Source organism: Helianthus annuus, chromosome 14 (genome assembly GCF_002127325.2).
Source record: "Helianthus annuus cultivar XRQ/B chromosome 14, HanXRQr2.0-SUNRISE, whole genome shotgun sequence".
In the NCBI taxonomy this organism is placed as follows: Eukaryota; Viridiplantae; Streptophyta; class Magnoliopsida; order Asterales; family Asteraceae; genus Helianthus; species Helianthus annuus.
The window spans coordinates 112,443,716-112,504,663 of NC_035446.2; the positions used below are offsets into that span (position 1 = coordinate 112,443,716).

At 38.7% G+C, this 60,948-nt stretch overlaps 3 protein-coding genes across 3 annotated transcripts; 1 reads left to right on the forward strand and 2 right to left on the reverse strand.

The window, feature by feature from the left end:
- The first annotated feature begins 28,136 nt into the window (after positions 1-28,136).
- LOC110909031 (protein MID1-COMPLEMENTING ACTIVITY 1) lies at positions 28,137-31,099 on the forward strand. The gene is made up of 8 exons (XM_022154041.2): positions 28,137-28,248; positions 28,779-29,189; positions 29,270-29,634; positions 29,710-29,822; positions 29,911-29,982; positions 30,088-30,194; positions 30,297-30,390; positions 30,781-31,099. The coding sequence occupies exons 2-8, from the start codon at positions 28,779-28,781 to the stop codon at positions 30,837-30,839; spliced, it is 1,221 nt and encodes a 406-aa protein (XP_022009733.1). The 5' UTR covers positions 28,137-28,248; the 3' UTR covers positions 30,840-31,099.
- A 695-nt stretch (positions 31,100-31,794) lies between these two features.
- On the reverse strand, positions 31,795-35,504 carry LOC110909030 (la-related protein 1C). Its single transcript, XM_022154040.2, has 6 exons — positions 34,705-35,504; positions 33,928-34,504; positions 33,722-33,857; positions 33,519-33,609; positions 32,573-32,644; positions 31,795-32,464 (listed from the first exon to the last, which is right to left on the reverse strand). Exons 1-6 carry the CDS (start codon positions 35,125-35,127, stop codon positions 32,207-32,209), a joined length of 1,557 nt encoding a protein of 518 aa, XP_022009732.1. The 5' UTR covers positions 35,128-35,504; the 3' UTR covers positions 31,795-32,206.
- A 22,435-nt stretch (positions 35,505-57,939) lies between these two features.
- Positions 57,940-60,679, reverse strand: LOC110909029 (CSC1-like protein At4g35870). Its single transcript, XM_022154038.2, has 2 exons — positions 60,552-60,679; positions 57,940-60,521 (listed from the first exon to the last, which is right to left on the reverse strand). The coding sequence occupies exon 2, from the start codon at positions 60,488-60,490 to the stop codon at positions 58,061-58,063; it is 2,430 nt and encodes an 809-aa protein (XP_022009730.1). The 5' UTR covers positions 60,491-60,521; positions 60,552-60,679; the 3' UTR covers positions 57,940-58,060.
- Positions 60,680-60,948: the final 269 nt, after the last annotated feature.

Sequence of the window (60,948 nt, forward strand, 5' to 3'; positions counted from 1 at the left end):
GTTCTATTATGGCCCTAGTGACAGATTGTATGAAGGGGAAGACGTTTGTATGGACAGATGAGGTAGAGATGGCTTTTCAAGTTGTGAAAGAGAAGCTCACTACAGCACCAATTCTGGTATTGCCTGATTTTTCTCAAGTTTTTGAACTTCATACTGATGCCTCAAAGGTTGGAATTGGTGGGGTTCTTAGTCAGGGTGGTCGACCTGTTGCTTATTTTAGTGAGAAGTTAACTGGGCCTAAGTTGAGGTACAGTACTTATGATCGGGATAAAAAGTTAAGTAAAAATGTAAACATAGACATAAACGAACACCGGTTTTCGACCACGTATCAGACAGTACTCCGATCGGATGGCAATCCGATCGGGTGGCTGGTCGATCGGGTGACTATCCGATCGGATGGTCATCCGATCGGGTGACCATTCGATTAGATTGCTACATCGTTGGGAAAGATGTGTTTGTGTATGGTGGTTTGCCTTTTGAAGTTTTCGTTGTAGCATTTTGAAAAACAGAGAAGTATCTCTACCTTTCAGGTCGGTCGATCGCATTTTGAAAAACAGAGAAGTATCTCTACCTTTCAGGTCGGTCGATCGAACGGCCGGTCGATTGGGTGGCAGCTCGATCGGGTGGCTGTTCGATCGGACGGTGATCCGATTGGCAAGACACTTTGGTTGTTGATAAGTTCACAGCAGACTGGTCGCTCGATCGGGTGGAAATCCGATCGGGTGACAATCCGTTGGAACTTATGTGTGATGAGGATTTGTAAAACGTTTAAGTGTCGAGAACTTAAAAGTCGGCCGATCGAATGGTCGTTCGATCGGACGGCAATCCGTTCGTCATTCAGTCCTTCGAATTGCTTGGAAAATTTGTTTAAGTCTTGACCCCAAGTGCAACCCGACCGGATTGCAGGTCGATCGGGTGGCAGTCTGATCGGACGGCAATCCGATCGGACGGTAACCCGTCCCGCAATCTTATCGTTTTACATCTTGGCTATTTCGTTAAGTTTTGCGATTTGATCGAGACGTTACGACTACGAGCTAAACAATGGAACTCCACCAGGTTCGAGTCACCGGATCAGATGGGAATCACCCCGTCCGATCAGTTAACTGTTCTTGACGGTTATTCGTGTTTAACACGACAAGCCGGTCATCTCGTCGATAGGAACCAATTCTCAAACCGACACTTCACTATAGAAAAAGTAGAAGGTTTGTGCGAGCTCTATTGCTACCGGTTTCGAGTGATAAGTTAGGAAAGTTTGAAGAAAAACTTAGACAATTTAGGTTCGGCTTAGATTTAGGTGAGATTTGTGTTTATACACTGTTAAATCTATCAGATCTGGACTGTTCTTGATGAGATGAGGTCACACTTCATTGTTCCTAAGAACTCCATGATGACATCACCTTAGAACGGCTCAAATCCGAAGATTTAACGGTGAAAAAGTGAGATTTGATGGTGAAAAAGATGGAGGAGTGCGTGTAGATCATAGAAGTACAAGATTTGAGGTAGAAACTTACAAGAACTGAGAGAAATCGAGAGAAAATGGCGAGAAGGCGTCTGGTCGAGCGAGAGTAGTCATATCAACTATTGTTGATGTGACAAGTGGAGTATTTATAGGCAAAGGAGGAGAAAGGCGGTGCAGTGCATCGGATCGGATGGCTGTCCAATCGGTTGGTTGTCCGATCGGATGATTGTCCGATCGGGTTGCCATTCGATCGAAGTGCCATTCGATCAAACGCCCCCGGCGAGCTGAGTTTTGGCGTTCCGTTTCGATTGTTAAGCATTGCGATAGTTTGGTTACACATTCTCATCCACATTTTCATATATTTATTATAATTAGCCACGTTGGGTCGTATATACATATCCATATTTCAAAGTTGCGATACAATAACCGGGTTTCGTTTCGAATATGCGTTACTTTGCGACGCTTCACGGTCATCGAGAAGGGTAGAATAGGTCTTCTCTCAATGTCATCGTGAACGTTAATGTGTGTGATGGGATGAGTTACACTGCAACACATCACGACTATCAAGGAGGGTAGATTTGGTCCTCACTCGACATCTTCGCGGTTGTCAGCAATTGCAATGTTATGTGAGAGCGATAAAGTATGTGAAATATGCGAAAAATACTGCGATTTAGCGATATATGCGATATAGCCACATTATGATCCGAATCTCTGGTGCTAGGCGTAACGAGTGTAACGAGTAGTAACAACGCACGAATGTGCGGGTTGTTATACGTTGTGTTCAGTACAAAATATCCTACAAGGTAGAATCTAATAAAAATGACTTTAGACATCATAGGTCTTTAGCCATGGAGTCGCAAATTCCAAAGCTCTTTGGCCGAACCTTATCTAGCCTAGGGGTGAGCAAAAACTGAACCACAACCGAAAATAGAACCATTAACCGAAACCGCCCAAACCTAACGGTTATGGTTAGGTGAATATGATTAATCAACTGTTCGGTTACGTCACGGTTTAGGTATCTTCATTAACCGAATTTAACCGAACTGAACCTTGTTTTTTTATATTTATTTATGATTCTTTTTTATATTTATGTTTGAAGTTAAATGTTTAGTAGGCATTAGAGTTATTTTTTATCATCTTCCTCTTAGTTTCTTGTCTCTATTTATTTGTGTTACTTTTTTTTTCATTTATTGCATTAGCAAATGATGCGTGTCAGTGTGTATATATCTTTGATGTATATTTTAAGCCCTTTTTACACTTTTAGCCAAGTTTTAAATTTATAAAACACGATATTCACTAACACTAAACACACATATGGGCAAGTGCACCCATCGTGGACGTAGTATAGTGTTGGTAAGATACCGAGGTCGTCCAAGGACACAAGAGCTTTTAATACTGGTTTATCCTCAACGTCTAATCAAATCAAAAAGTGAGAAAAATGTTTTAATCTAAGAAAATAAAAACTAACTAAATGCTGAAAAATAAAATAAAATAAAAACAGATAGACAAGATGAATCACTTGGATCCGACACGTGTATTAGTATAACCTTTGATTATTTTCGCACTTTTGCACTTGTTTAAGAGATTATCTTAGTTATTGTAGTAGGCCCCTCTTTTGAAGGCGACGTTACCCTCAACCCAGTAGTTTGAGTCAGCAAGGATACAATCCTAAAGGGTCGGATTATTGAAAGATAATGAATTAAGTTATTAATGCAAATTGTGGTAGGCCCCGCTTTCGGCGGTGACGTTACCCTCGGCTAAGTAGTCTGAGTCTGCAGGGATACAGTCCTAAATAGCCGGGTTATAGTATTAATAGTAGTTAACTTATGAGGGGGTCAAAGAGTTTGGGTCCCCGCCATCCAATACCTATAGGCATTGAAGGAGATCCTACTAAATTTGACCCAGGTCCCAAGCAGGACCTCTAAACGCTGAACAAGGGCAAGACCCTTACCAAACCGTTCCCTTAACCCCCGACCAGGTAGCCAACATACCTCCATATAGACCGTGGAGATATGAATGGTGAAAATCTTTTATTTTATATAGACAGTAAAATAACGCCAAGACACCACGGACAAACGATAAGGAAAGATCACCTTCAACATAAGTAACTAGTTATTAAAGTCATTAATACAAAACCAAATAAAAGGTGCAAAAGATTAAAAATAAAAAGTATTATACTAAACACTTGTCTTCACCAAGTGATGTAAGAGACTTAGGCAAACATGGCCTTGATTGTCAAGAACTCTTACGATCAATCTTGGATCCCGAGACGACTCACACACTCTACGATGGACAATGGATGATGGTGGTGGATGATGGTGTTATGGTGGTGGTGGGTGGTGGATGGAGTGTGAGAGAGGTGGTGTGCCAAGGGATGAGATGGAATGAAACCAAGCACTCCTATTTATAGGCTGAACAGAAGGCTGGGCACGGCCCCGTGTCCGCTGGAAACGCCCCCGTGCTCGTCTGACACTCTCTCTCCTCATTAATTGTAATTCGCAATTACAATTAATGCGCCTGCTGTACTTTCACCACGCCCCCGTGCCCGCTGGACACGGCCCCGTGGTGGGCAATGGAAGCTTCTATAGGTTTGTCTTTTATGCTGCTTCTTGGGCACGGCCCCGTGTCCGCTGGACACGGGGCGTGTTCAGTCTTCTGCTTTCTCTTCTTTGCCTTGGAGGATGCCGTTGAGGGTCCGGGCAGTCTACTTTTATTCCTTTTCTTGTATTTATGCTAGAATTAGTTGTCTTTTTGCTTCTTTTGTGAATTTGAGCTCATTTCATCGTGAAAATACAAAAGAAAGACAAAAACACTCTTTTTCCAACATTAGTACTTAAAAAGGGTTAGTTTTATGCCTTAATTGATGTGATTTATATGTTGCATTTTACACACATCAGCAAACTAGATATCTATATCCAAAATATGGTTATAATAATTACTTATGAACTAAGTAATTCATTTCTTAGTATACGGTATATGCTCTGTAAGCTAAAATAGTTCGTATAATAACATAATCAAGTTTTATTCATTGAAACATCTATAAACTATATACAAGAATACAACCATATTTTATCTAAAAACATCAAAAAATAATTGTTAATAACCGAAATAACCATAACCGAATCATAACCACCGATTAACCAAACCATGGTTAACTACCTATCGGTTATGGTTATGGTTACAATTAACCCTTTTAGATTAACCGCATCAGCGGTTAATCGACTTTCGGTTAACCGAACCAGCGGTTAACTGACTTTGCACACCCCTAATTCAACCTACTATTGAGGTTCGTCACCTGTAAGTTTAATCTTTAAAAATACGTCAGCTTTAGCTGGTAATACTATTAACCGACTCATTTTGAAAAATCATTTAATAATTATGATAACCATTTGGTAATCATTTGATATATAATGGAACAAATTCTTGTTACCATATTTACATCCTTGTCATAGAATAGGGGACCAGTGCTCAAAACCGGTTCATGATCAATATACACACCATTTTTATTATTTTGCGTCTGTCAGGTGTATACCTACACCCGCGCTTATTTATGGTCATTACAATTAATGAGTCGGGACGCCCGGACACGATAATGTTAACCTCCAATTGTTTTAATGTTAATCAAGCATAACAGAATAAACCGGATTATTAACATTCTTTGAAAGCATTTGCCCACTTGCAATACCCGTTCCAAGTAACTAGTGCCATATCACAAGTTTTATTGATAAAATAGGCTAAAAAGTATTTACATGTACTACTTGTGTGCGCAGTATATTTAGTTCTCGTAGTACAGTCCGTATTCAAAGTATATTAACTTGGGTGTGATTCTCTGGAGGTTTCCATAGTCCGGAATAAATAGAATGTTATCTGTCAGAATGTTTTAGTGGTCAAAAGGTGGGTTAATACAACTATCTTTTGCATGCGAGTTAAAGGACAACCCTATTTTTTTAACGTGCCTTTATGTCCTGTGTTGTATTGTGTAAATAAAATTAAAAAGGTTGGGGAAACTAAAGAATTTAACCTTGCAGGTAATGCTAGGAGACATTTGCCTTGACATAGTTAAGGGAATTCCACAAAAGTTGCTAGCATTTAAAAATTTCCTATAAGAAAAGATAAAGTTCCGCTGCATATTGTTGTGCTAGCAAGAAAAAATGTCCCTAAGTGTGTGTTTGTGTTGACCAATTCATTTCCACATTCTATTGGTTCACTAATCATGGGTATGTTATGTTTTCTTTTCTAAAAGGAATTTTTGTTCTCTTGACATATCAAAAGCTTACATGTCAAGTGATCCGTTCCAATTCAGAATTGGTATGTCTCTTTGATATGATTGAAATAAGTCTTTAAAATGGCTCACTTTGTACTTTTACAGGTAAATCTTTTGACTTTCATGCCTTATGTGGAGTATACCCCATGACTGGCGCGCTATATATTTATGGGTGTGCCAAGCTTCAAAGAAAGGTGTTCTAAGTGAGGTACGCATACATCTTTAGTGCTCGCACATGTTTCTTTTATATAAATGTTTATATTCCATCATTTTCTAAGTTACATTTTCATAGTTTGCATGAGCAACTTAATCTCTTAATGCTTTTATCCTGAAAATATTGTCACACTAATAATGCATATTGATATTAAACTTGTGAATGGTTAAACTGCAGGAACCTTATAAGTCACTTCAAGCACTAGACAAGACTATGAAGACATTGATTATTGAATTTGCATGAGTACCAAGTTAAACTTTCATTGATTTTCTTTTTTATAAATCATTGTAATCTTATTTACCATTTTACGTATACAATCATAAATTTATTCAGTTACATAACTACAAACTTATGTTATTAGTATAATAGTATACTCTATTAAAAAAGCATACTAATGTAGCAAGTCAAAACTAAATGCAAGGTTTACAATCATAGTGTTATATTCTAGATGTATTACTAAGAGTTCATACTATTGTTATTCACTAATAACAACACTTTATTCTCTCTGCAGCAAAGAGGAAGGTCAAAGCAAGAAGGGCATCCTGACTATTTTCAATCATGTTAAATGGTTAATTGATTAAGAGATGCTAAAATAAGAATATACTTTTTTGTAGAGTTCTGGTCGTTTACATTTAGGATCAAATCAAGGCGGTGATAGCTTGACAGTGGCCAATGCACTTGAAAATTCACTAACTTCTGTTCTGGTGAAGCTTTCTTTGGCATCTGTAAAATGTGTATTTGAACATATATTGTTCAAGAAAACAGGCCAAAATTATTTGTTTGACCCGTTACCCACTCTAACGGAGACTCATTATTGATTCATATTACATTTTGTTTGAGGTATATTGGAGTATTGGACAACTATTCTAGGTCATCCTACCTGGGAGCAAATGCTAACTTTTTGAATCCACATTGTCATGGAAACGTCTAAGGTATGATTTATTTTTTCAAAAAAAGAAATATGATTTTACTATATGTGTCTTGGTCTGCCAGGATATAGCCTCTCCAACGGTGATCTTGAAGTTGATCCATCGGACGATATTGCTATTGATCCTCAAAACAAAGTGGAGGCGACTAATGCCGTATAGATGAGATAAAAGAGAATGATTACTGGTGGATGGTCAAAAGATACAAGGTTGCAACCTTAAGCCTGGAAGATTGGAGCAAGTTTGAGAAAATCACTTGCTGACCAGCCATGTCTATAATCCTTCTTTGTTTGCTTTCTGTTGGTTTTGGTCCCCTTTGGGTTTTGTACTATGTAGGCATTAGGCGCTTGCTAAGTCTGCATGTTTGTTTTCTTCTTTAAGTGAATAAAAGCATGCTTTGGCTGATAAAAAAAACTAACTGCGTTAGTTTTGTAACTTCGTTTGATACATTACATACCCGCGGGTAGAGGGATGGATTTCGTTACTTGAATGTTTATTTCTTTCAAAGGATTATTTCGACAATTTTAAGTTATATATTTATGTGTTAGTCCACCCGCGAAATTCACAGAATTTTAGACTAGTCTTTAAAATAAAAGAACAAAAACATTAACCATGTATGATGTTTATACAATTTGCTTTTATAATTATATGTATTATTATGTTGGGCCTAAGCCCATTAACATCAAAAACTTCGCCAACCCACAACACCATCGCCAAACCAACTACCTTTTTGTGCGTTAGTCCATTAACGCTCTCAATACCCTCTTTACTAATGTCATACCAAATAAAAGCATGACATCTCACGAACATTTGAATTAATTTAGTTTTTATATATTTAATATAAACATTTATAATTAAAATGATTAGTTAAAATACAACTTGATAATTAAAAGTTGAGTTAATTAAAACCAATTACCTTTTCACCTCTTTAGTTAAACCAAAACACATATTCTTACTCACTTTTAGGCCGGAGGGTATGGAGGCGCCACCAGGGCCACCTCAGCCCCTATAGCGCCACCCATCGCCATCGACCCACACCCACCAATTCAACTAGGGGCGCCATAGGTGGTTTCGCCAACATGGTAACGGAGACAAGGGGGCTTTATCGATGAAGGATTGGTTAAATGGGGGGGGGGGCGCTATAGCTTGAAGGGGCTTTATCCCACACCATTCAAGTTAAGGGGAGAGGCCTTAAAGCCCCTGTGTGACGTAGCGTTGACGTGGCGTTGATAAAACCTCTCCCACACCCTCCAGTCTTAGTATTATTATATAAGTGGAGGGTTCAAATGAGAAGAATTTTTTTATAAGAAGAAAAAAAAAAGTTTCAACCAATAAGAATGCTTCATTTTACTTCATTTAATATTTGTAGTTAATTTTAATATAAGGGTATATTGGTAAACTTATATAAATCATTAATTTGTATTCTTTCCCTTTAATAACTAGCTAAATTAAATTTGTAACTCCTTTTCAAAATTTATAGTTTTTCCAAATTAAAAAAAAAACAACTTAATTTAAAGTGTAGAATAAATTACTAGTTGTGTAGGATAAATTACAAGTTGTGTAAGATATATTTCGAGGTGTGTAGGATAAATTTCGACTGTGTAGGATAAAATTCTATAATGTGTAGGGTATATGTAGGAAAATTTTGATATGTGTAGGTTTTGTAGATTATATATAGGATAATTAATGATTAGTTAACTAATTAATTAAAGAGAGATAAATTAATGATATGAGTTATAAATGAAATAACATTTTACTAATATGCCCTTTCTTATTTTTGTTCTCACATTAAATTTGTTTTCAAATGAACCTTCCCCTATTAGATCATATGTAATGGGGCTTTATAAGGGCATGAAAGATTTTGATAATGCCCTTACACCATTACTCATGGGCATTATAGGGGCATGAAGAGTGAGGGGCATTTCTATAATAATGCCCAAAGAGAAGAAAAATAATGGAAAGTAATAAATGAAATAGGCATTAACCGTTACACCTTTTTTAAAGGGCATTATGATGATGATGTGGTGAAAAATGTCCCTTAGTGGGCATTAACCATTACCTATGGTCTTATATAATAACAAAATGTCAGTGGTGTCGATATCCCGGGGAGCGCTTTGAGTTTGTCGCACTTGCTCTACGCTGACGACTGTGCTATCCTCGGAGAGTGGTCGGCCGCTAATATTCAGAATGTTGCTAGACTTTTGCGCTGTTTTTATTTGTGTTCAGGTCTGAAGATCAGCTTGCAGAAGTCGTCTTTGTATGGGATTGGGGTGGACTCTGAGGAGGTTGATGGAATGGCGACCCTCTTGAAGTGTAAGGCGGGTTCCATTCCCTTTGTGTACTTGGGACTCACGGTGGGTTCTAATATGAACAGGGTATCAAACTGGAAATTTTTGTTTGACATCTTCGAGTCTCGTTTAGCGGGGTGGAAAGGCTCATCTCTGTCGATTGGTGGGAGGGTTACGCTTTTAAAATCTGTTTTGGAGAGTTTGCCGACCTTCTATTTGTCGCTTTATAAGGCTCCTCTCAAGGTTATTAACGGGCTGGAAGTCATTATGCGGAAATTCCTTTGGGGCGGTTCGGATAATTCAAGGAAATTACACTGGGCGGCGTGGGAGCGGGTTGCTTCGCCGGTAGACTGTGGGGGCCTCGGGATTTGTAGGCTTAGAGAGGTTAATATCTCCCTTCTCGCTAAGTGGATTTGGAGGTATAAAAGTGAGCCTTCAAATCTCTGGCGGGCAGTGATAGATGGTTTCCATGGTGGTACGAGGAGATGGTCTTGCCTTCCGTTGAATTCGGTCTCAAATGGTCCGTGGAAGAACATCGTGGCTACCGTGGAGAAGGTGAAGGTGGGTGGGTTCGGTTTGCTGAACATGTTCAAGGCTGTCATTGGCAATGGCGCAGAGGTTAGAATGTGGCTGGATAATTGGGTTGGAAGCGGTCCGTTGGCGGAGTCTTTCCCAAGTTTATTCAGGCTGGAGTCTTCTAAAAAATGTAAGGTGGCGGACCGGTTCGATTTTCTTACCGGGAAGTTTGATAAGTGGGGATGGAAATCAGGTTTTTTGGATGAAGTGGTCATTGAAGAATGGGGTAGGCTATCAGCTATGCTGGATGGATTTCATCTGTCGCAAGCTGGCAATAAATGGACGTGGCTTGGGGACGCTAATGGGGTGTTTTCAGTGGGCTCGGTCAAGCGCTTTCTAGGTAGTGCTTCGGATTATAGCGAGAGGTTTGTGATGCGTTGGTGCAAGTGGGTTCCTAGGAAATGTAATATCTTGATGTGGCGGGCGGAGATGAACAGGCTGCCCACTTTGGATGCCCTTCAAAAAAGGAACTGCTACTTCGGGGATCTGCTCTGCGGGTTTTGCAAAGAAGGCACAGAGTCTGTTGGTCATCTTTTCACATCCTGCTTGGTGGCGAATGCAGTTTGGAATCTTATTAGTTGCTGGTGCAAGGTCGAACCGATTTTTGCGTTCTCTATCAAAGATTTACTGCAGCTCCACTTAACGGGTGATATCTCGGAGCTGAAAAGGGTGATCTTCCATGGCATTATCATGGCAACTTGTTGGTGTTTATGGAAGGCCCGGAATAACTTAAGATTCAACAGTGTCGAAGCTAATGCAGGTAGTATTGTTCAGGATGTCAAATCCATAGGCTTCCTTTGGTTCAATAGCAGGTTCAAAGGTCATAGGTTGAGTTGGGGAGATTGGTGTAATTTCAAAGTGATGTAATATTGTTTCTGGTTGTGTCTGTGTGTTGGCCCTGTTTTCTGTTGGGCTTCTGTGAATAATAGTCAACTTTCAAAAAAAAAAAAAAAAAGCATAATAAAGCAACCTTAAACTATACATTAAAACATACCCGTGAAATGGAGTTCCAGCCATGAGTTCAACCATCGAGGCATGATTACGAGAATTGTGTCTTTTAGCAATTAGCATGCTCTGGAATTTCGTTTCTTATTGTTTCGGCAAAAATAAAATAAAATAAAATATTAAAATCATATTGCCAATGATAAGGCAAATTTAACAAATAATAATGTATTTTTTAATAGTTTATAAACAACGTCTCAGGGTATGTTTGGCTAAGTTTTTTGAAACAACTTATTGACTTATTGATTTTTTGGAAAAGTCAGTATGAAGTAACTTATTGACTTTTTCCCCTCACATACACCCTCATTGCCAAACATTATTTTGGAGCTTATAACTTTTCAAAAAGCCAATAAGTCAATAAGTTGTTTCAAAAAACTTAGCCAAACATGCCCTCGATGGTGAACTACCCAAAGATTGTGAATTAAATAAAATAACCCAAATCGACCCATCCATGACCCATTCTAATTCCAAATCCCGCTCCAAAAAAGACGCCCAACAACTACAGTCTACAGCGACTCACGACCGGACGAGTTTCTTGGCCGGAAAATTCAAAATTCCGGCTGTTCTGAACATCATTACGCCGGAATTCCGACTTAGAACGGGTATCCATTCTTTATTGATTGTTTTTTGTTGTTTTATGCGGTGATTAGGAGAAAATATAAATGTATAAGAGTTTGATCTTTTTATGTTTTTTTAGTTGTTCTAAACTTTAGTTAATGATTTTGTTGTTTTACTTTAAGCTTTATTTGTTTAAATAATTACTAATCAACATTTAAACTAGGGCTTAAATGTTCAAAAATTATGGACAGTGGTATTGGTTGAATATAATTGTTTATTTTATGTAAGTGTTTAGTGTTGTTTTATAAACTTATGGAGCGATTTATATGTGATAAGAACCATGAGTATGAAAGTTATGACGTGATTTCTCAAGAGGAAATGGTTGAACCACTTTTTTTTGTCGGATTCTTCTAATTAAAGACCAAACTATGTTTTAGATAAGTTTTATTTTGTTTTAATTAATTATTATGAGATATAGAAGTAGGGATAGTTTGAACTTTGATGGTTTTTTTTGTTACTTTACTTACTTATGATGTGTTTACTGTTTTACTTCAAACTTTGTCTGTTAATATAATAGGAAGTTTGGAAATAGGGTCTGATTGTTTGAAAATTGAAATTGACCCAACCTGACCTCATCTGATCCGACCCGCTCTGAAACTTCGTTTGTTTATGTTTACTTGTTTTACATGACCCGACCCGATCTGACCCGCTATGAACCATTTTTTATATAGCTGGGGGCCTAAAATATTTAAAAAAAAAATCGCATCCCACGAAAAAACTCCTAGATCCGCCACTGCTACCCACTACCCAACACTGTCCTGTTCTCCCCTAGCGCCACATCACAAGCATGTATGTTTTTGCTTTTTTTGATTTTGGTTACAACAAAACCAACTCATTCGTGTTAATGCCAGATAAAACACTTGTTACACATCTCTCTCATGTGTATTGGATTTTGGATGTCATCATGTCAATAATACTTTTATGTTGTTTAGAGTACATGCTTACATCAAATGATAAACTTGTTACTTGTGTTGTTTAGTAAGTCAATATCAACCATATTTGTATCCAAAAATCTAATGTTGTTTAGCGTCCATGCTTACATCAAATGATAAACTCGTGTTCTAGTACCGGGAGCAATCAAAATGCCAAAGCCAACATGTGGCAATATAACAGAAATATTTACACTAACTTTGATGTATGTCACTGTAATTAAATTTAAATATTCTTCTACGCTATTAAAAGTACGTAAAACGCCTATGTGTGAATCGTTGTTGAACATTACTTAAGGGACACTGATGACGGAGTAGCCCAAGACTAAATAAAGTGACTAGATATGCAAATGCTTAAAAGGTTAAATGGTTCACCGGTTGAAAAGCTGTAAAGTGAGAAAAGCGAGGAGTCAACAGTAATCAATCACATCTGAGAACTCGCTTCACCAACCCACGCCCGCAAAAGCAGAGCAGGTCTGCACAATACATGCTATTACCCAGGGGTCCAAAGCCTTCAACCCCAAAAGGGGAAACCCTCCATTGCAAACAGGTTCCACTAGTCTTGTACATACCATTTGAGGAGATGTCTTCCCCTATAAGAAGACAGCTCATTCACCCCAAAAAGACATTCCGAGGAGAAGAGATTCCTTCATCTCTGCTCATTCATAGAGTACTTGCTCACTTCCAAGTTACTCCTCGTCACACACATTCTGTTTGCTCTCATTTCTGGATTCGAGCACATCTCGGAGAAAGAACTTTCAGCAAACAACAATTACATACTAGTGAACCTCCTTCCACGTTTTGCAAACGTGGGGGGGACCCCGCGACCTGCGTTAGGCAAGGTTGAACCCTTCAGCCTTTTTGCCTAACCAACTCAGCTACCATCCTTGGTCTCGTGTTTGTTGCATCAACAAGTTGGCGCCCACCGTGGGGCTACGCCGCTATTTCTTCTCAAAAAAGACCTAGTAGTGTAGCTCTCTTCACTCAAAATCACCATGTCAGAAAGTGGATCTCCGGGAGAAGTGAACCAGATCCCTAACACTTCCACCCCGGGTGGTGGCCAAGCTCATACGACTATAACAACACCGTTTTCGACTCCGGGGAGCACACCCGAGTTCCTTACCTTCAACACACCAACCCCATCCAGATCCGGGGCTCCATCTCCCAATGTCGGTGTATCTGACACCCCGACGCGTGTTGAACTTACCCCTGAGGGGGTCGCTAATAATTTCCTCGAGTTGAGGTCACTTCTTAACCAACATGTGAGTAAAGAAAGGGAAAAGGGCATAAGGATTCGTTTAGATTATGACGAACCTGAGCCAACGCTGTCTCCCGGACCACCCCTACCACCTTTTTCCACAAGAAGTGAGGCTGGTCCCAGCAACCCTTCAAACCCTCATCCTTATCTATCCACTATGACAAATCCTACGGTACATCCTATCATCTCTTCCCAACCAATTACTAGTGGTGCTCCTCTGGGGCATGAGCTAACACTTAACCAGCTCCTACAGTCCCCACTAACTAGCTATCCAGCTTCTGTAACAACCACATGGGAACATGCTCTATCCGTGCTCCCTTTAGCACGAAGTGCTGTTACTAGCACCCCTTTTGCAATAAACTGCTCGGTTGGTCCAGGAAGCCTTCAAGGCTTCCAACTCATGCCCAATATGATGACCCAGATGATGGCCAACTTCCCATGGCAACACTTCATTAATCAAGTGTTAGCCACTCAGGGGAATCATGGTAATAGTAACAATGTGGATACAAGGCCTGAAGAGGACTTGGCTAAACCATATAAGCCAAGCAATCTTTCATGCTTCTCAAGACAGATAGCCGATTATGATTTTCAATCAAAAATCAAGATGCCAACCCACATCAGAACGTATGATGGGACTGAAGATCCCGAGAACCACCTCCAGATCTTCACTGGTGCCGCTCGAATAGAAAAATGGTCAAATGCTGAATGTTGCCTAATGTTCATGCAGACTCTTGTTGGGTCCGCCAGAATCTGGTTCAACGACCTACCTGCTCAAAGCATTCGAAGCTTTGACGATCTCAGCAGGGGTTTTTTGGCAAACTTCTCCCAACAAAGACGATATGTCAAGGACGCGACAGTAATCTTCCAGATAAAACAACGTGATGATGAAAGTCTTCGAGCATTCATTGAACGATACAAGAAAGAAGGACTAACCTATGTAGGGGCTGATGAGAAAATGAGGGTGGCTGGCTTTATGAATGCCATAACCTCTAAATACCTCACACGAGATTTCAACAAATCTCTGCCAAAAACCTTGGAAGAAGCCCTTGAAAGGGCCGAAGCTCACATTCGGGGAGAGGAAGCTGTAGACATCAAGGAACAAAGGAAAAGAGGGTCTGGCTGGCGAAGCAGTAGTCCAGCCAGAAAGAGAGGAAACTTCAACTCCTATGACAGGCGCCCAAAGGGTTCAGACTCTCGAAGGGCTGAAGGTCGGAACCCTTCAAGCAGAGACAAAGGCATGAGTTTCACTCCCCTCACCAAAACCCCACAAGAAATCCTGGCAACAGAAGAAGTCAAACAAAACTTTAAACCTCCCAGGCCTCTCCCCAAAAGCAGAAAAAATGAGAACTCCACGCAATTCTATGAGTTTCATGAAGAAAAGGGACATCACACCAACGATTGCTTCCAACTAAAAAAGAGAATTGAAGAGGCTGTTAAGTCAGGAGAACTCGCCCATTTGGTAAAAGGAGTTCGAGACAAGATGGCTAAAAGCAAGGGGAAGGAAGTCAATATGGTGTATTCTGATGAAAAGGTTCCTCACAAGAAGCAGCGGTTGGAAGCCTGGGAGCTTTAGTGTGTCTGCTTTCCCCCAACGAGGAAGGACCCACTTCCCAGTCCCCTTGTGGTAGAAGCCACCGTGGGAACACTACAAACATGTAAAGCATACATAGATACGGGGGCAGCCACTGAAATCATGTTCGAGAAATTCTTCAACCGTTTAAGCAATGAAGAACGTTCAAGGCTTCAACCTTCCGGAACCTCCATAAAAGGTATCGCCGATATAACCCTCAAGCCTCTGGGGCAGCTAACCCTTGATGTTCGTTTCAGCGAAGGATCGAAAGAAAGAACCCGATCATTAACCTTTGTGGTTATCAACATCCCCTCAAGTTATGACGTAATCATAGTGAGGCCCGGACAATGTGCATTTTACATGGCAGTGTCTGTCGGCCATGGCACAATCAAATTCCCTACTGAAAGAGGGATAGCAACCCTTCAACCCTCGCAGGAAGCTTACGTGATTGAGGGTGAAAGTTCAAACAGTGAAAAAGACAGGCAAGGGTTGGTCATAAACCCTAAATAACCTGAGCAACGGATAAGGGTCAACCCAAACCTTTCCCAGGAGACTCTTTCATACCTTGAAAAGCTGCTGAAACATCACAGTAATGTATTCGCTTGGTGTCCTGAAGATATGACTGGGATCCCCCGAAACATTGACGAACACGAGTTAAGAATACCACCGGATGTCAAACCGGTGGTCCAAAAGAAAAGAAGCCTGGCACCTGAAAGAAGCCTGGCAGCTTGCCAAGAGGTTGAAAAACTTGTGTCAGCCGGCATTCTTCGAGAAGTCAAGTACCAATCACGGGTTGCAAACCCAGTTATGGTTAAGAAACCCGACAACTCTTGGAGAATGTGCATAGATTTTAAAGATCTTAACAAAGCTTGTCTCAAAGATTGTTACCCACTGCCGGAAATTGATCTCAAGGTCGATTCCCTCACGGGATATCCGTTTAAATGCTTTCTTGATACATACAAAGGTTATCACCAAATCCTCATGAAGAAGGAGGATGAAGAAAAGACAGCTTTTCACACGGACAAAGGTATCTTTTGTTATCAAAAGATGCCTTTTGGCCTCAAAAATGCAGGTGCCACCTATCAGCGACTCGTCGATAAGGCCTTCGAAAACCAAATTGGCAAAAACATGGAGGCATACGTTGATGACTTGGTGATTAAGAGCAAGACGGAACACCAAATGCTTGACGATATCCAAGAAACTTTCAAGAACCTCAGAAAGGTCAACATGAAGCTCAATCCGGAGAAATGCTCGTTTGGATTCGAGGAAGGAAAATTCTTGGGTCACATCGTTGGAAAGCAAAGCATCAAGGCCAACCCTAACAAAGTAAAAGCTGTCCTCGAAGCTAAACCACCAAGAACCAAGAAGGAGGTTGAAAGCTTAAACGGGAAGCTTGCAGCCTTAAAGCGTTTTACCTCAAAATTGGCCGAAAGATCTCTACCCTTCTACAAAACGCTCAAGAACTGCTCAGACAAGAAGGATTTCAAATGGACCGATGAAGCTGAAGAAGCTTTCAATCAAATGAAGCAGCACTTAGCTTCCCTACCAGATATTGCAGCACCAAAAACTGGGGAGGTAATATCGGTGTACCTTTCAATTGCCGACGAAGCCATCAGTGCAGTTCTCACCATTGAAAGAGACAAGGCTCAGGTACCCGTTTATTTTTTCAGCAAAACTCTAAAACTAGCTGAAACCAAATATCCTCCCCTCAAAAAATTTGCCCTAGCCCTGGTTCAAACAGCCAGAAGGCTTAGGAGATACATTCAAGCACACCCTATACAGGTGGTCACTGATCAACCTGTCAAGAATGTGCTTGAAAAACCTGAGAACTCGGGGAGGCTAGCAAAATGGGTAGTGGAACTAGGTGAACATAACATCACCTATGTCCCACGAAAAGCCATTAAAGCTCAGGTTCTGGCTGACTTCCTGGTTGAAGTCCCAAACCAAACTATTGACGAAGTAAACACCACAACCGCTGAACCTTCCAACCCTGAAGCCTGGAAATTATTCACTGATGGGGCTTCAAGCGTTGAAGGGCCAGGAGCTGGTTTAGTTCTAATCAACCCTGAAGGGCTAGAATTCACATATGCTCTCCGTTTTAATTTTCAGACCACCAATAACGAGGCTGAATACGAGGCATTGATCGATGGTCTAAGACTGGCCAAAGAAATGAAAGTCCACAAGCTTGAAGTGTTCACAGATTCATTACTAGTATCAAGCCAAGTTAACGACAGCTATGTCGCCAAAGAGCCCAACATGAGAAGATACAAAGAAAAGTCCAAGGAGTTAATGAACACCTTCCAAACATGCAGCGTTAAACAAATTCCAAGGTCCCAAAACAAAAAGGCCGATGCCTTGAGCAAATTGGCATCCCTCACGTTCGCCCACCTCGCGAAAAAGGTGTTGGTTGAAGTGTTGAAGGCCCCATCGATTGATGAACTGGAAGTGCAAGATGTGGTCACCGAGGAAGATCCAAATTGGATGACTCCCATCAAAAAATTCCTCCAAGATAATGAACTACCCAATGATCAAATAGAAGCCGAAAGGGTTAAAATTAAAGCAAGACAATATGTGTTGCAAGGAGAAACCCTCTACAAAAAAGGTTACCTTGCACCCTTGCTAAGATGTGTGGGTCCTGAACAAAGCAAGTATTTGATTAAGGAAGTGCATGAAGGAATATGTGGAGCTCATTTTGGAGCTAGGTCGGTGGTTGCAAAGCTCATGAACCTTGGATACTTCTGGCCGTCGATGCATCGTGACACCGTTGAACAATTGAAGAAATGTGATGCCTGTCAAATTCATGCCCCAATTCCAAGAAGTCCCAAACATGACCTGGTTCTAATAACCTCGGCATGGCCATTCCATAAATGGGGAATGGACATTGTTGGGCCATTCCCTCCAAGCAAAGGGGGAGTAAAGTTCTTATTGGTAGCAATCGACTACTTCAGCAAGTGGCCGGAGGTTAAACCCCTTGCCAAGATCACAGGAAAACAAGTCATAGACTTCGTTTGGGAAAATATCATCTGCCGTTATGGGTTGCCGGGAGTAATTGTCACCGATAATGGAAAGCAATTTGCCGAGAAACCTTTCAGCCTTTGGTGCAAGGAATACAGGATCAACCAGATCTTTAGCTCAGTGGCTTACCCGCAGTCAAACGGCCAGGTCGAAAGGACCAACAGAAGCATTGTGGAAGGCATCAAAACAAGATTGGGGAGATATGAAAGCAATTGGCTCGAAGAATTGCCTAGCGTTTTATGGGCAATTAGAACAACCGAAAAAGCAAGTCACAAGAAAACACCTTACAGCTTGGTATTTGGATCCGAGGCCGTAATCCCTGCTGAAATAGGAGTTGTAACCCAACGAATTGTCAACATGGATTCCGAAGTAAATCAACAAGAGACCATGTTGAATTTACAACTCCTAGAGGAAGCCCGAGATCAAGCGGCAATACAAGAAGCCAAATACAAACAAAAGATGGAAGCCTACTACAACAAGAAGGTTAAGAACGAACGATTCAAGCCAGGGGGTCTAGTCCTCAGAAACAACGAAGCTAGCAAAAAAGAAAATCAAGGGAAGCTGGGCCCAAAATGGGAAGGTCCATATACCATCATCGAAGCACACAAGGGCGGATCCTACAAGCTAGCAGATTCAGAAGGCAAAAGGCTTCCAAGACATTGGAACGGAAAAACCCTGAGAAAGTTCTATGTTTAGACAAAAGTTTGGTTTGTATCAAAACGAAAACCTTTTGTAAAAAGCAGATACTGCTTGAATGAATGAAGTTGATTTATCAAACTTGTCTTTCTATCCTAATATCAGGTTGAGAACCTAGCAAAAAACTCCATGGCAAGGGCCATGTAAGGGGATGAGCTCCCAGGCCATATCGCTCAATAGGTTCAGGGGTTGAATGAACCTATATAAGGGGTGAGTTCCTAAATCAATACAACTCCATGAGATTTATTAAGAAAAAACAATAATGTCTCATAGACAGGTTTGAACAGCCTACACCAATCGTTCCTTAAGTCTTAGAAATATAACCAACAAATAGGCTTACGAAATCAAGTAAATTACAAAGAAATAATGAAAAGGATAGATACTACGTCTTATTGTTAATAAACACTAAGGCAAAGTGTCTGCAGCACTGAACCCTTTAAAGTGTAAAAAACATAAAGACAAAGTAAACTCAACAAAGACAAGGCTAAGGAAAAATAACAATTGACAAATAAGCAGACCCATCAATAAAACATGCAAACCAAACCAGAAGCTACCAAGGCTTCAAGCCACCCAGATAATAAGCTTGAAACGTTGAAGGCTACAACCCAAAAAACAGTTAGCCAAAAGGCTTGAAGGGTTGATAGCCCACCAAACAAACCAAGCTAAACAAGTAAACAAACATAACACAAGTAACATAATAACCATCATATCATAACTAGGAAGGCCATAAAAGACCTTCAGACAAGAGTTAAAGCAAGTTCTAGTAACTTGCAAGAGAAACTATTGTTCAAGTAGCCATATAGGCCTACCAAACCACCAACAGGAACCTTAAGTGTTCCTGGAAACCTAATATTGTTTAAAATATTACAGACATAAAGTGTTTGCTAAGAAAGCTACGAATAAACATCATCAGGTGGCAGAAGGCTTGGAACCTTCAGTTTTGGACTTCTTGGCCTTAGCACCATCATCACCACCAACCGCGGAGGCCTCCAAACCAACATCTTTTGAAACATCAGGCAGACTCGAGAGGGTATCATCACTATCCCCGGAGTAAGATCTCTTCTTTGAAAGGGAGCCCAAAACCTCAGCACACACCTTTTCATTCAGTCCCTCAGGTTTCAAATCCTGTAAAACAGATAAAGGCTTGCCAAAGCAAGAAGAAACCTCATGAACATAAGGATAGGTTAGCCTCTCCATCTGCTCAACGGAGCCTTTGAAAATATCGGAAGCCTCGGGACGAAACAAAGGTGATTTCTCCAAGGGATGTCCAGATTCATGAAGCTTATAACCAGCGATAAGGCCTTGATGTTTCCCCAGGTTAAGAAGCTTAGTATAAACATCACCAAGGGCAGAATTGAACTCCTTGGAATGTAAAAGATAAGTAACAACCTGCTGAAAACCATGCTCAATTAACCACTGATTGTCAGCAGTAACACGGCCAACTGAAGCTTTCAACCCTTCTTTCTCCTCACGAAAGGCTTGTTGCTGAACAGCCAAGGCCTCCCGGTCAGCTTTTAACTTCAGCAAGTTAGCTTCAAAACTCTTCTTCAAATCACCCATCTCAATATCATGCATCTTCTTCAAATCACTAACCTCCTTCCGCCACGCTGCTTCCTTCTCGGCAAAACCAGCTATCTCCTTTTTCATCGATGATAGGGAGGATTTCATCTTATCCTTCTTCTTGGAGAAGTCCTCATATTCTTGCATCCTTTGACGAAAACGAGTAATACCTTGAGGAAGCATAGCAGCAAGGTTGCAAGTGCTCAAAACCATCCGAGACAACATTAAGTCATCATCCATCTCAGCAATGGTCTTATACACAGAAGGAGGAGCGAGATGACTAAGAGCATCCTCACAAACAGCAGCATCTTTGAAGGTGTCGTCATTTTTCACCAACCAAGCAGGCACATAAGTCCCTTCAGGATTCAACCCTTCAACGTCCCTGCTTGAAGACTCCTGAACAGGGGTAGAAACAACCTTCTTGCTTTGAACCTTTTTACCACAAACAACCAACTCCTTGTCCTTCTCAACATCTGCTTCACCTTGGTCTTTCGAAACTTCAATATCATCACTCAAATCCACGGGTTCAGTAGAAGTGGATTGAGGACCAGCTTTCAACAAACGACGAGAAGATCGGCGAGTTGAAGACTTGGGAGCATTAGACTTAGAAAAACCCTTGACATTGGCAACACTAGCATAGCCCGTACCCTCAAACCTTTGCTCGGCAGTCCTAACCACAACATTCTCACCCGGAACAGACGGAGCATCCTCAAACACAACATCAGAAGTGTCGTCACTCTTGATGAAATCCAAAGCAGACATAACTGACAAAAACAAAACAAAAGCAAATAAGTCATAGGTAAAAAGAAATGAGTAAAAGGCAAAAGGGGAAAATGCATACCAATGCCATTTCTCATTAGTATCGGATCCCGATCGGCTTTCCCCCAAATGTTACTAACCCCTAAAAGCACTAACAAATGTTCGGGGAAGGGACGAACCCTCGAAGGGCATCCCCGAATGGCTGTAAGAAAGGCATCGTTCAACTCAGATTCAGAAGGCTCCGGATCATTAAGAACAGCATCCGGATGCCTCCACACCATTTTGAAAGGAACAATAGACTCGGAAACCCAGAAAAAGCGATCCTTCCAGGACCCAAGTGTTGTAACCATGGATGAAATAAGGCAAGTATCAACCTTTGATGTCTCAAAGGTGAACCAGTCACCATTCTTAGCCAAACGAAAAAATCGCCGGAAAAGCAACAAAGAAGGATCATATCCAAGAGCACGACACAAAACTTCAAAATGCAAAACCCTAGCCATCCCCTTCGGATGAACTTGCCCAAAAGAAACCCGATAATACTCAAGCAAGTTCAAAACGAAAAAAGAAAAGGGATAACGAAGATTCGACCATTGAAAATGACGACAGTACAGAGCAATCGAACCAGGGTTCGGTTTATCAACAGAAACATCGCAAGCAGGGGCAGTTGGGTTAAAATTTTTATCAATGCCATATTCCAAACAAAATAAATCTACCTCCTCTTGTGTCATTCGAGAAAATGACTTTGCTAAGTCCTTAAGAGCACCCATTTTTGAAGAAACAAAAAACGAAGAGTGAAAGATATAAAGAAAACTAACCTTAGAGAAGGAAGATAAATGGCAGAAACTTGGAGAAGTTATGAGTAAAATGGAAAGGATTCACAAATTATAAAATAAATATAAACCTACAATAGGGGTAATAAAGGTAAATAATAACTTCTGCAAAACCGCCACCCTATCAACCGACATACATCAATCAAATCAACTGTCAATCATTTAAAATTCAAATTCAAATATTAACTGCCTTCAGCCTTTCAAACCTTCAAGCAACGAACCCTTGAAACATTCAAGCGACAAAACATATGCATAAAAGTCAGAAGTCTTTGAGCATACTACCCCAAAAACCTCTGACTTGGGGGGCTGATGACGGGGGTAGCCCAAGACTAAATAAAGTGACTAGATATGCAAATGCTTAAAAGGTTAAATGGTTCACCGGTTGAAAAGCTGTAAAGTGAGAAAAGCGAGGAGTCAACAGTAATCAATCACATCTGAGAACTCGCTTCACCAACCCACGCCCGCAAAAGCAGAGCAGGTCTGCACAATACATGCTATTACCCAGGGGTCCAAAGCCTTCAACCCCAAAAGGGGAAACCCTCCATTGCAAACAGGTTCCACTAGTCTTGTACATACCATTTGAGGAGATGTCTTCCCCTATAAGAAGACAGCTCATTCACCCCAAAAAGACATTCCGAGGAGAAGAGATTCCTTCATCTCTGGTCATTCATAGAGTACTTGCTCACTTCCAAGTTACTCCTCGTCACACACATTCTGTTTGCTCTCATTTCTGGATTCGAGCACATCTCGGAGAAAGAACTTTCAGCAAACAACAATTACATAGTAGTGAACCTCCTTCCACGTTTTGCAAACGTGGGGGGACCCCTCGACCTGCGTTAGGCAAGGTTGAACCCTTCAGCCTTTTTGCCTAACCAACTCAGCTACCATCCTTGATCTCGTGTTTGTTGCATCAACAGACACATATCACCTTTCCAAATATTTCCAAATAGGTCACATGAATTTTTTGTTTTTACATGCAATGGGTTCGCACTTATTATGTTTTTTGTAGACAATCATAAACGTATGGATAAACTATGCATAAGACAAATTTGTATATCATGATTCTTGATCTATAGTCTATAGAGCATAAAAAATGGGTTTTTTAGAATGCATAAGTATATAAAGTCAAAACAATATCTTTTATTAGGTTTTATGTGATGCTATCTTACTTAAAAAAGGATGTGTTAAAACAATTACAGCACATACGTAAAAAAAAATCATGTATCCCATCGCTCTATATGTAAATATAAGAAAATAATTATCATAATATATAATACACTTTTTATTATGTTATATGGGTGGAGATACAATAGGAAGTTTATTTGACTAGGAAGGCTAGAAAGTGATTTTGACCATCCATTAAGTTAATCAAGGGCTAAGATTAAATCAGGGAAATTGAAAGGAAGAAAAGAGGCGCGAGTTTGTTCAAGGGCATTCTAGTCAATCCAAGCCAATAGTTTCTCTCTCCTCCACCCCCCCTTTTTAAACGTTAATAACTCTTTCATACGACATTATTTTTTTTATAAAAATTGCACCAAAAAAACGAGCGTTTTTTTATCTTTAAAACGAGTATACTATTGCTATATTTTAAAAAAAAAAATTTAAAACCCAGTTGCGTAAAACGCAATAGAAAAACCACCAGTTACGTAAAACGCAATTAAAAAAAAACCTAAAAATGACATTTTTCTAAAACGCAATGCACCAAAAACACAAAGAAATGACTTATTTGTAAAACGCAATGGTCAGAAAACACAAAGAAATGTTTTATTTGTAAAACGCAATGGCCAGAAAACACATAAAAATGTGTTTTACCTAAAACGCAATGCACCAAAAACACATAAAAAGGTGTTTTACCTAAAACGCAATGCACAAAAAACACAAAGAAATGTCTTATTTGTAAAACGCAATGGCCAGAAAACACTTAAAATGTCTGTTTACTAAAACGCAATGGACTGAAAACACATAAAAAAGTGTTTTACCTAAAACGCAATGCACCAAAAACACAAAGATGTCTTATTTGTAAAACGCAATGGCCAGAAAACACTTAAAAATGACTCATTCTAAAACGCAATGGACTGAAAACACCTAAAAAAATGTGTTTTACCTAAAACGCAATGACTAAAAACACTTAAAAATGTGTTTTTTTTTTCTAAAACGCAATAGCCAGAAACCACATATAACTCTCTTATTTCTAAAACGCAGTGGACACATAAAACTGTCTGTCACTGTGAACTGTCTGAATTGTCTACGAATTACTGTCTTCGAAATGAGCCAATTTCTGGAAAATTAATTTTTCTGATGCATTTTTTGTACAGCAATTTAATCGAAATTTTTTTTTTCCGAGCTGACCCCAGCCAGGGGCTCTGCCCCTTGGACCCCGCCAAGATCGTAAAACGCAATGACTAAATAAAAAACCCAGATCGTGAAAATGAAATTAAAAAATTTCTTCCATGGATCGAAGCCAATTTCTTCATCAATTGACGAAATTTGAATGATAGAAACACTTATCAACGCTCGAATCGAACGAATCGAGTGATTATCTCCAAAATCACCCGAAAAAACGAGATTTTTTATGAAATTAAACTGGGTTTTCTTAAAAAAAAGCTGAAGAACACGTTGATCGGGTTTTGAATCATTGATTAGTGATGAAAATCGCACTATAATGTAGTGATTATTGAGATAGAAAGTGAAGAAATGGTTGAAGATGGTGGGTTTTGAAAATGGTGGGTTTTGAAGTTAATGGGTTTTGATAAAGGAAGAAGAAGGAGTTGGATTGACTAAAATACCCTTTTTTCTTTATTTTAAATGTTGCCACATGTCATAATCCTATGGCTTCCTATCCTTCCTAGCCAAAATTAACTTTCTATTTGATCTTTTCACTATGTGGGTGGAGATACAATAGGAAGTTTATTTGGCTAGGAAGGATAGGAAGTGATCTTGACCATCCATTAAGTTAATCAAGGGCTAAGATTAAATCAGGGAAATTGAAAGGAAGAAAAGAGGCGTGTGAGTTTGTTCAAGGGCATTCTAGTCAATCCAAGCCAATAGTTTCTCTCTCCTCCAATTCCCCCCCCCCATTTTTTAAACGTTAATAACTCTTTCATACGACATTATTTTTTTTATAAAAATTGCACCAAAAAAACGAGCGTTTTTTTAATCTTTAAAACGAGTATACTATTGCTATATTTAAAAAAAAAAATTTAAAACCCAGTTGCGTAAAACGCAATAGAAAAACCACCAGTTACGTAAAACGCAATGAAAAAAAAAACCTAAAACATGACATTTTTCTAAAACGCAATGCACCAAAAACACAAAAAAATGACTTATTTGTAAAACGCAATGGCCAGAAAACACATAAAAATGTGTTTTACCTAAAACGCAATGCACCAAAAACACAAAGAAATGACTTATTTGTAAAACGCAATGGCCAGAATACACTTAAAATGTCTGTTTTCTAAAACGCAATGGACTGAAAACACATAAAAAAGTGTTTTACCTAAAACGCAATGCGCCAAAAACACAAAGAAATGTCTTATATGTAAAACGCAATGGCCAGAAAACACTTAAAAATGACTCATTCTAAAACGCAATGGACTGAAAACACCTAAAAAATGTGTTTTACATAAAACGCAGCTCAACCCCAGCCAGGGGCTCTGCCCCTTGGACCCCGCCAGGGGCTGCCGCCCCCGGACCCCCGCAAAGATCGTAAAACGCAATGACTAAATCAAAAACCCAGATCATGAAAATGAAATTAAAGAATTTCTTACATGGATCGAAGCCGATTTCTTCATCAATTGACAAAATTTGAATGATAGAAACACTTATCAACGCTCGAATCGAACGAATCGAGTGATTATCTCCAAAATCACCGGAAAAAACGAGATTTTTTATGAAATTAAACTGGGTTTTCTTCAAAAAAAAAGCTGAAGAACACGTTGATCGGGTTCTGAATCATTGATTGGTGATGAAAATCGCACTATAATGTAGTGATTATTGAGATAGAAAGTGAAGAAATAGTTGAAGATGGTGGGTTTTGAAAATGGTGGGTTTTTGAATTTACTGGGTTTTGAAAAAGGAAGAAGAAGGAGTTGGATTGACTAAAATACCCTTTCTCTTTATTTTAAAACTTGCCACATGTCATAATCCTATGACTTCCTATCATTCCTAACGAAAATTAACTTCCTATTTGATCTTTTTCCTCATTATAATACACACACATTTTCCACTAAAATCGAATCTTACATTCTATAAAGACTAAAATGATTACTTAGAAAGATTTATAACACAAGGCCGGTCTTGTAATTTCTTTTAGATTATCATGATTGCTAGTTTTTATATTATATTATATTATACTAAAAAGCATAATAAAGTATCACTAAAGTATTAAATCATGCTGTTGAAATGGGACTCCACCCATGAGTTTAACCATGGAGTCATGATTAGGAGAAACGTGACACTGACTTATAATTTGTCAAGAACTCAAGATAAAGGTTATATTGCCTGTGATAAGGCAAATTAAATAAAGAATAATGTATTTTTATACTTTACAACCAATCGTAATAAAAATTATTCACAAGGATTTTTAAGACTGACTTTTCTGTTACAAATAGTGTTTACTTTATTTATGAGTGCCAAATAAAAGAATACATCAAAAATAAAATACTCATCTGATAACGATTTATGATTGAAAAAAACTATACCAAACATTAACTTACAATTTGTTTATCTAAGCTACTTGTTTTACATCAAACATCACCTAACAAGTATGTGTGCTCGTGAATCAATTAAATTGGTTGGTTCCATGTGCTTGACAACGTACAAAACTAAAATTATGAAAAGATTCCAACTACTAAAGTATAAATTTTAAAATAAAATTAGTCTATACTTGATTTATGAGTGCCAAATAAAAGTATACATTGATAATTATTTATAATCCACTATCAATTAGTTATTTACTTTTACTCAAAGACATTATAATACAAGATTCAAACCATCTTCTTTATAGTATTGTTGCTGTAAAGGACGTGATGTACGATGTTTGATAAAACTAGTGATGTGTATGATTTTCATTTGAGATAAAAATATTATCTAAAACGGTCTTCAAACATTACAAACCTTTTATAGATGTAAATAACTGATAAGTTTGATCTTAAATGATTAAAAAGTAATTAAGTTCAAGACTTAAAAGCTGGTCATTATTTCACATTTCTCCTATATTCTTATCACAATAAAAAACTATCATTTCTTGTAAGTTGTAGATTAAGTTAACAACTTAAGATATATGCTTTGTATAGCGACATGGTACTAAAATAAGATTTTCAACAATCCCCGTGATGAATCAAAACTGAAACAATTTTTTTTTTCTAGTTTAATGATTTTGGTATAATTTTCAATTTTTCATTACTATTTTCTAGTTTAATGATTTAGGTATAATTTGCAAAGTATTGAAACAATTTTTGATTTTTTTTCCACATCTTGTCAAACACATATTTTAATTCTAGAATCTAAAAAAAATTAAAACAAAATTCCGTGTGTTTATACTAGTAAAGTAGTTATGGAATCACTTTAGTGTAACTTTTAATACTCCATGCTTAAGTAGATGAAAAAAAATAAAAATAAAAAAAAACTTTCTTCACTTCTTATGTTTAGTATGTAAAAAACATTTGTATTTGATCTTTACCCTTTATTACAAAAATCTTATAAAAAAACTAAGTATTTTGAATTTTTTTATAACAATCTATTCAAACCGTCAAACCAAACCAAACCACCGTTTTCTGAAACAATTATAATTAACGGTTGGAGCTAGAATTTTCATCGAAATTGGCCGAGCATGTCCGTAAACCACCCTTATTTCGAACCGTAAATAATCGAACACTTAAACCCGAGTTTTCCAACCGTGAATAATTATAAAACCATATAATCCCCAAGACCAACAATTTGCTTTGTTTTTTCCACGGTTTATGGACACCCAATACATGTTGAGTACAAACAAACACAAACAGAAGAGAATAGGGTTGTTGTTTCCGAGCCGAGCCAAGCCAAACCAAAAAGCTAGCTCGAGCCACTGGCTATTCGAACATCACAGACATGAACCATGCATTTTTTATATAAACTGTTCAACTAGTGTAACGTATATACCTCAATGAAACGAAAGAAACAAAAGCGAACGAAAGAAGAAATAAACAACAGCAGCAATGTTATCTTGATTGTATAATATTATTAATAACACGAAGAAGAAGAAGACTACCGATTTCGTCAATTCGATTAATCATTCCAACAAAAAGGTAAAACGATACAAATTTCTCGTAAACGTTTTCAGTTTTCAACCTCTTCTTCTTCTTCTCCTGCGTGTTTCTGTTTGCGATTTTTCGAAAAGTCAAATCGATGGTCAACTTGAGAGTTTTTAATCGTATTGAAGACCTCACTCAATTCAACACTGACTTTTGTGTAATGGAGAATCTCTGAGATCTTATTTGATTCATTTTGCCTTTTCTGATAATTATTAACTTTGTTAAAAGTGATTACTGGTAGGTATTCAAGTGAGTGAAGATAATCCATTTCTAGTTAATGTTATATATAAAATGATTCTGATTATTTGATTATATATAATCAATTTAGATGTTAATATTTTTGGCTCATTTTACATGTTAATATTCACTAACAAAGTTTTGCCTTGTATTTCCTTGTATTAGACGTACTTTTAGTGATGAACATAATTTATGAAAAAATTATCTTCAAGTAATTGTTTTTTTTTTTTTTTTTTTTTTTTTTTTTTATAGATAAGTTTACAGAACTAAAAATTGAATAAACACAGATGGCATCAGCATGGGAGCATTTTGGCGAAATTGCAAGTGTAGCCCAGTTAACCGGGCTAGACGCAGGGAAATTAATAGGGCTAATCGTGCAAGCGGCCAGTACAGCCCGAATGCACAAGAAAAACTGCAGGCAATTTGCTATGCATTTAAAATTAATCGGAAATCTCTTACAACAACTTAAGATTTCAGAACTTAAAAGGTATCCCGAAACACGTGAACCATTGGAGCAGCTCGAGGATGCACTCAGAAGGTCTTATATTTTGGTCAACAGCTGTCAAGACCGAAGTTATCTATACTTGCTTGCTAACGGCTGGAACATCGTTTACCAGTTCCGAAAAGCCCAAAATGAAATCGATAGATATTTGAAGATCATCCCTCTCATTACTCTAGTCGATAATGCTCGGGTCAGGGTACGCTTTCTACACTATAGGCTCATAACATTATTAAAACTTTTTATATTCTGTTCTCTTAAAGATTTTGGTGATTGCAGGAAAGATTGGAAAATATTGAAATGGACCAACGAGAGTACACGCTAGACGACGAAGATAGAAAGGTGCAAGATGTGATAATGAAGCCGGTGCCATCAGAGAGTGATACCGACGTTTTAAAGAAAAAACTTTCCTGTACCTACCCGCACTTGCCGTTCAATAAAGCCATCCAGAAAGAAACCGAAAAACTTCATGTGGAATTAGAGCTTTCACAGGCTAATTTAGATGTAGGGCAATGTGAAGTAATCCAACATCTGATTGACGTTACGGAAGTCGTTGCTTCAAAGAAGGATGAACCAAACAAAAGTTCCAAGAAGATGGAGCCTATCTATTCGGATATTACAACCTATACAGAAAATCACAACAGGTGTGATTCGGTTGTCTCGAAGTTTGTTTCTTTTGCTTACAAGTTTACTTGAAACATAATATAAGTTTTTTGCAGAAGCAATTCTTCGGTTACTACAAGTACAAAAGATTTACTCTCTACTAGAGGATCACGCCGAGATGAAGTATGGCATTCGGATCTACTTGGTTGTTGCTCAGAGCCATTAATGTGTACGTTTTGCAGCATAACTATACGAGTCTTAACAAAACTGTTATACTAATGTGTTCTAAGCAAGGTGTTTATATTGTGTTTGTACAGGCATAAAAACCGTCTTATTTCCTTGTGGTGCAGTTTCAAAACTTGCTACTGTGGCAACAGGCCGGCACACGAGTAAGAAAATGTCAAAAATCTTGATAATGTTACATGATCGATATATGGTTTTTGTGTGTTTATTTATTTCATGATGCCAAACATGTTGGCGTTTGCATTGATCAGCTTCTGCAGAGGCCTGCAATGAGCTCATGGCTTATTCTCTTATTTTATCATGTTGTTGCTATACTTGCTGTATCAGAAGGAAGCTTCGAAACACTTTGAATATTACGGTAACAAAAATTACAACAAATGGACAAGATTGTGTTCTTCATCTGTTACTTTATGAATTTTTATTCCATTAATGTGGAGACATGTTGATTTTGTTTGAATAGGGAGGGTGGTGTGATGACTTTCTTTCTCATTTTATGTGCTGCTGTTGTGCTCTTGTACAAGAACTCCGAGAAGTTGAGATTAGAGGAAATTACGGTATGTACGTTCTTAACCGCTTTATGTTATCAATAGGGTACTACGATTATTATTAGTACTTTCCGTCTTGCTGTTTGTTTTGATTCTCTTAGCCACACTTTATGTCATCTAAGTTACTGCTATACAAAAACATGTCAAAAATCTTTGACTGTTTTAACCTGTTGTACGATTTTAGCTTAACTCAAACGGGTCAGTTTGGGTCTACTCAGATTATATGAAGGGCCAATTAGGGGCTACAAAAATTGTATAATGGGTCAAAATGGGACAAGTTGGAGTTTAGCTAGAATAGTCTAATCAAACTCTGTAATATTTATATATATTTATTACTCTTCAAGTTTGATCAATTTGTAATGGAACATGTTATATGTAATGGAGACTGATTTTTTGCAGGTGAGAAGTCTAGAATGAGCCCACCACCTTTTCAATACATGGAACCTATAAGTGAATAGGACATATCAATTCATATGGACTTTTTAAGATTATATAATTAAGTTCTATACAGTTGACAACTTGGATGACATATGATTACATTATCTACAACCTCAAAGCTCACATTTGCCAGAGTGGAGAAAATATGTATATTGTTTATTGGTGGAATTTTGCTTTTAGTGGTTCCTCTTTTGTAAAGTTGTCTTGCCAACCATTTTGTAGTGTATTAAATGTTTTTGGAAATTAAAGAACATTCTATATAAAATTTGGTTGATAACCATTCAAACTGATCCACACACTCAGAAAAAGGTGGTTGTTACGATGGCGGTGAAGGTAGTAAGTAGTAACAGTGGCAGTGGCGACATGTAAATGACTTGAGAGATTCTAATTTCTTTGGTTGAGTTGAAATAAATTAGAATCATTTGTATTTAAAGTTACGTGTGATAATTTGTTTCATTACAAGTTTCTGTCAATTTGCAAATCAAACATGTGTACATAGTTGTAAAATTTCGATCCTAACTAGTTTACTTTTTTTTTTTGTTTTTGAACAGAAAATTTCCAACTAGTTATGTGAATCAGATGGACCTACTACGTTAAAATTATAACGCCTGTGAAAACAAGAGATGTTGCCTTGCTATAAACAAGAGATTAAATCATGACCTCCCTCGGCTAATCGCCACCGAATTAAATTCTATGATATACTAGACAATTTTCTGAAGCTTCCAGCTCATATGGTGTACCAAATACCTCTTTAAAATCTTCTTAGGCTTAAGCACAAGAAGTTGTTTCTACGTACACCATGGTATTAAACCACGTAGTCGAACTTTAAACAAGCTACACAAATGTCATGTATGTAATCAAAGTAAAGCACACAAAAGAGTTATCAAAGGGATTTGTAAAAGACAAGATCATCCATCTTCACCTGCATTGAAAATACGCATGACTGAAGATGTCATATTAAATCGAACGTAAAAAAAGCACACAATCAAGTATCCATTTCATTCGATCAGATCTCACTTAGCAGGAGTGTTGGGGGAGTAGTAAACCACAAAATTCTCCCCCAGGACCATCATCAAGTCAACACAAACCAACAACCATAATGGACAGATAATTTTAAAGCATTAAAGTATAACTTTAAATCCAACAAACCCATACTTACTACTGTCATAATAATTCTATCCTTTTGGTGTTCCTTTCGGTCATTATTAGAGTCTTTCCCTTTTTTTCATTTTTTTTTGGTTTTCAAGTTTTTAAGTTTTTTTTTTTTTTGGTCCGTCCATGTGCCTCTCAAAACATCATTTCCATGGGAGCTAAAGATAATTATAGCCCATATCATCATAATTGAGGTCCGCTCTTCTCAAAACATGAGTTTCAGTTAATAAACTCTTCAAGCCGCAGTTGCATTGTCAAAACGAGCCTGTTGACTAGCGTTCTCGCCTCCAGTGAAATCCTCAGAACTTGACCTGCTAAGGTAAGTATCAACGGTATGAGCCTGATTTGTTGAAGTTGGCGAGTGCAGTGCAAGACCCTGAACCTGTGACACCAACGCTTCGTGATTGGTCTGAGGGCTTGATGGAATTGAGTATTGACCAGGTGCAGGCATTATCCATTTCATCCAATCATTTCGCCTCCGTATTTTGTCACCCTACAAGGTACATTATGTTAAAAGTTATAACATACAGCTTTTATATATGACCGATTCAAACAGAAACCAATGCAAGTTATTAACAAAAAGTTTGATAATAATCGTTACCTGCACTTCCACAACAGTTGAAGTTCGCATAGCATCTAAAATTAGCTGGACATTATCCGTCAAATACGAAACCTGTATGAGACACTATTGTTAACAGAAACAGAAGAAACAATAATAAACGTAACCTAAAGAAGATAATGTTAGCTAAACAGATTAGCTGCAAGGGCATTAGCTGCAAGGGCATATCTTTGTATAAGAAATCGTGAAGTTTATAAAAAAAGGGGGGGTTACATGTTGACTATGCATTTGACTTTGATGAGAAGAATGATATTGTTGTGGTTGGTTGAGTTGATTATGTAGCTTGCGTTAGAACACAGGTAAATTTAAGAAGCATATTAATCAAGTTGCGTGTGAGTGGATTTTGAAAAAAGAGGCCGTTTTACAGAATTACAGGCATGGTGCTTCCAATAGAAAATCATTACATTTGTTTACGCTCATTATGTCACTGGTTTAAAAGACATTTTAACTGACGAAGGTGGTTATGAAATAATGTCACATGAAGCATTTAAGCATACATGTTAATAATGTCACATGGATCATTTAAGCGTACAAATTAATATAAAACCATGTTATATTATATTTTAGTCTTATCAATTAATTCATACATGAAAACGATTTGTACTTGTTGGTAGAAAAGTGAAGTATTTAAATAAAATCTCATAAAATAACGTTCATGGAAGACTAATAGCCCCTTATATATTAAAATAAAATATGATTTAAAACAAATTCTCCCCAAACACCACATTTGTACAATGTTTGACATCTTCAAGAAATGTCAACAACTGAACACAAGTTGTCCAGCCATATAGTGATGTTCAAATGCTTGAGATGGACAAATGTTTAATATTGTAAAAGTAGCAAACATATAAACTTTTTAAATGGATAAAAGCATCAACTAATAAAGTAAACGAATATATAGAATTATTTTTAATTTTTAAATACTCACTTTTTTGAAACCAGCTATTAAGCCAACAGAAACCCAACCCTGTTCATCCATGTTCCGCCTCAAGTAGGTATCTCTGACCAAGTTCTCATTACTGCAGTCAAACAGTAGCCATTAAAACCTCGACACCAATGTAACGATTCTAGTAAATAGTAATAGTAATATCAAAAAACCACATTTTATTTTGCATTTTAAAAGTGACGTACCTGAAATAGAAATCAATTTGGTTCACTATATTAGCATACAACAGAGGATCATGGCCAGCATAGTACACTTGAGGCTGTATTGGTGCACCAAAAGGCATTGCTTGTGGAGGAACATACATTAGAGAAGATGCCACGTCTGCAAAAAATACGCATCATGTAAAACCACAAAGTTTATATCATAACTATCTGATTATAGAAAACCGCACCAGGGTACATCATGTTGTTGCCAAAAGGTGGTACCGGCACATGCATTGGTGGAGGAATAAATGGTGCAGAAGTATGTACAGAGGGTCGTATATAACCCCTCGAGAAACCTCTCTGAGGTTGCAAATGTGCATCTCTGTTATTAAAGCTTCTACTGTGTTGATTCCATTCCGAGTTCCCACGATCATGATCACGTTTCCCTCCATAGTTATGATGATAAGAACCGCCATTCCCTCTTCTATACGAACCCCTTGGACGATGGTGGTCATCACCACTGTGAGATTGTGACCCAAACCCTCCTTTTTGTGACTCTTTATGCGCATGGTCTCTCGGAGAAGGCTGTTCACCAGCATTTCCCGGCTTCCCAGACGTATTAACCGGCGGTTCAACTACTGAATCCTGGCTGGTTGGAGGCACCGGCTGATCAACCACCCCGTTAGCCGATACGTTTGCACTAGAATTACCGCCACTGCGCTTCATAGACCTCTGCCTTGATGGTGCCACATGGTTTGGAGTTGAAGTAGGATTCAAACTATTTGCATTTGCCTGTTTATGTGACGGAGAAGAACTCCCTGTAACCTACAATGTAACAAAAGGTATACACACACAAAACATATATACAGGTTATCATATCTAAAAGAAAAGTGCAAACCCCTATATAAATCTATGACCCTATGCACAAATATATTTTCATCTATATACATGACTAAGCCTATTCAATTTGCCAAATTCCTACAAATTAAACAATCAATTAGAATATTAAAACTTAAAACTGCTACCTGTAATGCAGGGGGCAATGAACCATCAGAAAGCGCTTTTAACGACTCGGAAGAAGACGACTTAAGCGTCGGTTTAGTCGACTCACCGAGCGCAGGCCAAGCCGCACCCATAACCGGACTAACCACCTCCACAACTCCATTAGAAAACCTATTATTCCACACAGGCTTCTTAAAACCATCAACCTGACCATCTGTCCCCAAATCCTCACCAGAACTCACCTCCACCACCACCTTAGACGGCGACCAATCGGCACAACCATCACCACCACGTTCCCTCACCGGCGACGTAACCGTCACCGGAGAAACCGATTCTGACTCACCGGCGCCACCGCGAACAACCTGACTCCACGGCGACGTAACCGACGTAACCGCTGGCTGAAAATTAGGGCTAACGTCACCAGATTGAACGTTTGTGGCAGCCATAGGGTTTTATTCGAATAAATTGATGTATCAGACTCAAATTCAATCTGTTTCAAGCAAATTAGGGTTTCTAAGTCGATAACCTGATCGGAGATAGCGTAACTATAAGATCAAAGCACGAAAACGCGATCAAAAATTAGGTGATAAAATATGGAATTGATAGTGGAACAAGTAATAAACGGAGAATGCTATGATTGTTAGGGTTAGGGTTTGATGTTCCAAATATTATTATTAATATTATTGCTTCGATGGATCAGCAGCAGGCAGATGATGATCCGATCGCGGCTCTCACACACAACAGCACGGAGGCTGATGTTCAGACGCACATACAATACAATACGATACACGCACTGTGGGTGACGGGCTGTGTCTCTATCTATATCTCTTTGTTACTGGACGGGTCTGGGTTATGTGAAATGTCCGTATTGCCCTTTTTACCGTGGGTTTTTTACTATGTTTTTCAGATATCCAAGGGTAGGGGTGCTAAACGGGTCGTGTTTGCGGGTTGGCGGGTTCAACCCGACCCGAACCCGAAAATTTTACACAAACCCGAACCCGACCCGAACCCGAAAATCGTATCATACATAAGAACCCGAACACGACCCGAAGTTTCGTGGGTTGACCCGAACACGACCCGTTCAACCCGAATTTTTTTATTTTTTTTCTAAAATTAATATATTAAAATTAAAATTTACTTAAAAAAACACAAATGTATATAATAATATCATATTTAAATTATAAAATCTATGTTAATTTCTCTTTTTAAATTATAATCATTGCATAAAATACACACCCAATTTAATTTATGACATAAAATATATTGTAAAAAAAATATAATATAGTATAAATGTGTTAAACGGGTCAACCCGCCAACCCGACCAGGTTGACCCGAACCCGACCCGTTAACCTAAACGGGTTCGCGGGTTCAACCTGAAACTGACCCGAACCCGTTTAGACTAAACCTAAACCCGCGAATTTCGTGTTAGGTTCGTGTCGGGTTTTCGGGTCGTGTCAGAAATTCACGCCCCTATCCAAGGGTAGTTTCACGGAATGTTGGATTTTGTTGCCTGTGAGATTAGCTTTGCTAGAAGTTTAGGTGTGTGGGGATAGTTTGAATGTGCCCTTGTGGTTTCGTTTGTTGCGTGTTTAGCCCTTGTATTGTTGTGAATGGGTTCTTTGGCATATGCAACTTTAAGTTGACTAAAATTAATCAATAACCGGACTGACATCTATTCGAAGTAAATGATAACCAACATAAACCAATAGCTATGGTTAAGCTTATTTAATTAACCAATTAATCGATTATGGTTATGATTACGGGTGTCGCATAAACAAACGTTGACTGAACTAAACTGAAAAAAGTTAAGACATGCTTATAACGAGATGCATATATGATGTATATATAATATATACAATTAAGACATGCTTGTATTGAGATGTATATATAATATATATTGAGTTTAACATGCTTGTATCAAGATGCATATATGATGTATATATAATTAAGACTATATGGGGGTGGGGGTTGAGTATATGTGTCAATGTTGTAGTGAAACATTTTAAGAATTCTGAATACGTTTGGACCGGGTAACTTCAAATTTCTTCCAATGTTAAAGTGTTCCATGAAACAGATTGCACTATAAATGATTCAATGAAATGGGTTGGTAGTGATTTGATCTTTAGATGTGGTCGATCTTCCATGTTTATTTAGTTCAAACCTAGTTTGATTAATTAATCAAAATTGACCATAATCGAAGCTCGGTTATTATTGTAGTTAAGGGTAAAAACCGAATCAAGTCGTGATGTGCACACCCTAAAGTTTACTAATTACTCGCTATCCCAAAAAAACTAGGGAATGTGAATTGTATATACTTTTTATATTTTTTTGAATTCTATGTATTTTTTATGTAAGATAAAAACATCCTCCACATTAAAAGTAACTATAAGTGTTAAGACAATACAATTTCATATCTACATAAAAATAACAAGAAATCATAATTTGATACGGAGAGTGCCAAAAAGAAAAGATATTTCAATAATTCAAATTCAAATTCAAAACATGTGTAAATAGTAACTTAGAGAATGGCCAACATAATTGCCAAATAATTGCAAAAAGGTAACTTTAAGAATCACCAAACTCGTTACCAACTACTACAAACATGATAATGTATATTTATAGTTAAAAGTTCATATGAGTATTTGTTTTGAAAAATGAGAGAGGTGATTTTATATATAAATAAAAGTTAGCATACACCACCAATAAAACACATCCAAGTTACAACACCACTATAGTACATGTATCATGTATGACTCCACAAATGATCACCAGGATAGTTGTTGCATTCAAAGTTAATCTTGAAGAAAAATATTAAACACTAACGTGACCTATAATTGGTGTCTGGTGACCACTACATATATTAGTTTACCGACCAATTGTTGCATCCCAGATAGCAGTGACATTAACTTGTCATTATTTTATAGGCAGTTTAACAAGAGTCATATTGAATTAACTCGTGTGACAGTGCATTAACCATGAATCAACCATGGATGGCTATATATATATTTTTTATTATAAAATGTTTAACTTTTAATTCTAAAGTTATGGGATTAAACAATAACTAGTGGGTTATACGCGCACTTCATGGGCGAGGCCCCAAATTTTTAGCAATTTTTTATTGGTTTCGATTCAATTTGTTTCAGCATTGACACTCGCTATAACCACCAAAATAGAAACAAAAAACAATCTATCGACAACAATAAAAACGATATGAATATCGATCGAAAACAATAAAAAGAATACTGAACTGATATTCTTTTCGTTACCTATACAGTACCAACAATTGACATAGTTAATGGAAGCAAGTTAAATACATATAAGAGTGTGATTAAGGTTAGATTAAAATAATTTATAAATATAAGATAATGGCACTCACTATAACAATCCAAAGAAAAAAAAACAATCGATCGACAACAATAAAAACTAATATAGATCAAAAACACTAAAAAGGAATACCGAACCGGCACCGACATTGTTCAGTTGGTATCAGTCCGGTTCGTTTCATTGCCTATATGGTACAAACAATCGATATAGTGAACGAACACAGGTATGATTAAGGTTATATTAAAGCAATTAGAAGTTATGTTATTGATAAAAGACGGTTAATTAGTATAATACAAAGTAAAAGAAAAAAAGAGTTGAAACTTAAAAGAATATTTTCTAGATAAAGAAACTCTTGGCCTGGAAAATAATTTACAATCTTTAGTAGTCAACATAGGTTAAAAATAATCAAAATTCTCATTAAAAAATCACTATAATTTTCAACGCATTAAAAGACAAATTCCTTTGTACTGTAGCTAAGCATTTGTTCTTTTATATATATAACTAGTGTTTAACCCTCGTGTTACGGGTGTGGGAGTCGCAAACTCGTGCTTAGTAGTAACTAATGACGGTCAAAACCGGGAAAAACGTAAAACTAAAACGCGAATTTATATCGACACGTGACGTAACATGTAGACAAAGCCAAATTTGAACTTATACAATGGAGATGAAAAGTAAAGAAATTACATATTTGTAAATTTGTAAATGAGTTTCAATTGAATAACAAAACTAAAAAGAATAATAATAATAATAATACAAACCATTCTCATGTTGATGAAAATTAAAGAAATGGCATATTTGTAAATGACTTTGAATTGAAGGTTACAATTACTTTCATTGCTACGTTGCTACATGATTTGATGAGCTCGGTACTAACCGGTACGGAAAATACCGTTACCCAAATCCCCAAAACTGGGTACCGGTACTGAATATACCTGGCACGGTACGGCCAGGTACCGGTACTGGTACGGCACCGGCATTTGAGAGTAAAAACCGATGAATACCGGTGCCAGACCGGTACCGAAAATACACCCGATTTAGTAAATTTGATACCAATACTCAATACCAGCTCATTCGTTATGAATATTACTATTAATTTATTTCTATTTTTAATTCTATATACTATATTTTGTTTACTATTCATTCAATCCTCTTTTTAATATATAGGTAAATTCTTATTACTGTAGCTAAGAACTACGTGAATTGTATATATAAAATAACAATATATTAAATAATATATGTTTCTAGGCAAACACCATCAACCGAAGGAAAATATGTGTCTCGTAGTGCGAATCTTGACTGAAGAGGTAATGTCACAACATCGAACCAGGTTGTTCGGCCAACCACACAAGGAGTTTAGAAACACTCCGGTATTGAGAAAGGGCCCATCGGCCAGCTGATCTTGATAATGGCTGGTCCGGTTGTGACCACCAACATACGTCATCTCAACCAAAGGGTATAAATACCCTCTCATAAATACACCTAAAGTACGTTTTTCTCACTCGCTGGAGCACACTTTCTCTCTCTTCTCCAAATACTTATCCTCACGCAGAATTGTGGTCGTAGCATCTCTGCGGCGAGCCTAACGATTTTCTGTTTTGCAGCACCTTTCTTCTCAAAGCTCTGATTATATATTCATTCCGAGGACTGTTTTTTGGATCTTCAATTGGTGTCATCCAATTTTTAGTCAACAATTCATCGTTAGGATTCTTTAACAACTGATCTATGGTGACACCTACGTCTTCATTGACAAAAGGCCGATATTGTTATTTTGTGTATTGGCAAGACTTTAAAATTACATATTTGGATAACTACACATAGTGCTAGTGAATTAGAAATGAAATATTTCAAATGTTCCTGGAAATTATTACTTTCAGTGGACCATTTGTATCTATATGCAGCAATATCCTGATTCATGGATCTCTCAGTTCGATAAAAAAAGAGGATCAAACCATCTCTTCCGATTCTTTTTCAAATTCGATAAATGATGAATGATCGCATATTTCATAGAGTTCTATGATTCAGAGTATCATTTCTTTCTTATTTGACCTCTTTGAATTTCATATTCAAAGATCTATTTGTTAAGAAGAATCGATATTTTATATACATGTGTTGAAATAATAAATAATATTCTCATACACTTTTATTATCATTTTATTATATTTTTTACTGAATAATTGTTTTTTGTTTGTTTCGTTTGAGGTATACAACTTTGGGCTTGGAGACTTCGGTTAGCAGTTGGGCTTGAAGACTCCGGTTGGGCTTGAAGACTCTCTACGTATGGGCTTAAAGACTGTTGGGCTTAAAAGTCTATTTGATGTCGGTGGCTGTATATACAACTGGAGGTGTACTGTACAGAGATATAACAACTTCATAGTTCCAGAATCATCTTTGACTCGTCTTCTTTCATTCTCTCTTAGGGTTTGTTCTGTTCATGTGATCTTGTGTTAAGATCGTCGATCGTAGTATAAATCAGAGAGTACAGATCATCGTGTTGATGATCTGTGTGTGAGAACTGTATAGAGGTTCCTGATTTCTTGTTCAGTTGTTCCTTTATTTGTTGAGTTTCTGTGTTTCATAAAGGGTTGTTTAGATCCGTGTTTTTTGACATGGTATCAGAGCCATCAGTGTGCTCTGTGGGTTAATCGTGTCTTCGCTTCCGCTTATTGTCTACCGATTGTGATTCTTCGTTCTAGGGTTTCATATTTTGGGGATTTGTTGTCTTCTTGGAGGTTGCATAGGTCTTACAAGATCTGTGGTGTTATTGTGGGTTGAAGAAGATTGATCAGAGTCAGTCTTGATCATTCGAGTGAAGATTAAGGGTTTCTTGAAGTCTTGGTAGACCTAGGGTTTGCTGATTCTTGGTCCAGTGGGGAGATCTGAAGAGTCTTGGTGGACCTAGGGTTTGCTGACTGAAGAAGTTTTTTCACGGTGTTGTCTGTTCTTGACAATCAAAGGCTGTTGCAAGGATTTGAAAATATCAGGAAGCTGCTGTTGGGTTAGGGTTCAATCTGTAACGATTGTAAAATCCTAGTCTTGACCGGAGAAACCCTTGCTAGGGTTTGCAAATTTGGTGAGATTGTTCCTTGTTATTTCTGTTTTTTACTTTCTTGCATTATAGGCATCTTGTTGCCGGAGTAGTTGGGCCGATTTGTTGATTGGGACACAGAGAGGGTACACTATGTTGCATTATTGTGTGTTCTGTTGAGAATACTTGTTCTGTGTATTCTGTGTTGTCTATTTTGTGATTCCGTATTTTTTGGGTTTGATTTTTTTGTTGAACCTGATTTACTGTTTTTTATTAGATAGAATACAGCTTCTGTACAAAGGCCTGGGTAGGCACCATTTGAGTGACGAACCTACTATCTGGTCCCTGGTACAGTTTCGCAGTGTAGGTGTCATGAATCTTGTTTGTTGTTTGTTGTATGATCTTCATTGATTCTTGTCTTGGTTGTGTTATATAATGGCTGATCTTATGAATCTGTTTGGTGAAACCATGATTAGTAAACTTGAACCTGATAATCCTTTATATCTGCATGCTAGTGTTTCTACAAATTTAACTGTGGTTAGTATCAAGTTAAACGGAACAGAAAATTACACTGTATGGGCTAGTGCTATGATTCTCGCGTTAAGAGTTAAAAATAAAATGGGTTTTATTGATGGGTCTTTTTAAAAACCAGTAGATAATCCTGTTCTTGAAACTCAGTGGGAAAGGTGTAACTCTGTGGTTTTAACGTGGATTTTAAATTCTGTTTCTAAGGAGCTTTATCTTGGGCATGTTTATTCTAAATCTGCTGCTGATGTGTGGAAAGAATTAAGAGATACCTATGATAAGGTTGATGGGTCAGTAGTGTTTGATCTATATCAAAAGATTAACTCATTTACTCAAAGTGGTATGTCCGTGGCAGAGTATTATCATAGATTGAACATTATGTGGAAACAATTAGATCAAATCTTGCAAATACCTGTATGTACTTGTGATGTTTCTACACAATTTAATAATTTCAACCATCTGATAAAGCTTATGCAATTTTTGATGGGTTTGGATAGTGGTTATCAATCTGTTAGAACAAATTTATTGATTAGAGAGCCTTTACCTAGTGTGAAGGAGGCTTTTTCAATTGTGTCCAGGGAAGAGTCTCATAGGAGTTCAAATGTAATAGGATCTAAAGAATAAACGACAGGTTTTTTTTTTCTAAAGTTAATACTGTTGTTGACAATAAAAAGAAGTTTTCAAAAAATGCAAACCAGATTTAAATGTACACATTGTAATAAATCTGGTCATTCAATTGAGAAATGTTTTGAACTTATTGGGTATCCTCCCTGGATGAAGTCCAAGTCTAATCAGGGAAAGAAGCAAGTTATGAGTAACAATTCTGTATGTTCTGATCAAAAGAAGAGTGATGTTACTAGTCTTTCTTCTGATCAGGTGTCTAGGTTGTTGAGTTTATTAGATCAGAAATCTAAAGAAGGGAATGCTAGCTCGAATATGTCAGGTGTCACACCCCAACCGATGGCGGAATCATCGGGGCGCGGCACTGAGCGAAACAGATTGTCCAGAAGTTTCCACAACAACTATTATTACAAATTTAGTTAAATGATACGTCCCATACCGTATCCCAAATAAATAAACAAGTTATCATAGAAAGCAACTAGGCAAATAATTCCGTTCCGACAACTCAGATTCAATTATTATTACAGACAATTGTTTATTATTTCTAGACTCCCTAGCCTCGATTTCATCACCACGCGCCTAAGCATCCTAGCAACTTAAGCACCTGTCACATACGTTAAAATAAAGTCAATACATAAAATGTAAAGGTGAGCACACAAGTTTGATAATAGCATATAGAGTTCGAATAGTTTACGCATAACCAGGCACGTACACAGAGGAAAACGAAGCATGTTAATTATCGACATGGGACCATCGGTACCAACGACTGCGGGTTGACCGTCCGAGATGGTTCGCAATACATGATTACCACCGTAATCCATGCAAGTAATTGTCCTTAACAACCCCCGTATGAACGGGTGCTGAGTCCAAACTATAGTACTATGTTGCTAAGGCAGGTAGATAGCACTCCACGAGTAAACATAATAAACAGCATTCATTTAGTCAAGTAGCACATGCAAATGGTTAGCGTTCAAATAGTTTGTGTTTGATTGTGATTTGATAGGTAACGTATGTAACACCCAAAAGTGCTAAAAGCAAAAAGGGATCGAGTATACTCACAGTGTTTGATTGTGGATTGAAGGGAGCCCTGAGAGTAGGGTTAGCCTGAATAGTTCGATAGCATAACGATAAGTAACGCGGAAAAGTAAACAAGTGTGAATGGATCGAATGGACTGGTCGATCGAACGGCAAGTTCGATCGAACGGGCTGTTCAGTCGGCTGGTATGTCCGGTTGGACAGTCCTGTTCGATCGGCCGGTAGGCTCGATCGGCTGGGCCATTCGAGTTGATTGTTTCTTCCTCTGGTGTGTTTGTGTTTGAGGATTTGAACTTTTAAAGTTTTTGTTGCGGCATTTGAGAACACTGAAGTGTTCCTACCTTTCAAGTCGATCGATCGAGCGGTTCGCTCGATCGGCTAGCTCACCCGGTCGGCTAGGAACTTCAGAATTAGTTCTCAACTGAATGTCACTCGATCGAACGGCCTGTTCGATCGGCTGGCATTTCCTTACTACGAACGCGTGGTAAAATCGATCAAGTGCTGAAGAGTAGTATCTCATGATCCGAAGAGTAATGTTCACCAAACGCAGTTCGATCGAACATCCCTTCCTCGATACTATACTTCTTGAAATTTTAAAGTGTGGGACCATGTGCTAGCCGACCGGCTGGCCCGGTCGATCGGCTGGTATGTCCGATCGGCTGGGCTGTTCGAACAGCCTAGCCGTTCGGCCAGCATCACTGACCTGGTCGGCCTTTCGTCTAACACTTGGTTGTTTGGTTACATGTCATTATATCGAGGTAGTTTGATAACAGGTTGTACTATGATACCTTCGTTCTTACTCGTCTCTCCGGCTCGGACAGGAATCACCCAAATCCGTCCGTTGAGCGGTTCGGAACGTCGGTTTAGAGTTTAACCCATTGTCAGCGAACCTCGTAGATAGAACCCGAATCTTGAACCATCCAACCATTGGAATGATCGGTGAGTTGGCTCAGGCTCCGTTTCTACCGGTTTAAAAGCATTGAGTGTAAAAGAGTTGAAAGAAAGTTGGGATTCCTTCTTTCAATCCTTACAACTTGTGGATGTTTAGATCTTTGATAGATCTTAACTTGTTTATGTGGAAATCGGTTCGATCTAAGTTATTCATGGTTGAATGAGGTCAAAGTTTGGTGTTCTTGAAGAACACTATGATGACATCACCCAAGAACCCTTAGATTTTGGTGATTTCACGGTTAGAAATCGAGTTTTGAAAGATAGAAAGGTGTAGAATCATGCAATGATAAAAAACGTACAAGAATTAGAGTGAAAACTTACCGGAGTTGAGAGAAATCTGAGAAAAGGTGAAGAATAGGAGCTGGCCGGTCAGAACTTTCCAAAAGTGGAAATGAAGACAAGGACAGCCCTATTTATAGGCTTCCAAAAGGGGAAAGTGGCAGTCGATCGGACAGGAGCTCCGATCGAATGGGCTGCTCGATCGGCTGGCAAGATGCTAGCCGATCGGCTGGCCTGTTCGATCAGGGTGTCTCCTGTTCGATCCGCGACACACTCTGAGTATTTTGCGACGATTTTCAACGTTTCGATTTCGATGGACGATGATACGAATATGATAGGGTTCCTAGTCAAATTACTTTTAATCCCAACCACTATATCTAACATACAATCTTCTATAAGTCGCGTCTCGATGTCGGTTTCGATTGAGTTCGATTGCTTTTCGAGTTTCGATTTGATTTTCGATTGATTCGCTTGAATACCACACCAAACATATAGGTAAACACACACAAGTAACACATAAGGCACACACACACACGTATAACAATACCAGAGTTCGCATAATTCGAGTCTCGAGTTTGATTGATTGATCGATTAGCTTGATTATTGATTGATTAACTTTATCGCATTGTTACTTCCTACTATTCACAGTCGTAAATCAGTCGCATTGATTAAACATTCGATCTTTTCATTTATACAACACTTACCCCACATAATACAAAAGTAAAAGAACCTTAACAGTCAAAGAGGTCAAAGTTGACTTGGACTTGACTTTGACCTTGACATTCGAAAACACGGGGTGTTACAGCCTCCCCTTGTTTAGGGAATTTCGTCCCGAAATTAGGCTCGAAGGCTACACAACGCCGTGATTTACCAATTTGTTGCTTCAGATCTATTTATTTAAACAACTGCGGGTACTTGGCCTTCATGTCGCTTTCGAGTTCCCAAGTGAACTCAGCGCCTCGTTTGCCTTCCCATCGGACCTTCACGATCGGGATGCGAGAGCGCCTGAGTTGCTTGGTTTGGCGATCCATGATTTCGACAGGCTTTTCCACAAAGTGTAACGTTTCTTTGACCTGAAGATCGTCGAGTGGTACGATTAGATCATGATCAGCAAGGCATTTTCAGAGGTTAGAGACGTGGAAAGTCGGGTGGACGTTACTGAGTTCCTCCGGTAGTTCGAGTCTATAGGCGACTTTTCCGATTCTTTCCAGAATCCTAAAAGGTCCAACATATCGAGGCGCGAGTTTCCCTTTCTTGCCGAATCGGACTACACCCTTCCAAGGTGATACCTTTAGGAGTACGAAGTCACCAACTTCAAATTCAAGGGGCTTGCGTCTTTTATCGGCGTAACTTTTCTGTCTGTTCCGAGCTTTCACCAAGTTGTCTCTAATCTGGTGGATTTTGTTAGTCGTTTCTTGTAGAATCTCGGGACCGGTTAGTTGCGAGTGACCGATCTCGTGCCACATAATAGGCGATCGACATCTTCTACCATACAAAGCCTCGAAAGGTGCCATTTGAATGCTGGCATGATAGCTGTTATTGTACGAGAATTCCACCAATGGCAGGTGTTTGTTCCAACTACCACCAAAATCTATGACGCACACTCGGAGCATGTCTTCAAGAGTACGGATCATTCTTTCAGTCTGTCTGTCGGTTTGAGGATGGAATGCAGTAATCAGATTAAGCGACGTACCAAGGGCCGCTTGAAACGTTTCCCACAATCGCGAAGTGAACCGAGCGTCACGATCTGAAATGATGTCACGCGGTGTACCATGATTACGAATGATCTCGTCGGTGTAGATTTGGGCTAGTCGTTCCACCTTGTAGTCTTCTCGTATCGGCAAAAAGTGGGCTGATTTCGTTAGACGATCGACTATGACCCAAATATTGTCGTGACCTGATGGCGTGGGTGGAAGTTTTGTTATGAAATCCATAGCCATACTCTCCCACTTCCATATAGGTATCGGCGGTTGTTCGAGTAAGCCAGAAGGTCTTTGATGTTCAGCCTTGACTCTTGCACAAGTTAAGCAGCTTCCAACGTAAAGAGCGATATCCCTTTTCATGCTCGGCCACCAGTACTTATAACGAAGATCCTGGTACATCTTGTCTGCGCCGGGATGAATAGAATACCGGGATTTGTGGGCTTCGTTCATGATAATCTTTCGCAAATCGGTTCACTTAGGGATCCAAATTCGGTCCAGATAATAGAATATCCCGTCTGATTTGCTTACTAACTGAGCTCCATCGTGATAGATTCTCTCTTTCTTCAATGTACGCTCGTTAAAGCAAGCATGTTGAGCTTCACGAATAAGGGTTTCGAGGTTGTGCTGGGCTTGGGTGTTTCGGATACTGAGCATGTAACTCTTTCTGCTGAGTGCGTCAGCAACCACATTCGCCTTGCCTGGGTGATAACGAATCTCACAGTCGTAATCGTTGAGAAGTTCTACCCATCGGCGTTGACGCATATTAAGCTCTCTCTGATTAAAGATGTGTTGTAAACTCCTGTGATCAGTGTAGATTGTACACCTAGTTCCATACAGGTAGTGTCGCCAAATCTTTAATGCAAAGACAACCGCGCCTAGCTCGAGGTCATGGGTTGTATAGTTCTTCTCGTGGATCTTGAGCTGACGAGATATGTAGGCTATAACCTTGTCTCGCTGCATGAGAACACAGCCGAGACCAAGGTTAGAAGCATCACAGTAGACAATGAAGTTGTCGCTTCCGTCGGGCAGCGTAAGAATTGGAGCGTTGCACAGCATATGCTTGAGGGTTTGGAAGGCAGTCTCTTGTGCGTTTCCCACACAAAAGGCTTGTCCTTATGAGTAAGAGCGGTAAGCGGCACAACGATCTTGGAGAATCCTTCAATGAATCGTCGATAATAGCCCGCTAGTCCGAGAAAAGAACGAACTTCTGATGGGTTCTTAGGCGTAATCCAGCTTTTGACAGCTTCAATCTTCGCAGGATCGACATGGATACCCCGACTATTCACTATGTGACCCAGAAATTGAACCTCCTCCAACCAGAATTCGCACTTGGAGAACTTGGCATAGAGTTGGTTCCCCTGAAGTGACTCGAGAACCAAACGTAGATGTTGCGCGTGTTCGGCTTTCGATTTGGAATAAATCAGGACATCGTCGATGAACACGATGACGAAACGGTCAAGATAAGGCTTACACACACGATTCATCAAGTCCAGAAAAACCGCGGGTGCGTTGGTTAGACCAAAGGTCATAACTACAAATTCGTAATGGCCATAACGGGTTCGGAAAGCGGTTTTAGGAATGTCTTCCTCTTGAATCCGTAGCTGAATATATCCAGAACGCAGATCGATTTTAGAGAAGCATGCTGCACCTTGTAGCTGATCAAACAAGTCGTCAATTCGGGGTAAGGGGTATCGGTTCTTGATGGTTAGCTTATTCAATTCCCGATAGTCGATGCACATCCGGAACGATCCATCCTTCTTTTTGACAAAAAGGACTGGCGCGCCCCAAGGAGAGGTGCTCGGGCGAATAAAGCCTTTTTCGAGTAATTCCTGGAGTTGGTTCGAGAGTTCCCTCATTTCGGAGGGTGCGAGTCGGTAAGGGGCTCTAGCAACGGGGTTAGCTCCAGGAATGAGGTCGATGCGGAAGTCGATATCACGACTTGGTGGTAGTCCGGGAAGATCGTCAGGGAACACCTGAGGAAATTCATGAACCATTGGAACATCTTTAACTTCAACTTTCTTTTTCTTTTCCTTCTCCGCTACTACAATGTTGGCCAAGAAGGCTCGGTATTCCTTGCGGAGATACTTGCTGGCTTGAATACAAGACATGAGCTTGAGACCTTTCGATGTCGTTTCACCGTACACACACAATAGATCACCATTCGCGAGCGAGAATCGAATCATCTTTTCGAAGCACACAACTTCAGCATGGTTTTCACGAAGAAAGTCCATGCCTATTATGATGTCAAAGCTTCCAAGTTGCATTGGAATAAGGTCGATTGGGAAGATGTGATTGTTGAGCTCGAGAGTACAATCACGGAGTACAGAGTTAACGGCAATAGTTCTTCCCGTAGCGACTTCGACTTCGAATGACGAGGACAGATAGGAGCACTTACGACTAAGGAGCTTCTCGAATTCAAACGACACAAAGCAGTTATCGGCTCCAGTATCAAACAAACATGATGCATAAATACCATTCACAAGGAACGTACCATTAACCACGTTGTTATCCGCCTGAGCCTGGCGGGCGTTGATGTTGAAGGTTCGGGCATGGGCTGCTTGCTGCTGTTGCTGAGGCTGCTGTTGTGGTTGCTGCTGCTGGGGCTCTTGTTTAACCACCTTGTTCGGGCACCTGTTTGCAAAGTGGTTAGGGTCACCACATGCAAAGCAGACTCGAGCATTGACTGCAGGTGCTGGAGCTGCTTGTTGGCCTTGAGGGGCGGGGAGTAGGGCTTGGTTGACAGTGGCTTGAACTGGAGCTTGACGGGGACCATAGTGACAGTTCGCAGTGAAATGACCATACAGGTTGCAGTGAGCGCAAAAACGACAAGCTAGACCCACTGGATGGTGATAAGAGCATGTCGGGCAGAGTGGGTGAGGGCCTGTGTATGCACGCTTTGCTGGCGGTGCATTGATCACTGGAGCTGAGCGAGGGTGCTGCTGTTGTTGAGCTGGTACAGCTTGTAGAGGAGTGGCGTTTGTCGCGGCAGCACAACTCTTGTTGCTGGAGCTGTTGTTGTTCTTCTTCTTCTTCCTTCTTGATGACTTGGAGGATTGAGCAGATGAGTCGGTGGGTGCTGCAGTGGCTTGGTGCAGAGACTTGGTTTGCTTATCCCAGAAACCAGACTTCACTCGCTTGTCGTTAATCTCAGCGGCTAGCAGGTAGGTTTCTTCGATCGTTGCTGGCTTGGCGGCGTGAACAAAGTCGGCTACACAGTCGGGTAGGGCTCGAATGTACTTCTTGATGGCTTGATCTGAGGTTTTGACTTGATCATGACAGATGATGCTAAGCTGCTTGAAGCGAGCAGTGAGAGCAGCGTTGTCTCCATCCTTCTGCTTGATTCCCTAGAATTCGTCCTCCAGCTTTTGGCGTTCATGAGGAGGGCAGAATTCGTCGATCATAATTGCCTTCAACTCCTCCCATGTTAGCTCGTAAGCTGCATCATTTCCGCGCTTGTTTCGTTCGGCCGTCCACCAGTCTAGAGCACGGGACTGGAAGACGCCTGTAGCATTGAGAGTGCGAAGATGTTTAGGACATCCGCTCTGGCGCAGAGTGACTTTGACTGAGTCGAACCAGTGAAACATGGCTGTAGGACCATCTTCGCCAGTGAACTCTTTCGGTCCGCACGCTTTGAACTGCTTGAAGCTGAAAGCAGCCTTGCTTGAATCCTTAGGGTTTTCAGCTCGGGATTCTTCTGACGTTTTGCTGGCATTTTCATACACCTCACTCACGGCTTTCGCCACTTGCTTGGAGATGATAGCAGCAAGACATCGGTCTCTCTTTTCTTGGCGAGTAAGTGGGGTTCGGTGTCCGGACGACGACATGGTCTGCATTAGACATCGTCACGAGACTCAACACAACGAAATCGAATCTCACCTCACACGTCTACTACTATCTAAAGCTTAGAATCACGTTGAAACACATATCACGTAAACACATATGCACAAAACCACAGATGCACGTAAGCACAGAAGCACATAAGCATAGAGTCACATAAACACGATAGCACGTAACCATTTAATCACAGAAGCAAGTAATGTCACGTAATTTCCCTATGAGCACATATAGCATTCTGACTGCCTCAAGATCCTATCATTCAAAGCTCGCGAGTCGTTCGAATAGTATTTCGTATAGCATCGTATAGTATAGCCCAACTTAGTCGTATAGCATAACACATCATGATATTGTCTAGATTTGCGACAACGGGATATCGAATTGAGATAGAACAGCAATTGCGAGTCGTGTGTGTCGATTGAAATGATAGCAAAATCGAATAATATCCCAAAATAAAAACACAAAAACAGGGAAAGCACACACAAACACACAAAAATCAACGAATGTACTCGATGACTCGTCAAATTCGAAACACATAAAATCGAGAGATAGATTGTCTGCGGCTACTAGACATCGACTACCCTAGGCAACTCGACTATTCACAGTAGACTTGTCATCACTTTCGACTCTAGAGGTCGTGTTTCTGCCTCGATTCTTGGGCATTCCACACGCGTTCCCTAGGTCATACTTGTGAGTTCAGGTCGTTGGAGTCCGTCGAATGCCTTGGTGAGATAAATAAAGTCCACAACAAACTGCCAAGGTCAGGGTTTCACCCCTTGGCTTAGCAATTTCTTCCTTGTTTTTAATAAAATAAAGAAGGTTGAGCAGAATATTCGGTCGAGAGATTGCGGTTTCCACACCTATTCCCGATGAATAATCTCCTCTTTTGTGAGTAAATTGCAGCCGGAACAGATAATTTAGTCGAGGGTTTTGAAGCTTTCACACCTAATCTTGACCAAATTACTCGTTCGGCGTCAGATGATGTAGTGCAAAGCAAGAATAATGAGGCATATAGGCTTGGTCGGTTGGTTCCTAACTATAGTCTAGGTCTCTAAGACAGCGACCCGGACTAGGTCGTGTCTAGCCTAATTCCCTATAGTTATGGCTCTGATACCAATCTGTCACACCCTAACCGATGGCGGAATCATCGGGGCGCGGCACTGAGCGAAACAGATTGTCCAGAAGTTTCCACAAAAACTATTATTACAAATTCAGTTAAATGATACGTCCCATACCGTATCCTAAATAAATAAACAAGTTATCATAGAAAGCAACTAGGCAAATAATTCCGTTCCGACAACTCAGATTCAATTATTATTACAGACAATTGTTTATTATTTCTAGACTCCCTAGCCTCGATTTCATCACCACGCGCCTAAGCATCCTAGCAACTTAAGCACCTGTCACATACGTTAAAATAAAGTCAATACATAAAATGTAAAGGTGAGCACACAAGTTTGATAATAGCATATAAAGTTCGAATAGTTTACGCATAACCAGGCACGTACACAGAGGAAAACGAAGCATGTTAATTATCGACATGGGACCATCGGTACCAACGACTGCGGGTTGACCGTCCGAGACGGTTCGCAATACATGATTACCACCGTAATCCATGCAAGTAATTGTCCTTAACAACCCCCGTATGAACGGGTGCTGAGTCCAAACTATAGTACTATATTGCTAAGGCAGGTAGATAGCACTCCACGTGTTTTGCTAACTTGAAGGCTAGTTTAAAAGATATGGGATGGATATGTGATTCAGGTGCTAATCAGCATATGGTCATGAGTGACAAGAATTTAATAAATCAAATTGATGTTTCAGAATTTAATATTAAAGTATCTCATCCGAATGGAACTAGTGCATTAGTCACTAAAATAGGAGATATTAGATTAACTAATGATGTCACTTTGTATGATGTGTTCGTTGTACCTGATTACTCTGTCAATTTAATGTCTGTGCATAAGTTAGCTAAAGATAGTAAAATAACTGTTGTGTTTAATGAAAGTACTTGTTATCTTTAGGATTCTGTAACAAAGAAAATTCTGGTGACTGGTAAACAACATGATGGTTTGTATTTTTGTGGTGAGTCCTTTGTGATTGCTTGTCTTAGTCATAGTAGTGTTGATGTGAGTAGTCTTTCGCATGCAAGGTTGGGGCACCCATCTGAAATTGTGTTAAAAGTTTTGAAAGATGAATTAGATTTAAAACAGGTGGATAAAAGTCATCCTTGTGAAGTGTGTCATAAATCCAAACAACATCGTGAACCTTTTCCAATTAATGATCACAAAACAAAAAATTTGGGTGATGTTGTTCATTTAGATGTTTGGGGTCTATATAAAGTGAAAAGTAAAGAAGGTTGTAGGTATTTTTTAACTATAGTTGATGACTTTACTAGGTCTGTTTGGGTTTATTTAATGAAACATAAGGATGAGGTGTTTCTAAATGTCTTGCATTTTGTCAAAATGATTCATACGCAATTTGAGAAATCCATAAAAGTGTTTAGAACTGATAATGGGACTGAGTTTATAAATAATCAGTTTAAAGAGTTTATATTAAAAATGGGATATTACATCAAATAACCTGTGTTTACAGTCCACAACAGAATGGTGTTATGGAACGAAAACATAGACATTTGTTAAATGTGGCTAGGGCATTGCTATTTCAAAGTAATTTACCTTTAACTTTCTGGTCTGAGTGTATACTAACTGTTGCATACTTAATTAACAGGACTCCATCGTCTGTGCTTAGTGGTAAGTCTCCTTATGAGTTGGTTCATGGATTTAAACCTGTTTTAAGTCACCTTAGAGTGTTTGGATGCTTGTGTTTTAGTACAGTTTTGAACAGTCATGATAAATTTAGTAGTCATGCCAATAAGTGTGTGCTTATTGGTTACTCAAATGAGAAAAAAGGATATAAATTGTGGGATTTAGAAAAAAAGGACATTTTTTTTCACGAGACGTCAGATTCTATGAAACAGTGTTTCCTTTTAAAGAAGTTAAAGATTTAAACGAAACTAACAAAGATGTTAATTCTTTAAATTTTTTTGATCTTTATGAACAAAGTACATCCAAACAGTTTGAAGGTTCAGGTAGTCCCTATGATGAAGTAGAGGTTAATCAGAACTTAGAGTCTAGTGTTCATGGGTCTCAGCAATCAGGTCAGGTATCTGATGCTACTATAGGACAAGCTGAGACTCAGCAACCTAGTGGGGCAGAACCTAGTCTTACTAGGGCTGAGCATGAACATCTAGATAATGAAGTAGATAACCTGTCTGAGGGAATGAATACTTCTAATGTTCCTTCAACTAGTGTTCGAAGGTCAACCAGAAGTTCTGTGTTACCTAGAAAACTGGATGATTTTATAATAGAGAGAAAAGTTAAATATGGATTAGAAAAGGTTGTTAATTACTCACATCTTTCTCATGAAAATTTCTGTTTTGTGTCTGTTCTTAATAAATGTGTAGAGCCTAAACATTATTTTGAGGCATGTAATGATCCAAATTGGATAAATGCCATGAATGAAGAAATGGAGGCTTTAAACAGGAATAAAACTTGGGATTTGGTTGAATTACCAGTTGGTAGAAAACCAATTGGGTGTAGATGGATTTATAAGATAAAATATAAATCAACAGGAGAGGTTGAAAGATATAAAGCAAGATTAGTTGCTAAGGGTTATAGTCAAAGGGAAGGAATTGACTTTGACGAAACTTTTTCACCTGTTGTTAAAATGGTAACTGTTAGAACTGTGTTAGCATTGGCTGTTAATAATGATTGGTCGGTTTATCAATTAGATGTTAATAATGGTGACTTAATTGAGGACGTGTACATGAAACTGCCAGAGGGTTACTTTAATAAAAGTGATTCTAGAGTTTGTAAATTGAATAAGTCGTAGTATGGCTTGAAACAAGCACCACGTATGTGGAATGCTAAACTTGTTAGTGTCCTGCTTGAATTAGGATTTATTCAAAGCAAGTGTGATCATTCGATGTTTATTAAATCTTCAAACTCTGTGTTTATTGTGTTATTAGTATATGTTGATGATATTCTTGTGACTGGTAATAATGAACAAGAAATTATGAATGTTAAACAATGTATACAAACCAAGTTTAGGATTAAAGATTTAGGCATCCTGAAGTATTTTTTAGGCATTGAAGTGTTGAATGTTAATGGTGGTTTTTGTCTTTCGCAAAGAAAGTATTGTTTAGAGTTATTGGCTGATTATGGTATGCCTGGTTGTAAGCCAGTGAATAATCTTATTGAACAAAATCATGTTGTGAATGCTTTATGTGAAAAAGAAAGTAATAATTTTGTTAATGTTACTGGATATCAGCGTTTAGTTGGTAGACTGATTTATTTGTGGCACACACGACCAGACATAGCGTATTCTGTGCATGTTTTGAGTCAGTTCATGCATAAACCAACTCGTGCACATTTTTTGTTAGCCATGAGGGTATTGAGGTATCTTAAAGGTTCGCCTGGTAAAGGTGTTTAGTTGGCTAAAAATTCTGATCCTGAGTTGTCTGTTTTTGCTGATTCCGATTGGGGTAAATGTTTGATGTCTAGGAAGTCTGTAACTGGGTATTGTGTATTTCTGGGTGCATCTTTAATTACTTGGAAAAGTAAAAAGCAGTCAACGATATCTCGGTCCACAGCTGAAGCTGAGTACCGAGCCATGTGTACTGCGACATGTGAAGTTATGTGGCTTATAAACTTGTTAAGCGAGTTGAATGTTTTTGTTAAGTTGCCTGTGTCGTTGTTTTGTGATAATAGTGCAGCGATTTCGATTGCAGGAAATCCGATTTTTCATGACAGAACTAAGCATTTCGAACTGGATCTGATTTTCTTAAGGTAAAAAATTCAATCTTGTTGTATAAAACCTCTTGGGGTGAAAACTGATCGACAAGTTGCAGACATCTTTACTAAGGGGTTATTAATAAATTAACACAATCTGGTTTGTAGTTGGCTTAATCTATTTGATGTGTTTAGTAATAAAAGTGAGGGGGGGTGTTGAAATAATAAATAATATTCTCATACACTTTTATTATCATTTTATTATATTTTTTACTGAATAATTGTTTTTTGTTTGTTTCGTTTGAGGTATACAACTTTGGGCTTGGAGACTTCGGTTAGAAGTTGGGCTTGAAGACTCCGGTTGCGCTTGAAGACTCTCTACGTATGGGCTTAAAGACTGTTGGGCTTAAAAGTCTATTTGATGTCGGTGGCTGTATATACAACTGGAGGTGTACTGTATAGAGATATAACAACTTCACAGTTTCAGAATCATCTTTGACTCGTCTTCTTTCATTCTCTCTTAGGGTTTGTTCTGTTCATGTGATCTTGTGTTAAGATCGTCAATCGTAGTATAAATCAGAGAGTACAGATCATCGTGTTGATGATCTGTGTGTGAGAACTGTATAAAGGTTCCTGATTTCTTGTTCAGTTGTTCCTTTATTCGTTGAGTTTCTGTGTTTCATAAAGGGTTGTTTAGATCCTTGTTTCTTAACAACATGAAAAAACTTTCTAATGGAAATGAAAAAACTTTGTAATGGAAATGGAATATTACAATTACTTCATGTTTGATAAGTTATTCTTTTATTTTTGAACGGCAAAAGAATTTTATTTTAAGAAAGAAAGTCAACTAACAAGAAACTCGATAACATGAACGAACATACAAGAAAAATTAAAAAAATACAATAACATCAATACTAAACAAAGACGGGGAAAGTGGCATAATAAGTAATTATGAAGGTGCAAGAAATAATAAGAACAAAATCATACCACCCTCCACAACAGACTCTCTTAGGGCAGTAAACGAATCGAATATTCAGCGAACAGTTCGTGAACCGTTCGGCGGAAAGTTCGTTTATGTTAGTTCGTTTAATAAACGAACGAACATGAACAAGAAATTGCGTTCGATTAGTTAAATGAACGAACATGAATAGAGGTCTCGTTCGTTCGATTGTGTTCGTGAACGTTCGGTAATATGTTCGTGAACATTCGTTCATATGAGTTCGTTTATGTTCGTATGTTTGTGTTTTAATTATTATTTTTTTGTACTTTCATATATTTTATCTATACTTTTTATATTATTAAACTTTTATTTATTTTAGGCAAATTGGAAATAAATAATCCCAACTCACTATTATTGGCCAATAATAATCGCAACTCATTTAATCACTAATAATAATCCGAACTATTCACTTTTGTTTGTAAAATACTCCCACGTTACAAAAAACACTAACTAGGTTAAAATATTGCTGATGTGGCTTAACATGTGTGGACTGACGTGGCTGGTTAACATCTTACCTGTGTATAAAATGATTATCAGCCTCATTTGCACACACAATCACACTCTCCTTCAAAACCATAATTCTACAAATTGGGCAAATTCAGTCGATTCTGTGTGCAAATAAGGCTGATAATCATTTTATACACAGGTAAGATGTTAACCAGCCACGTCAGTCCACACATGTTAAGCCACATCAGCAATATTTTAACCTAGTTAGTGTTTTTTTAACGTGGGAGTATTTTACAAACAAAAGTGAATAGTTCAGATTATTATTGGTGATTAAATGAGTTGAGATTATTATTGGTCAATAACAGTGAGTTGGGATTATTTATTTCCAATTTGCCTTTATTTTATTACCATAACAATTAAACTAGGAAACCCTCTTTCACATTGTTTATACACCATTTCCCTTTCGTTTCTCATTATTTACATCGGCGAATACGATTGACCTCTATTCCACAATAAGGGGTTCAAGTTCCAGTGATACTCTCTGGGCCATCTACCTTTATCCTTCGTCATGTTCGCCAAATTTATTTGTGTTCGTGAACCATTCGCGCGAACACGCTCATTTCCTTAATGAACGAACACGAATATAACATCTCGTTCGGTAGGTGTTTGTGAACACATTTATTTCCTTAACGAACGAACATGAACAAGGTCTTGTTCTTGTTCGTTCGGTTCGTTTACAGCCCTAGACTCCCTGTAATCTTCTTGGTTTTCACAGTGGGTAAGTCACGGGCAACTGGCTACTTAAGGTTCCTTTCCATGTCACCGGCACGTGTCTAACCAAATTGCCCACATGAATAATTCTAAGGGCATGTTTGGCTGAGCTTTTTGAAACAACTTATTGGTTTTTTAGAAAAGTTAGTATGGAGTGACTTTTTGAAAAAGTCATTTTTCCTCTTACATACAAGCTCATTGCCAAACATCATCTTAAGCTTATAACTTTTTAAAAAGCTAATAAGTCAATAAGTTGATTCAAAAAGCTTAGCCAAACATGCCCTCAATGGAATCGTAAAATACTAAAATATAAAATCTAGTAGCCCAATTTAAGTTGGTATACAGTATTATATCAATTTTACTTCTACTCTGTATTTAAGTATTTTCCTAGATTTTAACAAACATGATAAATCTAAGTAGTTTCATGAGTTTCACAATTTAAATCAGAAGTGATTTTATTGTAATCTGATTTTAATTAGTTTTGCATATAATTTCTTCTTAAGTATTAAAGGATTTTAAAATAAAAGTAAAAATAGTTTTTAATACAGTATAGAAATAAGTCCCACCTAAGTACCTAACTTATATTTTAACATGTGTCAAAAAGCCTTGATGTGAAAGCTTTTTTTAACAATACACCCCACCCGCTGGTCCAGCTTTTCCTCACCTCTTCTGGCAAAATGGGTCATTCGGTCTCGTGACGGTTAAAAATGGGTTCGGGTTAAAATAGGTTTGTACCAACACACGTTCAGCTGGGGTTACGTTTCAACGGGTTATAACCCTAACGGGTTTGGGTCGAAGTGAGTCAGTTTTAGATAAAAACAGAAAAAACTGACATTCCAAACAGAAAAAAAAAAAAAAAAAAAAAAAAAAAAACAGTTTACTTAAGTAATTAAGTTTATTAAACTGACATTCCAAACAGGAAAAAAAAACAGTTTGCTTAAGTAATTAAGTTTATTGAGAAGAAAAAAAAGGTTTTACTGCATTACTAGAACACAAAAGTAAAGAAGCTTCTGATACACAAGCAAATATATCTGTACATCTCAGTTCTAGAATTGAAGAAGAAATCAAGATTCATGAATAATATGTATCCCATTCAAACTTTGGTTCAGATAAAACCTCATAATCCACAGGCCCATCTACAACATTCTCAACACTTTGTATGCTCTGCAATAATGCTGGTTGAAACCCATCATTCTCACAAGGCAAAAGCTTATAAACTACTAACACCGCAACCGTCAATATCGCTTGCAGCTTCGTGGAATCCCCTCTCACCGAAAAGAAAAGAGTCATCGCGACCAAGAACAAATCAACACATATCCTCATAATCAACAACACCGTATCCATTAACCGCCCATCGTTTCCAGCTGGAAACCCCCGCACTCTGTACACGAATAAAAAATTGTACTTGTCAACCACATACCTATACCCGAAATAGATTGCACCCACAGGGACGATAAGTGGGGAGAATGACGAATAAATCAAAGTCAACGCAAATATTGTCAGATTGAACGCGTAATATTGTGCAAAGTCAAACGCTTGTTTGGGCACGGGTGAGGTCCAGCTAATGGGGTATTCAGAAAGATCTTGTTCATGTAAATCAGAGTTATCTGCAGAGATTAGTGGTCTCTCGAGGCCTTCGGTTTCTTGATTCTCTTCAAGAGCATACTCTTCTCGTTCGGGTACAAGTTGCAGCATATCGTTTTTTCTAAACTTCTTAAGCTTTTTCTTGATCCATGGTATCGGTGCCAACAAATCGAAAGAAATCCCTAAAAACGTGCTTGTGATGAGAAACGCCACAGATGAAAGGCATGATCTTGACAAGAAAGAAGCACTCATGTATTGTTCGATTCTTTTACAATCTTCACCGTCCAAATAACACCTACCCATTTTCAAGATTGCACTTTCTAGCGATGATTCAACCATGCCCCTTAAAAGAATTAAGTTTACCAGAAAGAAGCATACCATCTTCAAAAGCGCAGCCCTTTGCTCACCGGAAACCGTCAAGTGTCGTTCGAACTTTGAAAGATACGAAAGAGCCGAAGGAACGATTATATACATGCTTACAAAAATAAGAACATTGGGGAGAAACTGGAATATTATAGTTGCTAACCAGCTTGAGCTTTGTAGCCACGTTAACCATGATTGAGCGTTATCCATCGCTTCTGCGTTAATTATCCTCCCCGCACTCTGGAGAGCACTAATTACAGCAAGCGGAGAACTACAAAACAGAAGCAGTAACAACAGGCATGTGTTCACAAACACTCTTCTAAGCTTCAACGATAATTTTGTTGATCCTACATGGTTCCAATAAATATCAGTAGCTAACGGCGCCCTTTCAACTTTCCAATGGTTCCTCTGAAGCTGCAACTCCATTACCGAGAAGAACTTCCCTATCCGTTTCTTCTTCTCGTTACGAAAATCTTGAAGCGCTTTATTCGCAGTGTAAACATCTTTAAACACCACAAACGCAACTCCAGCACCCTTCGCTCTTCCGTCCTTATAAGCCGCCATTTCCATTTCCAAATCAGCTCTACGCTCTTGCAACCGTCTCAACTTTTCATCATCCGAAAACCCTAACTCCTCCTTAACTCGCCTCCACAAATCCTTCAACCCCTGCCATAATGCAAGCAACTTTCCGTGAAACCCTTCATGAAAATCAACCAAAATCCCATAATTCATATCCTCATAAACCAACGCACGCGATTCCATCTTCTTAACCAGCTTCGTAACATCCTCCCTAACCTTAACCAAATCCGTAACCAAATCATCCAACGCACATAAATCCATCGGAATAACAACCTTATAAACCTTCCCCGGATACTTATCCCGAATATACTCCACTAACGCATCCCGTTCGGGCCCTATACTTTTCGGAATCCCTTGTATCATTAAACTAAACACAGCCGAGGAATTCGCACTACTCGGATCACTAGGGTTCCCATACCCATCTCTAAACCTAGTTATCCTCAACCTCCCTTCAATCTCATTAATCCCATAATGCACCAACACAACCACAAACACAACAAACACAAAATGAATCCAAAGCAGCTTCGAACCTTTACCGATATGACTAATAGTAGTCATGGAAAACTGATCCACCATAGCCACACTTCCACCATACAAATTCAATGGTAACAAAACAGTAACAGAAATAACCGCAATCAAAACAACAAGTACAAAACTACCTCCTTCAATTAGAAGAAATTGAGCAGCATCTGCGCCGCAGTGGCGGGCGATCTCGCGGCCGGTGGCGTGCCAGACGGCGAGAAGCTTTGAAACGATGGCGGTGGGGCCGGGCATGCGGCGGTGGTCGCTGCGGAGCTTGACGAAGAGGAAGATGAGGAGGCAGGTGATGGTGCCGATGGCGGAGATGTTGAGGAGGTACTGGATGTTGCCGTACCATGTTTGTTCAGTGATTTCGTCGCCGGAGGGGGAAGGCGGAGGGGAGAAGGTGTGATCGGTGGTGGTGAAGGGTGATTGAGGTGAAAGGTTGTTGTTCATGGTGTGGGGGTCATGAAGCTGGTAGATGGTGGAGAGTTAGGGTTTGATGAAGCGAATTGGTTGGAGATCGAAGAGAATTGGATCTAGGGCTAGGGTTAGGGTTTACAGTAGAAAATGAAGTTGGATATCTTGGTCGGGAGCGGTAACTTGGAGATGGAGGAATCAGGAATAATGTTTGGTATCGTGGAAGAGAGGAGTAGGAAAATTTATTATTGTATTATTTTTTTTTAATTGACCAATATAATCAATCCCACTCTCAACGTAACCCGAGTCTACCACTAAGGGTGTAAGGAGTGGTTAAACACTTTGGAGTGGCAAACTAAAAAACCGATTAATCAGAGCGCGCCATGTCAATCAGCCAAAAGTGTTTAAACTTTTGTGAAAAGTGTTGGCAATGGTTTAGACACTTGTGAAGTGGTAAACTATTTTTTTTTTTAAAAAAGGAAAAAGTTGTGATT

What these genes read in the sequence shown, in the direction of transcription:
- LOC110909029 (XM_022154038.2), bottom strand. Translation starts at nt 60,490, where the DNA reads ATGAACAACAACCTTTCACCTCAATCACCCTTCACCACCACCGATCAC.
- LOC110909031 (XM_022154041.2), top strand. Translation starts at nt 28,779, where the DNA reads ATGGCATCAGCATGGGAGCATTTTGGCGAAATTGCAAGTGTAGCCCAG. An exon ending in TATACAGAAAATCACAACAG is followed by an intron (nt 29,635 to 29,709) that starts GTGTGATTCGGT and finishes AGTTTTTTGCAG; the next exon opens with AAGCAATTCTTCGGTTACTA. An exon ending in GGCAACAGGCCGGCACACGA is followed by an intron (nt 29,983 to 30,087) that starts GTAAGAAAATGT and finishes TGCATTGATCAG; the next exon opens with CTTCTGCAGAGGCCTGCAAT.
- LOC110909030 (XM_022154040.2), bottom strand. Translation starts at nt 35,127, where the DNA reads ATGGCTGCCACAAACGTTCAATCTGGTGACGTTAGCCCTAATTTTCAG. An exon ending in CATTGCCCCCTGCATTACAG is followed by an intron (nt 34,505 to 34,704) that starts GTAGCAGTTTTA and finishes GTTACATTGTAG; the next exon opens with GTTACAGGGAGTTCTTCTCC. An exon ending in CAACAACATGATGTACCCTG is followed by an intron (nt 33,858 to 33,927) that starts GTGCGGTTTTCT and finishes TATTTTTTGCAG; the next exon opens with ACGTGGCATCTTCTCTAATG.